Raw genomic sequence first — 59427 nt, forward strand, 5'->3', positions numbered from 1 at the left:
TTGACTGGGCGTCTAGAATGTAGGTTAATGTCTGGGTCTATGTTACTTAACGGTGTTAAGACTGTAGGAATGTCGGTTCATGTAATATATAGGTCAACGACGCACATACGTAATTCCATATTGCACAAGAGAAGTATAGCATGATCCATTTGCAAAGCATCAGTAGCATATGTCATAGGCGTCATTTAGGCTGGGGAAATGATTTTGTCCCTCATCACTTTATAAAATAAAGAAGAATGCTTCAATGCTCGCTATTCAATAAATAAAGAGATAAAAGAAAATCTATTGTATATGTATAATATGTATGTATATATGTATATGTATAAAATCTATACATATATTCTGAAAATATCAGCATTCATCGCAAAAATCTGCGATAATATATATATATATATATATATATATATATATATATATATATATATATATATATGAAGAGTTCAGATGCAAAAGCCTCTAAGTGCCATCTGAAATTTTCTTCTAGAATGATAATTTTTATCAAGCTCGTATATTTAAGTTCAGTAATTTCACTTAAATGACAATTAATAGGTCATTTTCATTGGCTTTTCAGAAAATTTCAGATGGCACTTAGAGGCTTTTGCATCTGAACTCTTCATATATATATATATATATATATATTGCTTTTTAAATTACTTTTAACCACCTGATAACGTTGATTTTATGGATGTAGGCTATATATAAACTCAGTTCTCCGAATGCTATTTTAATCTCTGGGGAAAACTGAGGCGTCACTACAATAAACAAATTGGAATAGAAACAGAACTGAAATTGCAATAAATACAAAAACACACAAAATACTAGGCTATATATACGAGAGAGAGAGGACAGAAATAAATACTGTTGTGCGAATTGAAAAGGTGCATCTGCATACGTAGCTTATACGAATGTGTAGCCTAAATAATGAAGGGTGCATTACTAGACATGAGTGGAAAGATTTGTACATGAGAGAATAATGAGAATTAAGGTTTCCTATCAGAGTAACCAAAGTAGATCATCATCACGTTTTCACAAATCTTTTGTCTTCATTTTTTAACAGTGTATCTATTGTTTTATAATTTAAAATCAAATGTATGTCTTATTTTTAAATGTTGCACTTAAATGTAAGCTTTTTCTATGTGTTTTTATAAAATATATATTTGGTTTGATATTCTGTTATCTAATGTAATGGCATTCATACATTAGTATGCTAAAACTTTTTGGGGTGACTACATAATCTGTAGTGCGGAAATGACGCAATTGCCTCGCGACAAGAGTGCACTTTAGAGGACGCTGAGCAAGGCATGGAACACCTTGGTGCATTACTACTGCTGTTGACTTGTGTGTCACGTTTTCCTTTAACGGAAGGTAAGTGATGGTTTGTAAATATGTGTGGACAGAGGATTATAAATGCATGTGCTAATATGTCTGAATGCATCGCTAGTGTTCACACTTTCCTATTGGACCTCACGTTGCACGCGGCGCTGTCACGCCATCTGATTGGATCGAACGCCTCATGCTCTGTCAAACTGATGTCCCGAGTTTCCTCGCAAAATATAAAGATATACTCACTTACTAAATTACTGTCAAGCACGTGGACTTTTAAATATACCAAAATAAATATACTATAACTGTATTTAATTTTGAATGTTGTATCGTACAGCCTGTCCTTGGTATTGTGTCAAAGTTAATTACATAATATAATATAATGGTTTGACTATGTATTATGTTTATATAGGATAATTACACCCCCTCTGAATATAATGATATTTTTATATTTCTAGATTACAATTCATGGAAAAATGACAAAATTAAAATCGATTAAACATACAGTTAATTAAAACGGAGAAAAATATGTCATCAATATCTGTAAAATAAGTAAATTAGTGAATTTTGCTTTGATGAAGAGTTGCAAAAATAAGTACACAAATGTACACAATTAAATTCAACAAATATGTAATAGTATGTCATTTGTCCTCCATAACTTGAAGTATACTGCTCTGACCAAGTTCAGGACAAATATTTACATCTATTAACTGTTTTTACGGTTTAACTCCTGGATGATGACCGCCTTCAGTGTTTGATGGGGAGTGTTCCTCAAATTGTTTCTTCAAAATCCTCTACAAGTGCCCAATAGAGTTAAGGTCAGGTGAAATAATTGTACACTGAACAATTTTCAGTCACTGTCATGTTGAGGAAGTGACCAACAACGCAGGGAATAAGGAGAAGGTAGCATCTTCTGTTTCAAGATTTTGTATTACATCACATAATGATGTGTGAATTCATGACAGCATTGATTAAGCACAAGTACCCAAACTTGCACCAGAAAATATTTTGTAACTTTCATGAGGAGGGTATACTCATTTTTGCAACACAACATTTATCCACTTTGATAACAAAATATTATCTTCCTGATTAATATTGACATGCTTCTTTGGTTAATGATCAAGCAGACTTAATATGTCTTCTACGTAAAGAGTAGGTGCTGAATTTGTTAACTTTCAGAGGGGATGTACTAATTTATTCTTAGATATATATAGATATATAGTTTACCGAACGTAACCAACATGGATATTGGCTGTTTCAAATTCAAATAAAAAATCTGTTCATTTGTTATGCCACTTCTATGACATTTACAGTTATTCATTACTTATTTTGTTTTACCAGGTGGGAAATTACTGAAAGGTCTGACAAGTGTGCAAAAAGTAATTTATTATTATAAATAGTTCAAACATTCATTCAATCAATAAAAAAATAATGTCAAGATATTCATAAATTAAAAAGCTTTTATGGGAGAAAACAGAACTGAATTTAAATTTCTATTGTGTTTTGTATTATCATAAGGTATAGGAAACTCTCATAAAATAAATAATCCAAGGGTCACAACTGGCTGCAACAAACCTTTTAAGGTTAAAAACCCCTTAGTTTATAACTTTAATAATGGCTTTCATAATAATAATAATACATTTTATTTATGATGCACTTTACATTTCAACGAAATCTCAAAGTGCTACAGTAACGGGGTTAAAATCATGAGAGTTAAAAGGCCTTTTGAAATAAAAATGTCTTTAGGCCCTTCTTGAAAACCTCCACAGTTTGTGGGGCCCTTAGGGTCTCTGGGAGGGCATTCCAGAGCCGTGGGGCGACTGCCTGAAAGGCCCTGTCTCCCATGGAGGAGAGTTTAGTCCTTGGTTGGTACAGGCAGTAGGTAGAGGTAGAGGAGCGGAGGTTTCGTGTGGCGGTGTGTGGGATGAGGAGTTCACTGAGGTAGGCAGGGGCAGTTCCATGTATGCACTGATGGGTGAGGAGACAGATTTTGTACTGAATTCTGTGTTGAATGGGCAGCCAGTGTAGTAATTTCAGGACAGGTGTGATATGATCGTATTTGCGCCTCCTCGTCAGGACCCGGGCAGCGCAGTTCTGAATATGCTGGAGCTTTTGCAGGCTTCTGCCAGGGATCCCAACGAGGAGGGCATTACAGTAGTCCAACCTGGAGGAGACAAAGGCATGGATCAACCTCTCAGCATCCGGTTTGGAGAGGAAAGGGCGGAGTTTGGCAATGTTTTTAAGGTGGAGGAAGGAAACCTTACAGAGGTGGCGGATGTGGGTGTCCAATGTGAGATTTGAGTCAAGTCTGACTTTTACGAGGTTTGTAATAGAGGTAGACAGAGCGATGTGATGGCCAAAAATACTACTGAGGGAGGAGGACTGGGTTTGGTGAGGGGTACCAATCAAGATGGCTTCGGTTTTGCTGCTATTTAATTGAAGAAAGTTGTCAGACATCCATGCCCCTATCTCCTCCAAGCAAACCTGAAGTGCAGACGGCAGCGCTGAGGGGAGTGAGGAGTCCATTTTTCTGTATAATTGTGTATCGTCTGTGATGATTGGGACTGTCCTAAAGCAACATACTCCAGCCTGCCTGCGAGGTATGACTGGAACCAGCTTAGTGTGGTCCCCGAGAGTCCTACCACAGACTGGAGACGATGGAGCAAGATGTTGTGATCCACGGTGTCAAAGGCGGCCGACAGGTCCAGTAGGAGAAGGAGAGATGGTGAGCCCTGGTCTGCAGTCATAAGTAGATCATTCATGACGCGTACCAGAGCTGTCTCCGTGCTGTGTGCTGCTCGAAAACCAGACTGAAATTTTTCGTATATGTTATGGATGTGAAGCTGGGCAGCAACAACTTTTTCCAGAACTTTAGACAAAAACGGCAGGTTTGAAACGGGTCTGTAATGAGCCAGGATTTCCGGGTCAAGTGACGGCTTTTTCAGATGTGGACGGATAACTGCAGTTTTGAGAGCTGGAGGAACCTGACCGGATTTTAGTGACTGGTTGATGATTACTGTGATCAGTGGACTGATGGCTGTAATGTTGGATTTTAATAATGGTGTGGGGAGAGGGTCCAGTGAGCATGTGGAGGTTCTCATGCACTTTATGATCCTCTCCACCTCTGTCTGAGAAATGCATGAGAAGAAAGAAAATGTTTTAAATGGATTTGCGAGACTGATTTTGGAAGAAAGTGAACCTGTAGCAGAGAAATTGGACCGAATTGAAGTTACCTTGTTGGTGAAAACGTCCATAAAGTTATTGCACTGGTCCATACTGGTGTCAGCATGTGCATATGTGGGAGGTTTGAGAAGAGAATTTATTGATGCAAACAACTGTCTTGAATTTCCAGTGCAGTTTGAGATTTTATGTGAAAAATATTGAGACCTGGCTATGGTAAGTGCTTTGGAGTATGATTTTTGGTGTTCCCGGTAGGCCTGTTTGTATACATGTAAGCCACTGGAGGTGAATTTCCGCTCCAGGGCACGGCCAGCCGTTTTCATCCTCCGGAGCTCTGTTGTATACCAAGGGGCTGACCTGGAAAAAGTAACTGTTTTTGTTTTGATTGGTGCATGTAACTCAAGGATACTATAAAGGCTGGAATTATAATGGTCAACAGAGCCATTAACAGATGCGAACTGTGTGACTATTGAAGCTTGCTGTATATCTTGGTTGAAGAGGGTGGAGCGTAAGCACTTTGTTGCAACTGGGCATAAGTTTTGTGTAAGTTTATTGTAACAAGAACATAAATCACAAGTCATAAAGAAAACTTTTAGATTTTTCTCTGAAGATGTTTGCGTTATATACATGCAATAAAATAGGGATTAAAATGTAAAATTACATTTCAGGACGGGATAAGCATAAAATAGCCTGTGCTGTTTTTTTTGTTTTTTTGTTTTTGTTTATATATTATTGCCATGTCAAATGTTGCAGTTTGGTAACTGACAATACAGTAAATTGCCAAAAGTGCAAGAAATGTCCCAGATTACCCTAATTCACCTACTTGTACAATTTTACTAAATGTTGTCTAGTCACATAATAGAGAATTTTTCTGTGATCGTCTTAAGCTATTCAAATTTCAAACTGTCCTCTTTCATCTTTCAGAACTGAAGAACAGTTTTTATTTTCGCAGGTTTTCCAAAGTTTGTGTGTAATAATGGCAGATGTGTGCCTGTGAATCAGCGCTGTGATGGTGTGGACCACTGTGGCGACGGAAGCGATGAGATCTCCTGTTTGAATTGCACTAGTGGCTCCTTCCACTGTGTGGCAGCAGCGCAATGCGTTTCTGCCCGCAGCATTTGTGATGGTAAGCTGGACTGCTCAGATGGAGCAGACGAACAGTTAGACGCATGCGCATCGCTATCTAAACCACAGACATGCGCCAGGTCAGAGTTCAGATGTGCTAATGGCCACTGTGTGCCCAGTTCATGGAGGTGTGACCACTCCCCTGACTGTGAAGATCGCAGCGATGAAGAGAACTGTGGTGAGTTGCATTTTTATTTCTGCCGTATATATACAGCTTTGTTATTTTTATTATATATATTAAATGTGCCTGTGAATCAGCGCTGTGATGGTGTGGACCACTGTGGCGACTGTAGATTAGGGTGACCAACCGTCCTGTTTTCCCAGGACATGTCCTGTTTTCACGTCCTGTCCTGGCCGTCCTGTCTGTTTTTTATAAAGTGATGAAAATGTCCTGGTTTTCATTATTTTTCATTGGGCCATTAAGCGTGTACTTTAAATATACGCTTGCCTTTGCACACAAAACATATGAAACCGGCTTCGGCTTCGCCCCGTCTTGTTATAATCAGCGCGTTCCTCAATCCGATTCCGCTGCGGCAAGCAGAGAGCACGTCAGAAAACAGAGGTGTGTGTGTGTGTTCATCTCAGCCTCATTGGTCTGTCACTGCTTGTCATTTCAAATATTCTGACATTGACCAATCAAATCAAAGTAGGCGGACTTTACGTTCACAGAATTTTAGCAGCGTGACTCGACGCTTCAGTTTGCGGTCAAGTGCGAGGTAAGATGTAAGTAGCTAACAGCGTAAAAAAAAGCCCAAATGTAAATTCACAGATGATTTACAGAGAAAATTCCTGCGTTTTCATTTCGGTCGGGATCCGTGTAAAGCAGAATGCATGAACAACAAAGCTGGCACGCACGTGTCAGTGTCAAATACAGGTGCTAGCGACCTAGAAGCCCACATAAAGAAAGTATAGGCTACAAGAGAACAACAGGAGGATTTAATTATTATTATTATTTTTTTTTTACTTAAATAGTGTAGTAGATTTTTTATTTTAGCAGTAGATTTTTAACCTATGCTTATGGCAATGAAAAGAAATAGTGTCATCATGTAAAAGGTGTTAAAAGCTAAACCTTTTTTTAATAGTATTCTATTTTTGCGGGCCAAACATTGAATGGAAAGGATGTATTCCTTTATGTATTAAAGTACAATAACATAGGTTGTGGCCTATGTCACAACAAGGTTGTGAATGCATTTGTCAAGTATTTTTTGATGCATTCACCCCCAGCCACGCCCCCACCCCCTTAACCACGCCTCCTCAAACCACGCCCTGCCCATCAACCACGCCCCCGTCCTGTTTTCTGAAAACTAAAATATGGTCACCCTACTGTAGATGATAAAAAACTAACACTGCTCTTTGCTGAATAAAAGTCTTAATTTCTTTAAAAATAGACTAGGCCTATGATATGTAATGTAGACCAGTACGAAAAGTGCTTTATGAAAGAAGCTTCTTTTTTTATTATTAATGAATGTTTCATAATTCACTGTTTGTCTTTCTTTTACTCTCTATTTCTGTCTTTGTGTAGATCAAAACGAATGTGAGATCGATAACGGCGGATGTTCTCACATGTGTATTGATCTGCCATTTGGCTTTATGTGTGACTGCCCCAGTGGAATGAGGCTGGTCACGGACACACACTGTGAGGGTGAGAAATGATTCACACAGGTTAACTGGAGAAATGACTTCATGTGATCCAGTGCATGCAATGTTACTCTAGAAATGTCATTGTAGAAATGCTTTATTTACTGTTGGAGCAATAACAGGGTGGTTCCCGAGCTAAAACAAGTAGTATTCAACAGCTTATATGATCTAAACATTTCCTCCCCTGTGAGGTGACCCACTCCTCCATGTCAAATTAAATAATTTTTTTGCAGTTTTAATGCAGGGAAACTTACTAATTACACTTTTAACCAAACCTTTAAAATTAGCTAAGCTAGTAATCCTTCTCTCTTTGGTTATGCCAATAATCATGGTTGACTTTTTTTTAGTATTAATAGGTTTAACTTTTCTCTCAAATACTAACTTTTCACTTTTAGATGTGGACCGCTGTCTTGATTCAGATGTGTGTGATCAAATTTGCGTCAGTTTCACTGGATCTCCTGCGTGTGAATGTCAGGATGGGTATGAACTGACCGCCGGGACTGGACAGTGCAAAGCTACAGGTGAGAGGATTATTTAAATGTAATTGTCCTGTAAAGACAGTCAAAATTGCAGATCTCTAATATTTTACACGTGTATCAGTGATAATTTGATATTATTTATGATAATTTGATATTTTTCCTTTATAGTGTCCTTGTTATAGTGTAATTATACAGTTAAGTACTGAGTAACATTAATTAACAACATGCACTTACTATAGGGTTTGGATTAGGGTCAGATGCTTGTAGTTATGGATCACTTTTTTTTTTTTTTTTACTGTAGCAATTACATTAATGTGTAATGAGGACACTATAAAATACTATTACACTACCATTCAAAAGTAAGATTTCTTTTAAAGAAATGTAATACTTTTATTCAGCAAGGATGCATTAAATTAATCAAAAGTGATTTGTACTAAAAGATTTGTACTTCAAATAAATGTTCAAAAAATGTACCACAGTTTATCATCAGCAGTTCAGCACATGATTTCAATATTGATCATAATCAGATGTTTCTTGAGCAACAAATCAGCATATTAGAATGATTTCTAAATGATCATGTGACACTAAAGACTGGAATAATGATCACAGGATGAATTAAATTTTAAAATATATTGAAATATACAACAGTTATTTTAAAATTGTAATGATATTTCACAATATTTCAGTTTTTACTGTAATTTTAAACAAATAATTGCAGCTTTTGTAACCATAAGAGACTTCTTTCAAAAACATTAAAAAAATCTTACCGACCCCAAACTTTTGAATGGTTGTGTTGTGTATATTATTTCTTAAAATTTTGAATTGGCTTATATGTTTCTGTTTTCTGTTTTCATTTTATTTTTATCTTAAGTTTTAGTAATTTTGAAGGGATATGGTGGTGGCGGAAAAAAATATGAGATGGGAAGAAAAATAATAAGTAAATGCTTTTGCGTTCTCTCGCAAATGTTTTGTGTTCCCCTGAAAAACTTTGTGAGCGAACTCAAAGTTTCTCAGGGGAACACAAAAGCATTGACAAATAACTTTTCCTCCATCTCCATTCCTTCCTTTAAGGGATCTGTAATTTTGGTTTGTGCGTTTGTCATTTTTATCATTTTTATATATCTATTTAACTGTCATTTTTTTCAGTTTTAATCTAGATTTTAAAATCTAGTAATCAAATATTTGTATTTTATTTCAGTAACATTTTTTAAATAGTTTTAATTAACAGTAACAAGATTGATTCGGGTGAGCGATTGGTCTTGTACAGGTGCTGTTGGTCATGTGGTGGTCAGCACTCATGAGGGTGTTATGTGGATGGACCTCAGCGGCTCTGAGCAGAGAAACATCACGTATGAAAGTGTCTCGAAAGGACCTGTTACAGCACTTAATGCAAATAACACGCTATACTGGACCAGTCCAGAGAATGACGTCATCTACAGGTGCAGCACCATATTGATTAAATAGAAAATGAATATGCTATTCATACATTTTATCACAAAACACACAATTTAAGCCAGTTTATGTCTATTTCAGAATGTCTTTAGACGCCAGTGACCATAGACCAGCTGTGTTGTTAAACGCCTCCATAGGTGTTCAGGGATTGGCGGTAGACTGGATCCATGAGCTTCTGTACTGGGTCAGCACCAGTACTCATGCTTTACACGTGGCCTCTCTGAATGACTCCAAACAAAGGCAGCTTGTGTCTGGACTCTCCAGACCTACTGCAGTTGCTGTCCAGCCACTGCTAGGGTAAAATACTGCCGTCTTCTCTATATAAATCACTTATCCCTGGTTTCACAGACAGGGCTTAGATTAAGCCAAGAGCATGTCTTCGTTCAGTTAGGACATTTAAGTAGCTTTTATAAACGTGCCTTAGAAAAAAAATGATTTCTGGTGTGCATCTTGAGACAAAACAATGCCACTGATTTATTTTGTCAGTGCAAGTTGTTTAGGTTAAAATAGCTCAAACATGCATTTTAGTCTGGGACTAGGCTTAAGCCTTGTCTGTGAAACCGGGCAATAGTTGCATAAATGTGAACCAGAAAGAAAAAACAAATCTGCTGGAAAAGAATGTAGGACAGGTCTTTATTCAAATCATATGAATTTGAGTAATATGGTGGATGGATATTATAGGACAATATTATTTTGCTATTCTTCCTTAAATGTCATTTGATATTGATATTAGCAACTCCTCAAAATATTATACTTGCACAATTAATATTATGACATATGATGTAATATATTTTATATTATAAAGACAAGTGCTAATATTTTGATTTATAATAAGAATAAAGAATACTTTTTTTCCTTTAGAATAATGTCATTGTGATGTGCACAATAACATTTATTCATGAAAGATATGGTCAATATTGATCAAAGGTATACTCCACCCAATATTGAAAATAATCTCATCATTTACTCACCCTCATGTCATGGCAGATTTAGTACATCTTGTTCTTCCTGGTTATCTTAGTTCTTACACAAACAACCAGGAAGAAGCAGAGGAGTGTTTATTTAATACAAAATGTAACTAGAGAACACAGGGGAATAAAACACTGGCCAAAACAAAGAACAAAGCAATAGCACTCTGAGAATCTGAGGATCTTTGGCAATAGCAATAGCACTCTGAGGTTAACACTCTGCAGAAGTTGACTGTCACTTAAAAAAACAATTACAAAACTGCCATGAATTTACATATACTGTAAATACAATCTACACAGATAAATAAAAAAGAAATAAAAAATGAATGGCCTTGCTATTTCAAAAATCTTAAATGCATTAAATAATAACAGTTTTAATAGCTTTATTTGTTTGTACTCTCCATAATAGGAACTAATTCTCTAATTCCTTAAGCACTTAAACATTATTAATAATGTATATGCCTCATTCTCCATACTTTTATCATAATGTAAGAAACCAAATATGATATGTTCATACAGTAAAGGAAAACTACACAACATTTTTTTATTTATAAATGTAGAAATCTTGGCTGGTGAGGGTCTATGTTGCCGTGTTGACCTGTTCTGTTGATTGTTCTTCTCTTTAACAGACACCTTGTCTCATTTTGCAGAAATTTTAAGAAAAAAAACTCCCACAATTACCTCTTTTCATCTCGATAGTTCTAGAGGAGGAACAAGGAAATAGCCATACCTAAATAAGTAGGAGCTTCCTTCTCACGAATCTTTAACATGGCAGTTATTCAAAGCAGTTATTTAACTTTTGTAATTGGGAAAGGGAAAGACCTGAGGAACTGGATATCAATTTCAATTAATTGCTGACTGAACTTGACAAGCATGATTTAAAAAAATAATGAAATGTAACATCAGCCAGGTGATTTATCAAAGCTCCTCTCTCTTCAATTTCCTCCTATTTGAATTGCCTGAAGCAACAATAAGAAAAATAGAGATTAACAGAGATTGGGACACCTCATCCACCTTTATCTGACACCTCATCCTATGCAAAATCAGAGAGCTATTTCCTCCTTCATAGAGTTTTCATGACATTACAAAAATAGGCCATCACTTCTAGTGCGAGTTTCACAATGCGCTGACATTTCCATCCATTATGAACTCATGAATCCACATTTGACAGTTGCTTGGAAGTAATGGTTTATAGTTTAAAAAGTTTAAAATATTAGTATTTTTCTCACACACGCCTATCTTTCACTTCAGAAGACATTATAGCCGCGTTTCCATTACCCTTCAAATTTCGTAAATTGAAATTAAGCCCAATAGAAACGCGTTCATTTTGCAAAAAAGTTTTTATGCTCGCATGAGGTGGTTTTTCAACCAATACGAAAAAGGAGTATTTTGCAAAACTGTAATGGAAACAGTTTTTTCGCATTTACAGGGCAGTTGGAGTACGTAAAAGTCAATCATTCTTTAAAGATAATGCAGTATGTTTGGACAGTTTTTTATTAAACTGGGAATACTGGATTCTAAACAACAAAGGAATGCCACAATTTATCAAGACCTTGAAGCAGATAGGAGGGAGAAATGCTCCATTAATGCTTGGATAACACGCCTACGTCTCCTTCGATTAAAAATAATGGCTAGTGCGGTGGCTGCAATATACATAAACCTACCAACATCTGTTGCCATGATTTTTGGAATGACTTCTCACACGGAAAAAAAAAAAGTCGCATTTTAGTCGCATAACATCGGTTAATTGAAACAATAGTTTTTTATCGACATATAGAAAATATTGCAAAAGTTTTGGGCAAATCTGTAATGGAAACGCGGCTACTGATTCCTCAACCAAGGTGTTATGAATTATCGTTGTGTTCAGTTTGCGTGGTTTTTGAAGCGTCAGCTTTGAGCGGCCCATCCACTTCCATTATATGGACTCACAGAAATGTATTAGTTTTCTACACATCTTTGTTTGTGTTCCTTAGTTTGTTTGAATTAGTTTGTGTTCTAAACCTGTTTTTCTTCCACTAGGTATCTGTTCTGGGCAGAGAGTGGGGCGTCTCCCAGAATTGAGCGAGCCAGTTTGGATGGGACAAGCAGAATATCATTGATAAATTCATCCATACGTTCCCCTGTCGCAATCTCTCTAGGTTAGACTTCTCTGTAACACTTTACAATAAGGTCCCATTAATTCATGTTTGTTAATGCATTAACTTAAATTAACCAACAGTGAGAAGTACATTTGTTAGTTATTATTAATCTTTGTTTGTTTCTTAATATAAATACAACTGTTCGTTGTTAGTTCATTTAATCCCATGTAAAATAATGTTAATTGATACAACTATTGATTTTAATAATATATTAGTAAATGTTTAAATGATTCAGAATTATTTTATTTATTATTATTAATTATATATTAATTTAAAGTGTTCTCATGAGCAATTTAGTTGTGAGATCCAGCCTGCTCATTTTACTTAATCACTTTTTGTATGTAATAAACCAAACTCATCCTTAAAGAGGTCATGAGGTCATATTTTTTTTATAATGTTCTCTGAGGTCCACTTATAATGTTATCAAGATTACATAAAAAAACATTGTAATTTAGAAGTAATAAGATATTTTCTATTCTGTTTTTGACCCTCTCTTTCAAACACTCTGTTTTGATGTGTGCGTCGTATTCAAGACTTGGAAGTAAACACCCACTGCTATGATTGGATAGCAGTTTTGCATATTAAAATAATTTTCAACATTCCCGCCATTACACGTGTTGAATTGTTTTGAAAACTTCAAATATTGAAAAATATCTTGCATAGTTGAACATTTGCCAACAATTTGAAACAACGTATTACATATGCTCATAGCCAATGTCTTGGTTGTGGCAATTAAAGTTTGTTAGCCACTTGAAGTTACCACAGGTAATTGACAAATGATGACTTGCGGTGTTTCATGAAAACTAAATTATGAATGAATGTACCATTGTTTGTCGTTCTAATAGGTTATTCATAGTTCATCATTCTCGATAAAGTAAAAAAATTGTCATTTGCAGTGTCGTGTTTCAATAAAGTGAAACTCATTGTAATGTCTTACTGATGACTAAACAGAAGATGTCGCTCACTGGTGCTTTTATTCAGTATTACAGCGAATGGTTTGGATACGTGTTTTCGTTCTAATGGGCTAATCCAATACCCTGGTAATCCAGAGTTCTCGCGAGAGCACAAGTTGAATTTGCTCAGCAAGTTACTCTGGTGTCGAGTAATGATGCTCATTAAATATGCCCCTCGATCTGAGCTGCACCAATCACATCGGGTTATCTGATATAGGCGGGCCAGAGGTGAGCTAAACAGATGACGACAGCGCTGTGACGTCGAAGTCATTAGTAAACATTGCAAGATGCCTATGGATGAATACCAGTTGTTTGAAACGGCTTTGGCCGCTACAATGAATGAGTTAGACTTGGCTTTTTCTCTAAAACAGGAACAGAAGACGGCGCTCGAATCGTTCCTTTGCAAGAAGGACGTTTTTGCTGTTTTGCCGACCGGACACGGCAAGAGTCTAATCTACCAGTTAGCTCCGCTGGTAGCGTATGGGGTTTATTGTTGTGATTGGTCGTAGTGTTATCCAACTGCGTGCAGTGAGATTTTCAGATGCATGCTTGGTGCCGCCCCTCAAGATGGGCGATTTTCATTAGTCGACGCCAGACCATTAATCTTTTAGATTTAGGTCTGGATTTCCAGGCTACTAATCCAATGCATTAACCCCATAAATGCCGAAGCAAAGGAAAGAACAGCAAATCGCAACTGTCAGTTTGACAGTTCAGTTTGACTGTGACGCTAGTATAAATACTCAGTACCTATCAAACGATCAATAGTGACACGGTAAAAACACAACAAGGACAAGGCAATGATGTAGAAGTAGGCATTGATCTTCTTCTGCAGAGGCAGTCTTTCATCACACAATGACGTAATAATGTGACAAAATCCGAAACGAGTTGTTTTCAGAGCTTGTAGTCCGAACGAGTAGTTTTCAGATCTTTATAGTAGAATGACCTCTTATATGTCAAAAGATCAAGGAAAATCTGTGTTAGAAGTTTTCCTCTTATCTCAGCTTTGTCCAGAGAGCAGTCCTGCCTGCAGGTTTCTTTTTTCATTAATGAGGACCACAATTTACAGAGGGGGAGAAAGTCTTCTATTCTATTCTATGCATTGTGTGGAAGCCTTCGGACCGCAAGGCTCAGAAGGATATTTTACCGGATAGTTACCATTTATAGAGATGTTATACAACGATATATGATACAATATGATGTAATTTATGCTTTTATTGGTTGAAGAACGAGATACTCCCTTTATATTCTTACTACCGTATTTTCCGGACTATAAGTCGCTCCGGAGTATAAGTCGCATCAGTCAAAAAATGCGTCATGAAGAGGAAAAAAACATATATAAGTCGCACTGGAGTATAAGTCGCATTTATTTAGAAATTTATTTCACAAAATCCAAGACCAAGAACAGACATTTAATCTGGAAAGGCAAGTTATTTAACTAAGTTACACAGTAGCACACAGAACAACAGGCTGAGTAGGTGTCCGGTATGTTAACGCAACACATTAACAGTTATTCAGCTACACAATAGCATAAAGAACATATACCTGGGAGGCTGAATAGGCTAAATTAACATAAGCCAGCGAGTCCAACAAGCAAGTTACCAGTAAACAAGTTCACCAAGCTCCCGCGATCTCATTCCACATCACTGAATCCATTGAATTTTCTTCATATGGTGTCGCTTCTGAATAACTCCGCCAACTAGAGCGCCCTCTCGCGGCTGTAGACGGTAATGTTTTCTCTTGGTTCATCTCAGTCTGAATTAATTTTGATATATAAGTCGTACCTGAATATAAGTCGCAGGACCAGCCAAACTATGAAAAAAAGTGCGACTTATAGTCCGGAAAATACGGTATATATTCCATACCCAGAGTTTTGGGAGCTAAGCTATTCTTTTAGCTTCCCAGCAGCTGGTTTTCATTATTCATTCATTACGCCTAATAAAGACGGAGACAAACAGGCACTTATCGTGTTGGAATTCTTCATTTCTAACAATCTGTCTAGTTGTTCTTGTCTGATTAATGGATTAGAGTTAGAAAACAAGATAAGACAAGATAGGAGTTTGATAAAAGATTAATTGTTATCTATTTTGTTCAAGTTAAAGTTAATAAGCTGATAGATATAATTTTTCTTTCCTCATTAAGATATCCCTCGTGGTCTGCTGTACTGGGCGGACTCAGGTCTGCGCACAATATCAAGGGTTGCATTTGATGGACAACATAGAAAGATGGTTGTGGAGTCTAATGGTTATCTGGATCAACCATTTGGACTGGCCGTATTTGAGGCACGTAACACATTGCATGCAATTCATTTCACTACAAATGACCACAGTTGATTTTATAACGGCAACAAAACGAAAACACACCTGTGACACTCTATAATGTTTTATATTATCCATATTCACATATGTGTTTTGATTTTTATTGAAATATTAATATTATAAAATAAATAATGGCATTGATAATGGAGTAGTACTGAATTTCTGATGTATATGTCCTGCAGAGTCGAGTGTACTGGAGTGACCAATTTACCAAATCCATCTGCAGTGCAGACAAGCACAACGGCAATATGCTCCAGGTGTCTCAGAGACTCGGATCCGTTACACCCGCTGGGCTGGTCATCCTTCAGCCACTGTTACAGCCTGCAGGTAGACAAAAATCTTTACACTGTTAGTGGCCAAAAGTGATGTCCGGCCTAGAAAAATTTATATCTTCAGATTGTTCACCCTTTGTAGTATATTGCATAGTTGTGCTTGGGGTCACTTGTTTTATATGTGATAATGCAATGAAACATGCCAACTTATATAGTTATAGTATATAGTTATAATATATAGTTTTATATATATAGTTTTTGGCCAGGCTGTCAAATAAAGAAATTATGAATGCATGCGAAGATTAGAGAACCAACGAAATATTAACTCTTAAATATTAAAAAGTTGCCAGTCACCGCCAGCGTTTTTGATAATTTTCACAAAAATGTAATGCCCCCCAGAATACTTTGTTGTGTGTATAAACATGCAATATATCAAAAGAAAGAAGAGACCCTTTGCTTTTAAACAGCTTTTGCTTTTTTATTCTATCTTCATGTATTCTTTTTTTATCAACACTTAAGAAAATCACGTTTTGTCAGACTACATCCAGATCGGATTCAGAATGATGGAAGAGTTAATAACTGATTATACTGTAGTGGTAAATGTATGCTTTTTGTAGCTGTAGTTTGCCTTTTTTGACAAAAAATATTTTTAGATAAATAAAATACATTAATCTAGTGTTACACGTGGTAACAGTTTCCAATAAGATTTCATGTTAACATGAAATAACAATGAACAATACTTGTACAGCATAATGTAAATTTAAACTTTTACTAATACATTTTTAAGATCAAAAGTTCTATCTGTTACCATCAGTTAAAGGTTCATGATCATGTTAGTTCACAGTGCATCAAAGGGTTAGTTCACCCAAAAATAAAAATTCTGTCATCAATTACGCACCCTTATGTTGTTCCACCTGTTTGAGTTTCTTTCTTCTGTTGTACACAAAAGAAGATATGTTGATATGAAAAGAAGATATGAATGTTGATAACAGTTGACATAAATGTAGGGTTGCCAACTTTCTGAAATGGAATTTTTCAAAAAAAAATTTTTTTAAATAACTCCTGAAATGATGACTTCTGGTGAATATTGTGGAAACTAATTGATATATTTAGATAAATATATTTAATACATTGTAGCATATTATAATACAACTTATTAGGCCTATATTTATAGAATAGCAAAGTAGGCCTAATCAATATACAAGACTGAACCACATAAGTTAGATGTGAAATATAAAGCCTATCATGATCATTTTGCCAACAATGAACCATGGATTTGTTTAGTTTATAATACGTTTTATTTTTAACTTAAACAAATACAACATATAACATTCAAAACTTATCGGCTTAGACTCTTCAATAGAATTAGACTTCTAGAATGTTCTTTCCAGTGCAAAAAAATATATTTTTAATTTAATTAGACAACATTTTAAGGAGGTGCAAATATATTTATATAATTATACTTCCATTATAGTTAACTTTCTTTCCAGTGCAAAACAATAATATAAAAAACATAAATAAAAAAACAGCTAATAAAGAAAATCTAAAATATTGCACTCAAATACTGCATTCAAGCAATACAACACCTGTATGTATGCACATGGAAAATCTCACAGAAATAAATAAACCTCCAGACTAAGCACATTGTGCAGCTATTTTTTCCATGTGTACTTTTTTGATTTCTTTACAATGTTAGGCTAAACCTGTAGCCTACTATCTCTTTTAATATAATCACTTTCTTATGAACTATATTTGAGTTTTAAAAATCCACATGATTACATAGCCTACCATATCAGCCTCTGGAGACGTCTGACGGACAAGGAACCTTGACATCGCTCGGCCGTGTATTCATTGTCCCTCACGCATTCCAACCACGGGTTGGTAGTCATTTTCCCATTCAATTCTATATTTTTATGCTCTTTTCTTTTTCGCCGGCTGCTCGGAGGTAGTCATTTTTACATTTCCCGCTGTTGTTACTTGTCGTCATCGTTGCTACGATACGTGACTCACAATGACTGAAACGACCAATTAAAAGGGCATTCTCTGATGATGTTCCAATATGTTAAAAACGCTACGCTGATCATAGACAAACAGGGGGAGAAATTAGTATCTACCGCACCGTCTGGTTTTTTTTTTTCTTATCATAGCCTAGAAATGTCTTCGTTCATAGTCTGACATATATCAGAAGCTATGTGTCTGTCATGGATTTGCACTGAATTGATTCTCAAAAATACGGAACAAAGTGCGTTCCGTATCAGTTCAATACGGAACAAGACTTTTATGTGTCAAATACGGAACGATTCCGTATTATACGGAACGGTTGGCAACCCTACATAAATGAGGATGTAGTTAACAAATGCTGTAAAAATATATTGCTCATTTTTAGTTCATGTTAACAAATGAGTCCTTTATTATGAAGTGTTACTCTGCTGGTTATAACTAGTGTGACATTTTTTTAAATAAATGTCTGAATTTATGTTTTCCATTATCTTAAAAATGCCAACCTCAAATGACACATGAACTTAAGTAGTGTTTTAAAAAAAAAAGCATCCCAGGATGCATTTCACAACTTTAGTTTCATAGAGAATGTATAGAGTGTGCAGATTTGTGTACGATTTTTTTTGGTCACTAAAGAATTGTTACTTCCATTTAGTTTTGATGACTTTCATTCTGAAATGTGACAAATAGTAATAAAACAAAATGAGTTTACAACAAATTCAAAAGAATTTGTGGTTAATCGCATTATAGCTACAAAACCAAAACATGGTTTGAATTTACTGACATCTCTAATACATAGAAATTCAATATTTTTCAATGCGTTGATGTGTTTGTACCTATGTGTTTGCACGTGCAACTTCAGGTCATGCTGTATGCGGTATCTCTGGAGAGGTTTGTTTGTCAGTCTGCGTCACAGATCTCTTCTCTGAAAAACCTCAGTTCATTTGCTCTGACCCACAACAGACTAACTTTGGTACGTGAGTATTTGTGTCTGTGTACATTAGTGGTAAACTTCATAATCCCAGGTTCTTAGTTACTGACTGAGGTACAATTTACTGTTTAGTAGACCATATCTTGCTTATTTTGCTCTTTTGTTAGGTAAGCACCTGCTATGTCAAACACAATGTTCTGGTAACATTTAATGCTGTAGTTTTTACAAGTTGCTTAACCCACAAGCTAGGCTTGTCATCACACCTTTGCTGTGAAAACCACTTCTGCTTTTTTTTTTTTTGCAACTGTCTTGTGTGCATTTAATTTTGTACAAACCTTGTTTATTTGTTATGTTTTAAACTACTGGTTCTAACCTGTGGTTTTAAAAACTGACTTTAAATGTTTTAAAATTATGACAAAATGCATGGATCTGATAAAATACTGAATGATTAACATGGCATAGGCTGAAAAGGAAAATACCGCTATATAATCTGGTTTCTAATTGTTAATTTGTTAGATATTTTTTTTATTCAATTATCTACAGTCTTCTGCAATGCCCTCCAGATCTCGTGAAGCACTACAGTGCACTGGGAGAACCAAATAAGAGGGACAGAGACCAGATGACTAGATGCTCAGTTGGAAAATAGAGGATATTCTTATCAATACATAAACAGGATATCATCCTTTGACTTCTTTTGACTCACCTAACCAATTACTGGAAAAGGGTCTCATACAAAAGCAAAACTTGAGATCAGAAGCAGGATGACTGAGACTAATTGTTTATTTTTTCTAAATGGTTTTATGTAGCAGCATTGTGAAGGGTATAGCAGCATTTGTTCAAGCTTTTCTTTTTCTTTTATACTATGCCTTTTTTTTCTCAAGTCAGTTTTATTTATATAGCGCTATTCACAACACGCATTGTTTTAAATGAGCTTAACAGGCATCCATGGTGTTAATGTTTATAATGTCTGAATGCGTTAGTGTCCACATTTAGCAGTTCAGATTTTGCAAATACATTGTGACAGTAGAATTTGATTGAATGCACAGCCTTCAGTGTCAAGAACAAAAATAGAAAGTGTTTCTTCCTTTCTCTTAGTTTTCTTCCCCTTGCTTTTAGTTTTCTTCTTTCTTTTTTTACTTTTCATTTTCAGACAAGGATCTATTGCGGTCAGGAACAGGAACCCCACTTCCTGATTCAGCATTTTCATGGATTCTGTCTTTGACTGGTTGGTTCAACTTCTCTGTTGCAACCTTAAAGGGGCCCTATCATGCTTTTTTATGAAGTCTTGATTTTGTTTTTGGGGTGTACTAGAATATGCTTTCACACATTTTTTTTTTTTTTTTAACATATTTTACATTATTACATCGCCTGTAATACATGAAGCGTTCAGATGCAAAAGCCTCTAAGTGCCATCTGAAATTTTCTTCTAAAATGATCATTTTGATCAAGTTTGTATGTTTATGTTCAGTTATTTCACTTTAATGGCAATGAAAAATACCTATTAATTGTCATTAAAGTGAAATTACTGAACTTAAATATATGAGCTTGATAAAAATGATCATTCTAGAAGAAAATTTCAGATGGCACTTAGAGGCTTTTGCATCTGAACTCTTCACATGTAGTGCTTGTTTCGATGAAACTGAAATATGAAATGTGCTGTGATTGGTTAGCTGGCTCAGTGTGTTGTGTTTGGCACTGCTCAGGTGCAAATATTAAAGGAATAGTTCATATGAATCAATAATTCATATTCAAATCATATATCAATATGAAATCATTTACTGAGGGTGTCAAGTTGTTTCAAACCTGTATGAATTTCTTCTGCTAAACACAAAGGAAGATATTTTGAAGAATGTCGGTAACCAAACAGTTGATGGACCGCATTGACTTGCATAGTATTTCTTTTCTAAGGAAGTTAATGGGGCACATCAGTGTCTGGTTACCGATATTCTTCAAAATATCTTCTTTTGTTTTCAGCAGAAGAAATTCATACAGGTTTGAAACAGGTTTGAGGGTGAGTAAATGATAACGAAATTTTCATTTTAAAGTGAACTGTTTCTTTAAGGATGGTTTCAAACCAGTTCAAACTTGATTCAGACATAAGAATGTTAACAAACAAGAGGATCATGCAGAACGGATTTCATGCACAGACTTTGCAAGCATGGATTTCACAGGACGTTTCAGAGTGGTGTGTTTTTTTTTGTTTTTTTTTGTTTTTATTGTCTTATACATTTTAGATGCGTTATACACCATTTAATCATGATATTTGTTGGAAAATTATGGTAATACAAACAATAATCGATCACAAAACCATGGTTCATTTTTCTAAGGGGTGGTGAACAGCCTTATAAAAGTGAAAGCTTACAAAAGCTACGGTTAACACTATATCAGGACTAATGTTGGCTAGCAGGCGAGCAGAGCCAAACAGCTTTGCCCTTTGTTTACATCGTAGAAACAACATAAAACTTATAATTGTAATTGTTAATAGAAAATGCAACTAATAAGATATACTTACAAGTGATCCAGACAGATTGTCCTGATAAAATGAAAACTGCTCCATTTCAGGAGAAGCTTTTATGCGTAGCCTGCATTGTAGGCTACTCTCTTGGGTTCTGGAAGCTGTTCTCCGTAAAATGTGATAAACGTTGGGATTATAATGTTCAGGAACAGTGTTTAAAATAAATTAACCACAACCAGTTCGTCAGCTTTAGAAAAGGACAAACAAATGGGTTTTGGAAAAGGGGTGGAAAAAAAGCATCTCTTTGACATAGCAGCAGCTCAACCAGGCCTCGTCCCCTTTTTTTTGCTTATTCCATGGGCGGGGATTATTTAAATGAGTAACATTGTGACTTCATAAAGCCCGGAAAAAACGCATTGGAAAGTGGATTCTGTTAAATAAAATGTCTTCCTTCTGAAGTGGACTTTAAGCCTTGTAACCTTACAGATCATTTTTATGCTCAAACAGCAACATTACACACTAACTAAAAAAGTGAAAAAGCATAATAGGACCCCTTTAATGCATTCATGATTTTTTTTGAGAAATGTCTGGACTGATGTTCCCTTGATAACCTTTATTTGTTCTTTGTTTGTTAGTCGTCATCAGTTTGCTGTTGGTGGGGGTGGTGCTATGGTGGCAGCGGTCTGAATTCTGTGCCTCTCGTTCTCTTTCTCTTCTTGGAGATGTGACTCTTAAAGAATCCCAGGATCCTCTTCTGTTATCCAAGCTACCTGTGGTACAGGAGCATAAAGTAAGAGCCACAATTAGAAACAAAAAAATTATTCATTCAAAATGGAATGACCATGAATTGAAATGAATGTATTGCAATTAAAGGGCCGGGCGATAAACAATATCATATTGACATCGCAATAAAATTTACGTCGATAACGATGATAAGCTCTAGACATTTTTTCTCAATATAGATTAATAATCTGACAGCCTATCACACAGCAGAAATAAACACGACAACAGCTAGTCAGTGCATGTTGCTAATAAGTGATTTCTCTGTGTCTATCCGTGAATGTACGGCACATGGTTTCTTTCGTCTGATACACAAACTCACAAGTGGTGCTCACTGCAGAGTCAAATGACGTCCAGCTCCACCTCTCTGTGGAGGGATAGAGTTGTGTAGGGTTAGGGTGCAGTTGGATATTGCAGTTCCAACCATAAAGCCCGAATTACATTCGCTCCTCCTCACTGGATGTCTAGCTAGACTTAAGCTCCACCCATTTGCTCTGCAGTGAGCTGCCTCTCCAAGCTCACACACGTGACACTCACTCAATATATGAGGATATTAACAGATGAACTTCTTTTCCTGAGGTGCTTTGCGAGTCACTTCGCAAGCTTTTCGCCCTTTCATTTGAGAAATACTACTGTCAAATACACTAAAAACTGAAACTAAAACGGAAAGATCTTCACAACCACCATCAAATTAAAGGTTGGTTTAACTTTAAGAAATTATGACGGAAATGTATCACTACTGTATACTAAAATGTACTTTTCAAAGTAATAATAGTTATATAAGGAATATCATATTTTTCATACAATTCTGTTGTGACAAAAAATAAAAATGCAATGTTTTGTAAATTGTTATATTTTCATTTGATAACATTTTAAAAGCTTGATTAAATTGTATATAAATTTGTATTAAATCATAAAACACAATTAATGGTAAATGAATATCATGATAAATATTGATATAGTATGATATGGAAAAAAATTATTGTGATATTTTTGGCCATATCGCCCAACCCTAATTATAATACTTCATCAGTGAATGCATTAAGGAAACAAGTTACTTAATTTTTATGTCTATTGTCTCCCAATGATTCAGTTATTTTGTTTCTGTTGTGTTCTTTATAACATGATTATTTCAAATAGCAGCTGCTAAATTATGTATGCACTGTCTTGCATATTTCCTGTTCAAATTTTGCTTATCTGCATTGATAATATGTTGCTTGTGTGTTCAGGATGGCACACAGAATGGTTCAACATGATGACGGTATTTTCCTGTAATGGAAAACGCACACTTCCTGTGGTAGATACCACAGCGCCCAGGCAGGAAGATGGATTTCATGAGAACATTCTGCTTGGTGACCCCAAAAATGCTCTTACATTTTTTCCAAATGTCTATTTGTGATTGATAATCATAACACCAGTCAAACTGAATTTGAACTCAGTGTAGCATGTATAAAAATACACTATCATCACTGTATCAGACTTTTTAGTCCTTTAACTTAATTATGTGGCAAAATATGACGGTGAGAGTTATTGGAGCTCCATGTCAGTAATTAACTGATCATGTAGTGACACAACAGATCTGTGAGTTATTACATGACGTTTATTAGTTTTGAACTTGTTTTAAGATGTTCTGTTTAGTGTATACTGCTGTAATTTGTGAAGGGAATAATCTCCATTCACCATTTAAGTTGACAATCTCTGTCTTGCCTTTGTCATGTGTGCATAGAGACAAAATCAGTTAGGAAAAGATTTTATTTTAAAATTCACTGATGCTGGAAATGCCTTAGATTATAGTTGTGTTATATTTATTATGTGAGGAGAAAAAAATAAATGCTATTTATTTTTTGGTTTGGATCACTTCCTGCTTACTTTAAGTTAGTGTTAAAAAGAAGTTTAGTTCTTCTGATTATATATATGTAAAGTCTTGAGTTTGAAAAAAAGTGGTTTGAATGCCTTTAATGACTTGTTGGGCTTGGTGAAATAAATTATATTGGTTGGAAATTGTACTTTTGCAATTGTGTTTTCTTTTGTGTGTGTGTGCATTCAGCGATTCTTTTTTAAATGAGATGGCGGTAATCTCAGCTGTGTATTGGAGAAAACGGTCAACCTGGATCTTCGTAAATCATTCAAATAGATTTGCCATCATTGAGGGCAAATTTCAAATGGCAATTCTTGCAGAAATACAGGGTGACTGTGAAAGATTGTTGAATCCCTTCACACGCCTGGTTCTATTTTCTATTTCCACTAAAATATAACCAGTTTATTTGTAGTGCACTGACAATGGTTTTATATAATTAGTTTATTAATTAAATTAATAAAAAGACAAAAAGACCTTGAGATATGTTTGGTAATTGTACCTGAATGAATTGAAAATTAATTTGCTACATTTCAGATTAATATATTTGTTTTCCTTAATTTTAATTAACAGTAACTTAAACACTTTGCAGTTTGAATGATGTCCTGCATATACAAAATGACGGAGTATGTTTTTATGTTTACACTGTTCGATCGCGCCTCACACACACACACACACACACACACATACAAACATAAGTAAGCACTTTGCGACTTTTCGATTGCGACCGCGCCTCTCTCTCTCGCTATCTCTCTCTCTCTATCTCTCTCACACACACACACACACACATACAAACATAAGTAAGCACTTTGCGACTTTTCGATTGCGACCAAGCCTCTCTCGATATCTATCTATCTCTTTCTCACACACACATTTCTTTCGTTCTAACATCCATTAGCAGCACAACAGTCTGGCATATTTAGTGCTGAGTGATGATCCTGCGACACTGAACAAGTTTAGCAATTCAAATTCAAATATAAATGATTCAAATTCAGTTTCTGGTGGCACATACTTCAGGCCATAGGGGACATCATTCCACCAGCATGGAACCGTGAATGAGAATGTTCTGGAGAGTGATTTTTTGACTCTCTGTCATGGTACCACGAGACATCGTCATTGAATGATCGTAGGCTTCTGGTAGGGATGTAGACTTGTAGGAGCGAGTGAAAGTAGCAGGGATCTGAGCCTGTGGTAGATCTGTAAGCAATGAGAATGAGATGAGAACTGAAGATTTGGAAGCAGCTTTTGCGGTCCGTAGGGCTTCTGTGACCGACAGTAATGCAGTCTCGGTTGAAGTACCTTTCTTGAAGCCAGATTGGCTGACATCCAGCTGTGTTCAGAGACAGGAAGGGTTGTTCTGAGACAGGAAGGGTGTTACTTGGTTGAAAGCAACTTGTGTGATAAGTGATTAATGTTGTTATTTTTTAATATATATATATATATATATATGCTATTGTAGTCTGGCTCGACCCAGATTCCACTCCTAAATATATTTTAGAATGAGCTCATCCCCAAAATGGCTTAATTATCATAGAAATTAAGGCAGTCAAGTTATATTGTTTCTTGACCATTTGGGTTGATCACATCCTGAGCAAATGGTAGTCAATTGTAGAATGGGACTGGGTGTGGGACACAGAGAACCTTCTCAGACAATGGGGTGTAACAGCTTCATTAACATACAGACCACAGCTGTTACAACAAGGGCAACTTAATTTACATTAAGAGTTGTAAACTGTAACAGGATAAAAGGTTTAAGATTCGGATGTTCTGGGTTCATTCTGACGCCGGTGAACCCAAGGTGCTTTGTGTACCTTGCCACTGCTAAGCTGTAATAAACTTCATTTTTGAGATCTTCAACGTCCACGTCATTTTTTCTTACACTATTTAAATTTTGTTGCAGTCTGAACATTGTGGAATGTGCTCTGAATCATTGTAAAGTCATGATGAAATCAAAGTAGAGAGAGAGATCTTTTCTTCCGTATTGTGACATGAATATGAGTTTAGGGCAATTCCACGCAAAACTGTCACATCCATAACGCCAGCCCAATGCCATTGTATTTAGTTGGCGTTATGGATGTGACAGTTTTGCGTGGAATTGCCCTTTAACAGATTATCAAAAAATCACCATATGAAGTGTTAGTTTTAGTTTTCTGTGTTATTTGTCTGTATGTGTTTGTATTATTTTTTATATGCTGCTGCCTGTCTTGGCCAGGTCACCCTTGCAAAAGAGGTTCTTAATCTCAATGGGATTCTCCTGGTTAAATAAAGGTTTAAATACTTTAAAAAAAATTACTTCTTAAAAAAAAAAGTCAATTTACTGTCTCAATTTTGGGGCCCTTTAAGGGAGGGGTCTATTGCTCATGTCTTAATGCACATCCTGTTACACATCCTCTTTGTGTAACTTATAACTTGCATTCAGTTTAATATAAACAGATTTTCCCAAGTTCCACATGTTCCTGAATCAACAGGATTGTTGTTCCAGGACCAATATTACATGCTGAATTTACTGAAATCACTTTATTGGAGTTTGTTTTACTGTCCTTGAGCTAATACATGTATATTTTATTATACGTTTTCAAAGTATTTTATTACACAGTACATGATGCACAGAATTTAAAAAAGTGTGCGTGTGTGTGTCTGTGTTTCTTGGAATAACAACATAGAGTTGTTTATATTATATCGGCCTATAATAATAATATAAATAATATATATATTTGCAATTAAATTTAAATATATTTATACATATACATAAATATACACATATATATATATATATATATATATATATATATATATATATATATTATAATTGTTTTTTTATCATTTATTTTTTTACAAATGATTAACCATGCAGTGAGCTGGCTGGCAGCACACCAGGTTTTGAGACACTTTCCTCTAGAGACAGCAGTACCACAGAGGCTCCTGTTTATTTCCTCGTTAGGAAGAGAGAGTTTGAGCAGTAAATACAGGGTGGGGATGTTTTTTGACATGAACAAATAGGCTTACTTGTTTAGACGGTTTCCGAAGAAGTTAACGATCAGGTAAGATAAATATGGTTTCTATCTGCTTCGTTTAGGTGACTAAACTATTTACTCCCCCTTTGTTTGGATCGTTGCCGTTAGAAAATGTATGTAGGCTATTCTTAATTTTATGGTATGATTCTCTTATGTAGGCTATTGTGTGTCTAATTGAACGAAACAGTTTTGTAAATGAGAGGAAAAAACTACGGTTGCCTCTATATTGACATTAATAGACCAAATCTGGACACTGAAGTGCAACAACTTTGTTTTTTTACGCTCCTTTACGATTTTACCTCTGCAATCCATTGCTTCTCAAACTACTCTACATTAATGCTGTTTTAATGTGTTGTAGCCTATACAGTTAAATACTTTGTCTACCCTAAAATGAAAATTCTAGAGTAAATCTTTCTTTAATCATTATTTACAGTTAGCTGAAAGATGGGAGCTTCCTTTAAAAATGCATTTCCTTCCGTGTTTGTCTGTTGTCAGTATGGGGGGAGTATTTGTATACTATATTTTTATTGTATAAAAAATAATAATAATTTAATAGTTATTGTTTGTATACTAGGGTAGGCATGAACAATACCAGCCTGGTCTCATTGTTAATACGTAGGTATTACGTAATTTTCAAAGATAGAAAACGTACTTTTTTGTACGTTTGGATAGATGCTGAAACGTATAATATGGACGTATCTGCAACGTTTAAACGTAACATTATTACGTTTTTACAGCTAAAACTATTTACTATTTACGAATATTTCATATCATAAAGATAACTGTATATTTTCCCTTTTACCATTTTATAGAATATGTAAGATCCCTTAAACCTACTCCCACACCTAGACATACCCATTTTATAGACAATATTAAAAGGATAAAACGTAATGGACATATATATGTGTAGGGAAATGGCAGTTTTATTAACAATATAGCATTAAAAGATAGTTTGAGCCACTAATCCTACCCCTACACCTAAACATTTCTTAAACTACGTAACGTTAGGCAACAATTATAAAGAAAAACAACAGACATACACGTTTAATCACAATAATTTATTTAGTGAGAAAATGTCAAAACCGGTACCAAAAGTCGTTCACATGACGATGTGTCGCAGTCCTCTCTGGCAGTATATAATAGTTTTGTATGAGGTAACTTAACGTTACAGAGCAGAATTTAAGTTATTAATCCATGAAAATGTTAATCCGGTTTCGGTTCGTTGTTCGCTCTGTGAAGGCGCGCGCGCTTCTCCATTTCAAAATGTAGTACACCAATTTAAACACGACATGTCGCAATCTGTGACGAAGCATGCGAGAGCCAATGAGCGTTTGATATCACTGCCGTAAAACATGTCGTAACGCTTCGGGCGCAATTTTTGAATTTGAATTCACAACGAGCGCGGGATGCCGGGATTTGACGTTTACGGTCTCTGCTGCTGAGAAATTATGAAGATCACTGGATAAAGGGCTGAGTTTGGATCTGTTTCTTGGATTTGGATTGGACTACACCAAGCTAATAAAATTGATGTCTTTTGTGAATTTGTGTTGTGTTTGAGTGTATGGGTCTAGGAGAAAACGCCTTTTGTGTCTCACGGTAAATAAACCAAATATTACAAAATGGTTAAACGATTAAAGAAGGTATTTTTAAGTTTTTAAAGTGTATTCTTGTTTAACACCATGTAAATTAGGCTAATCCTCCGAAACGAGTTTGCAGCAGAAGGCACGAACAGAGCGAAATGTTATTATTTATGAGTAACGTTAAACTGTATTAATAAATGCAACTGAAAATTTAATTGATAAGACAATTGAATGCAATAGAGTCAAAACATTAATGCCACGATTTTAATATGCATAAGTTAAATAGGAATACGTACAAATTTGTACGTCGGTAAAGTTGTTTATACGTAAATAAATTACGTTTTTTTGCTGTCAATACGTAAATATTATACGTTTTAGTGCTGTAAATACGTCAGTATTATACGTTTCTGTGCGTATAAAACGTAAATAAATGTACGTATGGTAGAACTACACTTTACGTAAAAATACACACGTATTCTCATGAGATCACGTTGCAAATACAGTAGGTTCTAAACTAAGTACACATCAAGTCAATCCCTGAATATTTAATTAATTTCTAATCATTTTAAATAACTAGCTAATATTCATTAAGAATTTCCAAACTTTATATTATTGTAATTGTCTAGATTGGTAATATGTGGGTGAAATATATTTTTTATATTTATATTACATATTTTTTAACTACATTTCTGCACTAAAATCAACTTTAAAGAAGATCTACATTTATTATTTTCATTCATTAAGACAACATGGAAAATCTGCCATGCTTTAGTGGAGGATTTCTGTAGAAAATAAACACTTTTAACATGAACATGACGTGAAATTACCACTATAACCAGTAGATGACTGCAAAGGACCACTCATTAGCTCATTTGCCATTTCCACTCCCTTTTATAGTTCTTTTCGCGTGTTTTGCTTTTGGATTTATTATAAAATTACTATTATAACATATTTTTGCAAATTTATTGCACTAAAGTCACAAAGTCTCAGGCCATTTACAGTCATGCTCAGAATTAATCATACCCCTGGTAAATATGATCAAAAATGGCTGTAAAAAATAAATCTGCATCGTTTATCCTTTTGATCTTTCATTCAAAAAATTCACATTATGAAATCACATTATGAAATAAATGTTTTTCTCCAAAACACTTTGGCCACAATTATTGATACCCTTTTATTAAATACCTTTTTGCAATCTCCTTTTGCCAAGATAACAGCTCTGAGTCTTCTCCTACAATGCCTGATGAGTTTGGAGAGTAACTGACAAGAGATCAGAGACCGTTCCTCCATACAGAATCTCCAGATCCTCAGATTCCCAGATCCATGTTGGTGCTTCTTCTCTTCAGTTCACTCCACTCATCAGGTCAGGGAACTGGGACGGTCATGGCAGAAGCTTCAATTTGTGCTCCCTAACACATTTTTGTGTTGATTTTGATGTTTGTTTTGGACCGTTGTCCTGATGGATGATCCAACCACGGCCCATTATAAGATTTCTAGCAGAAGGCGTCAGGTTTAGATTTTTTATCTGTTGATATTTGATAGAATCCACGATGCCATGTATCTGAATAAGAAGTCCAGGACCTCCAGCGGAAAAATAGGCCCACAACATTAAAGATCCAATGGTATATTAAATTGTACACATGGGGTACTTTTTATCCTTGTGTGCACCAAACCCATCTAGCGTGTTTGCTGCAAAAAAAGCTCTTTTTTAGTTTGATCTGACCACAGAACCCTGTGCCGTTTGAAGTTCCAGTCATGTCTGACCACTGAATATGCTGGAGTTTGTTCTTGGATGAGCGAGGAGCATTTTTCTTGAAAACCTCCCAAACAACATGTGGGGATGTAGGGGTTGTTTGATTTTTTTTTTAATAGGCTTTCTGACCCCAAGACTCAACTAATCTCTGCAATTCTTCATCTGTGATTATTGAAGAGTCTTTGGCCACTCAAACTTTCATCCTCACCGTCCATTAAGACAATATAGACACACGTCCTCTTCCTGGCAGATTCGTAACATCTGTAGTTGATTGAAACTTCTTAATTATTGCCCTGATGGTCAAAATGGGGATTTTCAATTCTTTAGCTATTTTCTTACAGCCACTTTATATCTTGTGATGCTCAACAATCTTTTGCTGCACATCAGAACTATATTCTTTGGTTTTACTCATTGTGATGGATGATTTAGGGAATTTGGCCTTTCTGTTTCCTCATATATAAACTCCTGTGAAACAAGAAGTCATAGCTGGACAATTTCATGTTCCTAGTCACCCTGGTGTGCTAAAAAAAGGTAAATATTAATGGGAATATACTTCAGAGATATTTTATTCATAAAAAATGCTAGGGGTATCAATAATTGTGGCCAACTGGTTTGGAGAAAAACATTTATTTCATAATGTGATTTCCCCCCACTTTCAATTCTTTTACTTCAGTGAAAGGTTCGATTTTTGCCCATTTTTTGAATGAAAGATCAAAAGGATAAACGATGCAGATTTATTTTTTACAGCCATTTTTGATCATATTTACCAGGGGTATGATTAATTCTGAGCACAACTGTAGATAAAAGTTTCATAAAAACAAACAAATAAATAAATAAATAAGCCCAGATTTTACAGTGGATAGGAAACCATCTTGAATTGCTCCCGCATGATATTATGTAAACTGCATTTATAACAAAGAACTACACAGATGTAGATGTCGACAATCTATCAATAAATGCACACCACACACACATTGTCCTTTGCTTTTGATGCTGCTGCATGTGGATCGAAGAACACGCTGAATAACACAGACTAAAATACGTGGATGAGCCGAAGTCTGCCACCGGTTTCCTACGAGTTTTATGAAGTTATCAAACAAAGCCAAACTGCTTGAGAGTAGCACAAAGTCACCCAGCTGCAATGTGAAAGAGTAGAGAGCATGCCAATACGAATGAAAGCTGATTGGAAGTCAGGGTTATTGATTTCTGAACACTTTCAAACTTAAAATATTAGTAGGCTATCACGTTATTTAAAAATTAATATAAACTTGTTTCCTTTGTATTATTCAAGGTCTGAAAACATGGCTTTTTTTGACCAATTGTCATTTTCTGCAAATAAATGCTCTAGATGACAATGTTTTCAATTTGGAAGAAATGTTGTCAGTAGTTTATATAAAACAAAAATGTATAGTATAGTAGATCCAGAGAAATTGCTAATTTTGTAGTGGTCTCTTAATTTCTTTAAAAAAAATTTTTAGAGCTGAATATGTATATAAATATACACACACCTCATGGAAAAATATAACCTATCTATCTAGAGACTGGAAATTTGAAAATGAAAATTATACTGCACACATGCTTTCTCATCAGGGGAGAAATAATTTAAGGTGTAAATCATTTAAGAGTGTCATCTATAGTGAATCCAAAACCAAGCATGAAGAGCAAATTAGTTATTGGCTGTTAGCTTCCATATATAATTTATAACACTGTTATGTTTTCCCAAAACAAATTTAGGATTATTGTTGATAAGCAATACTGAATGTTTGGCCTTTAATGTTCCTAAAACGTGCCCTGTAAACTTTTAATGTTGTAAACAGGAAATGCTGAGGTTCTCCTGTGTGCTGTTTCCTTGTGTAGTGCAGTGCATTTTTATTGTTGAGTTTCAACATTCCTCAAACCAAAGGTCTGCATGCAATTTTGTTGCCAAGAATTTAAGGATATTGATGTGTGTTCTGAAATTCTGAAAACCCTCATGTTGTTTCAAACCTGACTTGAACTCGAATCAAAGAGTCAAAGTTGAAGTTCAGACAGTTGACCAAGAGTTTACTGAAAACAAAGTTCTCAACACTTCCATATAGGCCTAGAAAAATTAGAGGATCCAGCCTCGAACTATAGCTTAGGATAGAGAAACATAGTATTTAAAGTCATATGGATAATCAGTTGATGCCTTTCCCACAAGTTCTGAATAGGTTAACAGTACAGAAAATTGCATCCGCCCATGGTATTCTGTTCTTTCTGCAAATTAGTTCAGTTAAAGTCATTATCTTTGACACACTGAGGCACATTTTTTGTCAGGACTTCACTGGAACAGAACATGAAAACTACATCCACACAGGGCACAGAGCACTGATACAACTTCTACACTGTGACAAATTGTGCTACAAATACCAAAAACAACAACAACAAAAACACACATTAAGTATGCATATGCGTTGTTGTCATTAGACACAGTTGTCTTTTACATGTCTCATACAGCTGTCATGAGAAGAGCAGAATAAAATGAATAAGAATAAAGTTCAAAATGAAAAATCTCTTTCTACAAAATATAACTTGTAACTGTAATGATTTTCAATTCATGATATAATAAAAGTGGGACTGTTAATCCAACCCCCTTCAGTAGAACACAAAAGTAGATATTTTATATACACAATATATTATTCCAAACAACCAAAAAAAAAAAGAAATCTACACATTATATAATCATAGTAATAATGATTATATATATATATATAGGCTATATATACACACACACACACATATGTATACTATATATATCCAACCCCCCAATAAAATATCTTCTGAGGAAATTACAGAATTTAAATTTTTAGCTGAACTATCCCTTTCATTAATTCAGTTTCATGGACAGCCTCGAATTAATATTTTGTAATTAGGTCTGAAAAATCCTTTTGTGTTCATACTGTGAATTGTGTCTTTTTTCCTAAACAGGTGTGAAGATGAGAAAGAAAAAAGCAGAAAAAATAGCATTTATTCTCACAGGTGTTGTGTGTCTCTTCATTATTATGAACAAAAATGACACTGAAGACAAAGTGACATCAAATAGCAAAGACACATATGAGATGCTCCGTCATCAAATCCATTTGCCCAGATCCAAAACTCCCCAGCCTTTGTCTTCACGTTGTCAGCAGAATATGTCGGCTTATACTGTGACTGGATTTTCTACTCTGCCAGGTCATATCAAAGATTTCCTGCTTTACCGACACTGTAGGAATTTTCCCATGCTGCTCGACCTGCCTAATAAGTGTGGCGGACCCCTGAACTCTGCAGATGTCTTCCTTCTGCTGGTCATCAAGAGTTCTCCCGAAAACTACGAGCGGAGAGAAGTCCTGCGGAAAACATGGGCTAAGGAACGACTGCACAAAGGTGTGTGGATCCGTAGAGTCTTCATAATCGGAACAACTAAAACTGGCTTCGAGAAGCGCAGGTTGAATAAGTTATTGAAGCTGGAGAACAATGAGAACAAGGACATTTTACAGTGGGACTTCAATGATTCATTCTTTAACCTCACACTGAAGCAGATCCTTTTCTTAGAGTGGATGGAAAGATGGTGCCCACAGGCTAGATTTCTCTTAAACGGGGACGATGACATCTTTGCCAATACGTTTAACATGGTTGAGTATCTTCAAGGTCAAGAGGACAATGATGGAAGTAAACATCTCTTTACCGGGCACCTCATCCAGAACGTAGGGCCTATTAGACACTCTTCAAGTAAATACTTTGTCCCGGTGCAGGTTCAGGAGTCTGAGAGCTATCCTCCTTACTGTGGTGGAGGAGGCTTTCTTCTCTCAGGCTTCACGGCCAGAACAATCTATAACATGTCTCACTCTATAATTCTACTGCCCATTGATGATGTTTACATGGGAATGTGTTTGGAAAAGGCTGGCCTCAAACCTACATCCCACTTTGGTGTAAGAACCGCTGGTCTGCATGTCCCAGCTGAGAACGTTGACAAATTTCACCCTTGCTATTACAGAGAAATCATTTTAGTCCACAGATTTCTGCCGCACATGATTTTTGTGATGTGGGATGAAATACAAAACCCACATTTGCAATGTGGAAAGACAAATTCCTCTCTTCAGGGAAGCCCGTAAACAAAAGAAAGGGAAGCATAATTGCTAGAATTGATGTAATCAATTTAGTTTTTAATCAATGAATTAACTTTTTTTCTACACCATGTTTTACCATGTCACTTCTCAAGAAAATGATTTGGTGTATTGTATTGCACTTTAACGGAAATGAAAAGGGTGGTTGATTCCTTTCTCAGCAAAAGAAGTTGTAGTCTTTATGGTTTTTATTCTCTTTTAAATAATTAGAGAGTGCTTATGGAGATCTATAATCTATATCTTTCCCTTTTTAAATAAAATTTTATCAGGATAGTTACTTAAGTGTAATATGAAGTGGAATTCACTTGCACACAGTCTATGCATTAAATGATTGCTGCAAAAGCAAATTAAGGTTTTTACACCTCTGAATGTTTTAATACAGTGCTGTACTGTAACAAAGTAGAGCAGGATAGAATCTTTCCATCTTTTCAGTTCTTTGAATCAAAGCGGTTCGCAAATTCAGATGGTTCATCTGAATTATTCATTTCGTGAATCACGAATCTGAATCGCAAAATTCACTGGACCACGCGCAAGTCTTTTTAAAGAGAAGTGTCTGTTCAAGTAAGCTTTAATGTGTGTTTTCAAATTATAAATAGGACATAAATTATTTTGATAGGCTACGTTTTGACTTGTGATAAAGTTTGTTAATGTGACAACTCTCCTGTTCTCTAGAAATATTTGCATTAATAAAAGGCAAATACCAACTTCAAAGGTCAAATAGTTATAAAATGCTGTATCATTTGCAATTTTTCATGGTGTTGTGTACACAGTAAAAAACGTTGGGTTATTTGTTTAACCCAACATTTTTAAGTAGATGTATCTTTATTCTCTTAGTTTGCTTTGTTGTTTTATGCACCAGAGATCCACTGAAGTAGGACTCACTCACTCACTGAATCATTCAGAGCAGTTCCCTTGAGTTTACTCTTACATAGACTTTAGCAGGCATATCACCCTGTAGCCCAAGACTGGTTACTCACTGAAGCTAAGCAGGGTTGAGCCTGGTTAGTACCTGGATGGGAGACCTCCTGAGAAAACCAGGTTGCTGCTGGAAGAGGTGTTAGTGAGGCCAGTAGGGGGTGCTCACCCTGTGGTCTGTGTGGGTCTTAACGCCCCAGTGACGGGGACACTATACTGTCAAAGAGCACCGTCTTTCGGATGAGAAGTTAAACCGAGGTCCTGACTCTCTGTGGTCATTAAAAATCCCATGGCACTTCTCGTAAAGAGTAGGGGTGTAACCCCGGTGTCCTGGCCACATTCCACCCATTGGCCCTTACCAATCATGGCCTCCTAATAATCCCCATCCACTGAATTGGCTCCATCACTCTCTCTCCTCTCCACCTGTAGCTGGTGTGTGGTGAGCGCACTGGCGCCATTGTAATGTGGCTGCCGTCACATCATCCAAGTGGATGCTGCACACTGGTGGTGGTTGAGGAGAGATCCCCTGATATGATTGTAAAGCGCTTTGGGTGTACAGTAGTACATATGACAAATTAAATGACAGAACAATGGTTCATCCGATCCTGGCAAAATTGATTGATCAAAGTTCTGCCAAGATCGGATGAACCATTCATCTTTCATTCGTCATTTAATTTAATCTGAGAACCATTGGACTGTCATTTAATTTGTAATAAATTGCAATATCTTTTAAACGATTTGACATATCGGCACAAAATTAGACAGGGATCATTCTCAACATGTCCTGAAGGTACCTGAGAAGTTTGAACTTAGCGCCACTTAGTGTTCCCTAAGTTCACGACATTTTAACATTAGAAAAAATATGAATTCAAAATTTCTGTAAAGTCAGCTCGGTCCAAAGATCATCTGAGCCAATTTTTGTTAGGATTAGACAAAATTTGAAGGATTAAAATTGAATACTGTATTTTTCAAACTGGTAACTACTATAATGGGTGGAGTCTTATGTAAGATGTTGAATGTGATCAGCATGATGAGAGGAATCAGGTGTATAAGTTTCATTTTTTTAGAACAAAGAGTTCAAAAGTTATAACTTTTCCAATTATGCATTTTGAACTGGTGGTGGCACTATAGAGTTGGTCCTAGAGACCCCAGATTTGGTCAGATTACTATTCATTACCATCACTACATTTTATTTAGGGTTCATAGGGATGCCATAGACTCCCATTCGAGAGAAATAATAATAAAGAAAACCAACAACAATTCCAATAGGGGCTACAGCCTATTCAGAGCTTGGCCCCTAAATACTCTGGGTGTTTCATTTTGGCAAAGGTGTACAGCCTGCAAAACCTTAGGGTTAAAAAGGTTAGAACTAGTTTAGACTAGGCTATAGACTTTTAATTAAAATAATGTCAGAACTTTTTGCTGGCTTTTTGTTAACACTTGACCATGAATAGGCTTTTAGAAAATCAAGTCAAGCATTTAACTACTTCACATCATGAATTCCTCCCCCAAGTTTAAGTTACAGGAAAAAAGAGAAAATCTTTGTTCTCAGTGAACAATTTAGCTCATAAAAGACATCAGGTTTATTGTTTTATTACAATAATAGTTCTGATGATAAATTAAAAGCACAAATCTTCATCTCACTCCATCCTATCGAAATCAGTTCTATAAAGCTCTTATGTAAAGCTGGTATTGTATAAGAGTAGGCTGTAAAATGTGTACTTTTGACAGATTAGGGAAGTTGTGATCTTGGGATTTGCAAATGGATTGTTCTTTTGAGGCAGATCTTTTCAAATAATAGCTTGATCCAGTTCACAAGCTAGTGATTTGTTCACATATGAAGAGCCAAACAAGTCAAAATTCATTCTATACTCTCACACACATACATTCTCCTTTGAAATAGATACATTTCTACTCTCACACTTATACATTCACCTTTCACATACATACATTTCTACTCTTACACACACATATATACATTTTACTCTTATGCAAATGTATTCAAAGTATGCATTTAATATTATAAATAATAAATGTATGTAAGAAGAAAATGTATGTATGTCTGAAAAAAATATGTGTATGTAAGAGAATAATGTATGACTGAGAGAGAGAGAGAGAGAGAGAGTATAGTGGAAACGGAAGGCAGGTCTGGCGCGATCGGGGTCACCGGACTGCGGTCAAGCCTATGAAGGACTAAAAAATGACAGAACGAAAAATAAATAAATAAATAAATAAAAGTAGAAATAAATAAATAAAATAAATGCAGAAATAATAGTGAAAATAAACACATTTTGGTAATATAAATGGCTATTTCTGTATTTTTACATGTATTTATTTATGCATTTCTATATGTATTTATTTATGTATTTATACATTTATTTATATATTTATGTATTTATATATTTATTTATTTATATATTTATATATGTATTTATTTCTACATTTATTTATTCCTACATTTATTTATTTCTGTATTTCCACATTTCTACATTTATTTATTTCTGTATTTCCACATTTCTTTTTCCCTGCGCATGTATGCTAATTAACCAATGGCTAAGCCACGCCCCCAAACGCGATGAGCCAATCACAGTACGCATAGCTAACCCAATACACTCGAACATTCTCTGCTTCCTCGTCCATTGCAATGCATTGCGGTTATCAGTTTTCATTCGTTTTTATGTTTTTTCTTGTCATTTTGGCTTTTAAACAGCGTGTGTGTGTGATTTTGGTTGGGTGACAGTTGTAGGTTACAGTTTGCCAAGAGTTTACAGTTTGACAAAAGCACAATGTTGCGTTTTACACAAATATAAGTAGGCTAAACACTTTGCAGTTTTAATTATGTCCTGTATGAACAAAATGGAGTATGTTTTTATGTTTCCACTGTTCGATCGCGCCCGCTCTCTGACACACACACACACACACACACACACACACACACACAGAGAGAGAGACACACAAACACACACACACACACACACACACACACATTCCAGCAATGCAATCTTGACATTGCAGCCTGTTCATTATTCTGCGCTCACTCACACCAAACGCGAATAGAGCGTCAAATTCGCGCGTATCCGCGTCTAGTTCGACGCTTGAACATTTTGAATCCAAAGCGAATAGAACGCGCGTATAAAGCGAGCGTTTGAAGCAAAATAGCACCAAACTATAACGTTTACACTGTGAACTGTAAATCTTTGTTCTGGAGCTGAAGCTTATCGACCTTCTCAACAATAAAATTATTAATATAACCCTCCAATGCATATTTAAGGCCCTTTTGGTGACATCGAGATGATATATAATCTTTCTGTCTCCAAAAAATCATCAATTGCCTCCTGTGAAATGTCTCCTACTGTGACAGCTGCCAAAGCGCCTGTTACCGAATGTTACCGGGCGTGGCTTAGATATTGGTCAATTAGCATACATGCACAGGAAAAAATAAATGTAGAAATGTGGAAATACAGAAAAAAATAAATGTAGAAATGTGGAAATACAGAAATAAATAAATGTAGAAATGTGGAAATACAGAAATAAATAAATGTAGGAATAAATAAATGTATAAATAAATAAATACATATATAAATATATAAATAAATAAATATATAAATACATAAACATATACATAAATGTATAAATACATAAATAAATACATATAGAAATGCATAAATAAATAAATAAATAAATACATGTAAAAATACAGAAATAGCCATTTATATTACCAAAATGTATTTATTTTCACTATTATTTCTGCATTTATTTATTTATTTCTACTTTTATTTATTTATTTATTTATTTTTCGTTCTGTCATTTTTAGTCCTTCGTACAAGCCAGCCGCGGTTTGAAAATACACGGGCAAGCCAGCCGCCAGAAAAATTGATGTGCGCCTATTACTATGATTACGGTAAATTCAGGAACAGCAGCGAGATAACCTTTTTCATCTGCGGCCGCGCTGTCGACTGTCGTGCGGGAGATCGCGACTTGACAATGTTTAAAAGAGATTAATTTTCAGTGCACTCAATGTTTTTGTAAAGAGAGTTTACAGTTATAAATTTAAATAGCTACGTTAAGTTCTTGTATAGAGTTGGTGTATGCTAATTGAGCTTTATCTGATTACTGAAATGTTAATGTCAGTATTGTTTTATTTGGTGGAATACACTGTTTCATTTTCTGTGACCATACAGTAGCCTATCAGATAAATGTGTAATGTGAGTTTATTGAAAGAGCGTTTCACTTTTTGACATGAAGAAGTCACACTGCCAGCTATTTCAACACTGTGAAACAAAAACAAATTTATTGCTGTCTTTGTTGAATTTGCAGATTGTACAGTGACAGAAATAAAAATTATATGTGCCACCAGAAAAACAGCCTCTTCTGTGTCTGCAACAGGACATAACTGTTCTCAGACCTGATTCTTTGTCTGGATTCATAAGCAGTCCACACTACATTTAGACATCCATATAAGGACTCCACTGTATTTACTGCTGCTCTATTTCTTGACTTGAATCCTCAACAAATCTTGAGACTGACATAAAAAACACATAGGGGTTGAATGTGATCACAGAGATCTCAATGCAGCCTATCATGCACAAAATAATATGTTTCTCTTTGCATTTGGTCAATACATTTTAGCACATTATTTAAAAAAAATGCCTGATTTCATGTTCATTGCCACTTACTCCAAAAAATAAAAACTGTAATTGAAAAGAAAACAGGATTACTTTACTTTATAGGATTAATTGTAAAGTTGTGATGAAGAGCTGAGCAATTCTTGCATGTGTATTTCTGGGTCTGAGTGTGACTTCCTGCTTAAAGAAGTAATGGATACCAAAAAAAATTTATATATATATATATACATATGAAAGGAGAATGTATGTGTGTGTGAGAGCAGAAATGTATGTGAAAGGAGAATGTATACGTGTGAGAGTAGAAATGTATGTGAAAGGAGAATGTATGTGTGTGTGCATATATGAAATGTATGTATGTGTGTGACAGTAGAAATGTATGTGTGAATGTATGTAAAGGAGAATGTATGTGTATGTGTATGTGAGAGTAGAAATGTATGTATGTGAAAGAAGAATATATGTGTGTGAGAGTAGAAATGTATGTATGTGAAAGGAGAATGTATGAGTGTGACAGTAGAAATGTATGTATGTGAAAGGAGAATGCATGTGTGTGACAGGAGAAGAATGGATTTTGGCTTGTACGGCCCCTCATATTCACAAATAGGCCTTATTCGGTTCTCTGTTTCATCTTACTGATTCATAAAATAACAAACATTTTAGTCTATTTCAGAAGAAATAAAACACAAGTCAAAAGGACTTTTATGAATATTTTATAATGCTTGTGCATTTTTTGCTGAAGCGTGAAAGCCTCATTCATTGTAATTGCTGGAAAAGAGTAACCTGAACAAATCTTTAATACTGTAATAGTCTCTTGAGCAAGTTTGTAACATATTAACTCTGTTACACAAGACAGAACCAGTCCTGTGCCGAGTAAAGACCATATGTCTCTCTGAGTGTGTATACACATGTGTGTATATATATATATATATATATATATATATATACCCCTGTGAAAAAGAAGTGTACTTAATTGTATTGAAAGCGTACTTTTTGTGTGCTTAAAATAATAAAAGTATACTTTTTAAAAAGTGCACTTGCAGATAATATAATTCAAATTAAAGACCACTTAAGTGTACTTAAATGGAATACACTTTAATGACAATATTTCTTGTATATTTCACTTAAGTGCACTTTTTACAAATGCACTTTGTAATAATATCTAATTAAGCTTAACTTAAAGTAAGTACACTTTCATGACAATATTTATAAACACACTTAAGTGTACTTTTTAAAAATCCACGTTGTAATAATGTCTAATTAAGTTTTACTTGAAGAAAGTACACTTTCCTCACAATATTTCTAAACACACTTAAGTGTACTTTTTAAAAATGCACTTTGTAATAATATCTAATTAAGTTTTACTTAAGGAAAGTAAACTTTCATCACAATATTTCTAAACACACTTAAGTGTACTTTTTAAAAATGCACATTATAATAATGTCTAATTAATTTTATTTAAAGAAAGTACACTTTCATGATAATATTTCTAAACACACTTAAGTGCATGTTTTAAAAAATGCACTTTTTAATAATGTCTACTTAAGTTTTACTTAAACAAACATTTTAAATAATTATGATTTTATAGTGTTTTAAAGTTATTAAAGTTAAATTTATAAGTTACTAAAGGAAATTTATTTTTATGTATTGACTAATATACTAAATAAAATAAGAACTTTAATGGAAAACATGGAAAATAATTGATTTTAATTACAACTCAGGTGTGTTGTCCAAAAAAAATTTGTTAATGTATTTTAAATATGTTTAGTCTATAATATATACTTGTGCATTAATGCACTTGAAATGTATTTTTCCAATACATTTGCTTGTACATTATAATCAAGTACAACATATTGTTGACAGTTTTGTCTGTTTTATATAGGGCTGCACGATAATGGTTAAAATGATTATTTTGCTCAAAATTATAATCGCGATAATTAATCACGATTATTCTCATTTGAGAAACTACCAGGAAACTACAGAGAAAGAGAACGGTTTTGCACGAGTATTTGCGCAAAATCCGCGCAGATTGGGTTTAGCCTACACGAATTTCCCCAGCAAAGTCAGTAAACATAATAACATGCCAAATTGGCCAGTGATTTGACAGCGATACCCGCCAAGTTCATTTTTAGCCGCATTTGGCGGGTGTTAATTTCAAACCATCATGATCAGACTTCATTTAACCTACAACTTACTCAGACAGCAAGTCAATACAAAATTACAAATGGCATGATTTAACGTTAGATGAGCGCTTATTAGATCTTCTAAGCGACACATTTCGGTTGAAAATGAGACAAAGTAGGCTACAGATCCAGATCGCTCAGCAAATTCGTACTGTAAAGAAAAATAGTCTACTTGTTGATACACTGAAAACGGTAAGTGGCTGTCGTTTTCAACTGATTCACTTCATGAAAACTGGTAAAAACTTAAACTTCAAAAACAGCGAAACTCATTTAGAAACATATTTAGTCACACAAATGGCACAAGTGGCTTGTGAAGAAACAGACTGGCTGTGTAACAATTTCATACTGAATATCGCTGTGGAGATCAGTGCTTTTTCCGCAGTGTAGAGCGCGCGCGCAGGGTTGCCAGATTGCACCGGTTAAGTAAAACATGGGACATAAAATGTAAGAGAAAAGCTCTGTTTGGGTAATTTTGGGAGATTTAAGATATTCAGATCTGGCAACCACAAACATCAGTGCTAGTGGGGACTTGTTTACAATGCAAGATAATGCAAATGTCTAATAAAAAAGTGTTTTCAGGATAAAAAAACGAGCGGGCAAATATCGCGACGATTTTTTTAAATTAATCGAGAGAGGCAGATATCGTTATCGCGATTAAAATACGATTAATCGTGCAGCCCTAGTTTTATACATAATATTTGACAATAAAATGTAATTTATGAGAGGAGTCTTAGCATAATAGTAATGTGTTGTACTTTACAACTGTGAACAGAATACTTTCAATATCATTATGTTGTTCTTAGTCAATTAAACACATTTAATTGTAATCAGACTACACTGAACAAAAATATAGATTTTTAGTTAGGTGAAAGAGTCAAGTTTTGTGAATTTAGGCAGAGTCTAACAACACAATGAGTTAGAACAACTTCAACTTAAACAGAAAAGCTGAAATAAATAACCCTTTTATATACTGTCTATGGAAATAACATTTAACCATGCATGAAATATACGAACATGTTGTTTAATGCGCATGCGCCGGAAATTCTGCGTCATGATGACGCACTACTTCACTAGAGTTTGAAAAATGCGCTGTTAGGAGCTGTGTGCGCCTGCGCCCTCACATCTGCTCTCTGCTGAGGATTTGGTGCGACGTGATACAGTGGCTCCTGTCTCATCAATTTTTCCTGTTATTTTGCAGGTATTATTGTTACAACAACTTAATAATATGCACACGAGATCTGTAATGCAAACGTATATGCCGCAGATATTTCGAGTAATGACGTTTGGGGTTGTGAGTATGTTGATAGTTGATATGCAGACTGTCCGCCATTTTGTGAACGCTGTAACACGAGGTGATTGTGAAATGCGTTTAATTCGGTTCAAATTGACTCCATTTAAAAGGTTATAGTGTTCATTATGAATTTATTGAAAAATTGTGTTTGGTTCTCTTACGAGAGTCCTCTCGTACTGCGTTTTTATTAAAAACGCTACGGGAAAAGTCTCTTTTCACGAAATACTGAAGCAAAAAATTATCCTTAATTTTCATACATGTAAAGCGCGTTGCAGCAGTAGTCAGCTATGGCGAGACGGCTTGCTCGCTCATTGGCTGCTCTGCGGCAACTGCATAAGCCTATCGAGCGAGGCCTGAGGCCTCCTTGCCATTTCCCGCCGAGACGGGTGTGGCTAACCTCTATAAAAGGAGCTCGAAAAGGCTGATTCACTTGATTTTTCATCTCTTCAGCGAAGCGCACGCATCGCTGGATCACGAGGAAGCAAGCGTCGTCTGAGGCAAGCACTTCAGCGGGACGAGCCACTCGAAGCCGCTGGCCTACGCCGCCTTCTACAGCCGTACCTGCTGCGCTTTCCGACGCCATATCCTTTCATTATCCTATAACTGTTCTTGTGTGTGTGTGTGTGTGTGTGTTCGCCTTGCGACACTCACCCCCTAAAAGAGCTGCGTCTTTTTAAAGATGCCTTCATGCGGCTCGTGCCAAGCCCCACTCACCGAGGGAGACCGCCATGTCATCTGCGTCTCCTGTCTGGGTGAGGACCATGCAGCGCTCGCGCTCGCTGACGGCGGCTGCCCTCACTGCGAGCTTTTGCCGATGGTGACTCTGCGGACTCGCCTGGCATTCTTCTCAGAGCCTGCATTCCCCGCCGCGCTGCCGCGCCGTAAGAAGCGCCGCTCGCAGCGGGTCCCGGAACCCGCTCCAGCCCGACTAAGCTCGCCAGTTCACCCGTCTGCTTCACCGGCTTCTCCCGAATCACTTCCTGATGCTCAGCGCCCGCAGTCTGCCGCCGCTTCATCAGAGGAAGTCGGTTCCGAGGCCGCGTCGGGGGAAAAGGATTCCTGCTCTCTGCTAGCTTCGGGCAGCGAGGACTGGGCGAGCTCCGAGGATCTCGCGCCTGCTACCCGCAAGCCCACTACGAGAGCCAACATCGAGAGAGAGCTCATGCGAGTACTCGCGCTGGCCGCGGCGAGCCTCGGCCTCGAGTGGTCTGCACCGGAGCTCCCCTCTCGCACCCGGCTGGATGGTAGCTTCCTCCCTGGTGAGCGCACTTCTCCGGATTCAAAGCCCGCTCCTTTTCTTTTCCTGAGCTTCATGAAGAAGTTGCGAAGGCCTGGAATGCGCCCTTCTCTGCGCGAACGCGCTCATCTGTATCACCTGCATTTTCCTCCCTGGATAATGCGAAAGACCGAGGCTACCTTTCACTTCCGCCGGTGGAACAGGCGATAGCGACCCACCTTTGCCCGCCCTCTGCTGGACGGCGGACTAAACCGGTGTTGCCTTCAAAAGCCTGCCGCATGACGTCGACGCTGCTCGCGCGAATTTTCTCCGCCGCTGGCCAGGCCGCGTCAGCACTACACACCATGGCTACGCTGCAGATATTCCAGGGTGATCTCCTCCGTAAGTTGGGCGAGATGGGACCTGACGCTATCTGCATCGCGGATTTGAGGAGTGTTCTTGTGACTGTTCCAGCGTTTTCTGCAAGACGCAAGCCCGCACAGCTGCCCGCTTGCCTGCACACAAAAGCCGTTTTTACGGCTACCCAGATATATCCCGAAAAGAGTGTATTTTCTGGTGTCCCGGCCACGGCCGATGGTGCTATAAATGTAGTGTCGATGCCCACTCCTCAGTGCCCATCTCTACACACAAGCACAGCCCTACACTTAGGGCTCGCGCACATAAAATCGACTCAGGTCGATTGCGCTCCCAACATAGTGAAAGTACCCACACAAACACTATGTCTCTCAGACCACAGGCTCTCTGTAAAAACGAGACCTGTGCGCGCTCGCTCTGCTCAGTTAGACAGCGCGCCCAAAGCAGTGAATGTGCCCGCTTCCCGCCCACATTTACTCGCAGACATGAGTCCCGCGGGACCCCCTCAGCCCTCCCTCACTCAGTCAAGCGCTGTAGTAAGGTCGAGGACGAGCGCTCTGCCCGCTGTAATAAGCGCGCCCCCCGCCTCGAATGCCACAGGCATAACGCCTACGTTATTGCGCCCCGAAGCGCCTCTGTCGCACGGCGAACAGAGCGCGCTTCGCATCCAGCCCTTAGCCAGCCATGCAGAAGCATGGGCAGCGCTTCCAGGGGTTTCAGACTGGGTGCTAGGCATTATAAAGAGAGGCTTCTCGCTACAGTTTTGTCGACGCCCTCCCCGCTTCACAGCGCGCGTCCAAACTACGGTGGTTTCAGAAGTAGCACACCTACTTCGCGCCGAAATATCAAAACTGATAAGCAAAGGGGCGATAGAGCGTGTACCCCAAGCTCAAAGCGAAGGGGGGCTATACAGCAGATACTTTCTAGTCCCCAAAAAGGACGGTGGTATCAGACCCATACTGGATCTAAGACGGTTGAACAAAGCATTAGTGAAACGCAGTTTCAAAATGCTCACGACCAGGAAAATCCTCGCGCATGTTCGCCGAGGAGACTGGTTTATGTCAATAGATCTGAAGGACGCGTATTTTCAAATACAGATAGCGTCACATCACAGGCGATACTTGAGATTCGCCTTCGAGGGTCAGACATACCAGTATACAGTCCTGCCGTTCGGTTTGTCCCTGGCACCTCGTACATTTACGAAATGCATGGACGCAGCGCTCGCCCCTCTCAGACTCAGAGGCATGCGAGTGCTGAATTATTTGGACGACTGGCTGATCCTAGCTCAATCACGATCACAGCTCGTGGAGCACAGAACCATGTTACTCGATCACCTCGAGAATCTTGGTATCACGGTCAGTTGGACGAAGAGTTCACTGAACCCCAGTCAAACGATTTCGTTTCTGGGTACCATTCTGGACTCTCAGTCTATGACAGCGCGGCTGTCGCCACAGCGCGTGCTGCACATTCAGCGCGCGGCGAGATCCTTCCGCCGCGGCGCGACTACCCCGCTCAGGATGTTTCAAAGGATGCTAGGTCTCATGGCCTCAGCATCACCAGTTCTTCAGTTGGGCTTGCTCCGCATGCGCCCTCTGCAGTTCTGGTTGAAAGCGCGAGTACCGCACGGAGCGTGGGTGTCCGGCCGGTTACGCCTCAAGGTCAATCAAAGCTGTGTGACAGCCCTGATACCTTGGTTGGCGGACGGCTGGTACCAATCAGGTGTAAGCCTGGGGACTTCCTCGAGAGTGAGGATGGTGTCGACAGATGCATCCACCTCGGGATGGGGAGCGCTGCTCGAGGGCAGACCGTTCTTCGGCCTGTGGTCGGAACGAGAAAAGCTCCAACACATCAACTGCCTGGAAATGCTGGCAGTGCACAACGCGCTGACGCGTTTTTGTCCCCACATCAAGGATAAACACGTCGTAGTCCGTTCGGACAACACGGCCGTGGTGTCCTATATAAATCGCCAGGGCGGTCTGAGATCCACATCCCTGTACAGGCTGGCGAAACGCCTCCTAATATGGGCTCAGCACAATTTGCGCTCGCTGAGGGCAGTGCATGTGCCTGGGCTCCAGAATGTGGGCCCAGACAGACTGTCCAGGAACAACATTCCCCTGGGCGAATGGTCTCTACACCCACAAACAGTCCGGCTGTTGTGGGAGAGATTCGGCAGAGCGGAGGTGGACCTATTCGCGTCCCGCGAAAACGCTCATTGCCCCGTGTTCTTTTCCAAGAACGACAGCGCGCTGTCCCAGATGTGGCCGCGCTGCCCGCTATATGCTTTTCCCCCCGTCTCCCTCCTGCCACAGGTGTTAGAGCGGGTCAGGGAAACAGTATGCCCAGTGCTGCTTGTAGCACCGTTCTGGAAGAACCAAGCATGGTTTCCAGTCCTGATGCAGCTAGCAGACTTCGCTCCATGGCCAGTGCCATTGAGGAGAGATCTCCTCTCGCAGGCCGGGGGCTCGATTTGGCACCCACACCCGGAGCTGTGGTCCCTTCATGTGTGGGCGCTCAACGGATATCCGTTGACCTCACAGAGGGAGTGATAAATACCATCACTCAGGCCAGAGCGCCGTCGACTCGGCGGCTTTATGCCTCAAAGTGGTCGGTTTTCTCCGGCTGGTGTACAGCTCGGAGCCTATCACCTCTCGATTGTGAGGTGACGGAGGTTCTCTCCTTCCTGCAGGAGCTGTTGGATAAGGGCAGATCTCCTTCCACGCTCAAAGTTTACGTGGCGGCTATTACAGCGTTCTCTGGAACAACGCTGGGTCAGTCACTAGGAAGGAACGATTTAGTCATCCGCTTCCTCAGGGGAGCTAGGAGGCTGAATCCACCCAGACCTCCTTCAGTCCCTATGTGGGACCTTTCTACAGTTTTGGCGGCCATGAAGGGTGCCCCTTTCAAGCCTATCCAATCTATTAGCCTCAAACATTTGTCTTTCAAAACAGTGTTTTTGATGGCTCTCGCTTCGGTGAAGCGCATAGGCGACCTGCACGCGCTCTCCGTGAGCCCAGCGTGCTTAGAGTTTGGACCTAATGACTCTAAAGTCATACTCAAACCTAAGCATGGCTATGTGCCAAAGTCCCTCAACACGCCGTTTCTGGCTCAGGTTATCTCCCTGTCTGCCCTGCCGGGATCAAGTGAGGAAGGGGACTCGAGTTTTCTTTGGGGACCGGCTGTTGTGGGAGAGATTCGGCAGAGCGGAGGTGGACCTATTCGCGTCCCGCGAAAACGCTCATTGCCCCGTGTTCTTTTCCAAGAACGACAGCGCGCTGTCCCAGATGTGGCCGCGCTGCCCGCTATATGCTTTTCCCCCCGTCTCCCTCCTGCCACAGGTGTTAGAGCGGGTCAGGGAAACAGTATGCCCAGTGCTGCTTGTAGCACCGTTCTGGAAGAACCTTAAGAGCTTACGTGTCCCGCTTGTTAGGGCTTTAAGAGCTTACGTGTCCCGCTCTGCTGTCTTCAGACAGACTGAGCAGCTCTTTGTCTCGTTCAGTGGACGTTCCAAGGGAATGGCTGTTTCGAAACAGAGCCTATCCAGATGGATAGTTGACGCCATAGCGCTGGCTTATACTGTCAAGGGCATTCAGTGCCCGTTGGGAGTCAGAGCGCACTCCACGAGGGGCGTTGCCTCCTCGTGGGCTTGGTCCAGCGGGATTTCCTTACAGGATATATGTACGGCGGCAGGCTGGGCCTCGCCGTCTACATTTATTAGGTTTTACAACCTAGAAGTTCCCGCCTTGCAGGCTAAGCTACTATCGGTGTAGTCGATTCAGCTGTCTAACTAGAACACTGAAATCGCATGCGCAACGCGCTACCGACTGTCTTATGGGCAGAATTGTGTAAGACCCACATTTCCCACATTCAGTTCAGGTTCCCCACCCTGTCTATGTGATGTCATATTCGCGTCTGCTGGCGTGACCATATAAGGACGGAGGGAATCCCCTCTTGTCTCTAGACTCTCTCTGTGAGGTCATGTTTACGTCTGCGGACGTTACAGTGTAGGGAATTAAGGTCCCCCTCCCTTATTCCCGGATTCTTTGTGAGTCTATCTGGTGGTTATGCACTGTACATCTGGCTTAGCTTCCAGTGATCAGTGTTTTTATCCCAGCACGCACGGCGTTTTACAAGGGGTTCCCGTAGCGTTTTTAATAAAAACGCAGTACGAGAGGACTCTCGTAAGAGAACGTACGAGGTTACTAACGTAACCTCGGTTCTCTCTAGAAGAGGGAACGAGTACTGCGTTCTCTGCCGTGCGTACGGTTCACTCTGGTTCGCTTCGGCGATGAAAATCAAGTGAATCAGCCTTTTCGAGCTCCTTTTATAGAGGTTAGCCACACCCGTCTCGGCGGGAAATGGCAAGGAGGGCGCAAAGCGCCCTCATTGGGCTGACGTCACCTCAGGCCTCGCTCGATAGGCTTATGCAGTTGCCGCAGAGCAGCCAATGAGCGAGCAAGCCGTCTCGCCATAGCTGACAAATATAATAATGGACTGGATCTGTTTTATAAACAAATGTTTTCCTTCTGTTTTTTTTTTTTCTGTTTTTTTTTCTGTTTTTTTCTCAAGGTATTTTTTCTGACTTTTCTGCCTCTTTGGAACATTTCCATTCACATTTACTCTGGAGAGCTTCTGGGACATTGACATAAACAGCACTTTCCAACAACTTCAAAAAAATTGGTGACATGATTTTGGTTTTCTTGTTTTTGTGCCTTTGGATTTCTTCAGTTTTTGTTTTGTTTTTAGACAAACTTATATTCACTGTAATGCTGGAGTAAGCATGTAAAGTGTGCTATGTTAATATTAGTTTATGTATTAGCCAACATGATCTAACAATGAGCTTTTTTTTTTTTTACAGTATTTATTAACACACTACATTGTTAAAAGCGCTAACGTAGCCTATATAAATGAAGATGACTTGACTTGACTATTTTTTGTTCTTAAACTTGAATGTTATTTAAAGGTATCACGTAATGTTCACTATGGTTTCACAAGGACAGAGACTTGCAGGTAACAGGTGATTGTCTTAAATCCATTGCAAACAAGTAAAATGTAGAATTTATTCAATTAAATTTCATTAATCTTAATGTTTACAATGCGTATGCACCCCATGCACTTATTTCTGTATAAATTAATACATAATATATTAATGTATAATATTACATTTTCAAACAAAACATGATTATACACACACACACACACACATTATTTCATTAGTGTCCATGTGCATTATTTACTTTTAACATAATTTGATAAATTCATGATCTACATTTCTTTAATCTATAAAATATAATTTATTTGGTTATTTTATTATAGTAATTACATTATACATGATAAATAATGCATCGTCCAGAGGAGCCTTAATGATGAGTGAAAAGGGTTGTAGATCTCTCTCAAATACTGGTAAAAACTGCTTTCGAGTATGGGTAAGTTGGTACACTTTCCATGTCAGGTGAATTTAAACACTAGAAATGTTTAATATACATTACATCAGTTTTAATATATATATATATATATATATATATATACTTTTGCATTGATTTAGCACAATAGGATTTATAAATGTCTAATAAACTGCACGTCAAGCATGTTGTCTGTCATTTCCTCAGTGTTGTTCTTGTGGTGTCTGACACAGAGAGGAGAAAATATGCTGAAACTGAAGGTGAGGGTACAGCGTCAGTGCAGGGAGTCTTCATGATCCACTGAATCCCTTTGAGCTTCTTGTGTTGAAAGAGATAAAGGAGACAAAAACGGGACAAATTATATACAGTAGTATATATTACATGTTGTGGTATTTAGTATTATTCCCCATTTTATCTAGTGTGATTTGTTTTTTTAAAATGGCTTGCTGCTTTTAAGCATTGTTTTTAATCTCACAAATAAACTTCCATTTCCCTTTCAATCCAAAAATCAGCTGAGCTGAAACATAATATAGACAGCCTAATAGTCAACAGAAACTATTACCCCAAAAGTATAGTAATACCAGTAAATTACATGCAAACAATCTTATAAATCCATACAGAATGATGTTTTCTGAAAATGTAAAAATGCTAAATGTTTTCTGTGATGGATAGGTTTAGGTACCTCTGTATGAGGGAGAAAATAAGCATCATTGTCTTCCAGACTCTTTATAAATGAGTTAAAGGGATAGTTCACTTTAAAATGAAAATTCTGTCATCATACTCGCCCTCAAAAGTTGTTTCAAACCTGTATGAATTTATTTCTTCTGCTGAACACAAAGGAAGATATTTTAAAAAAAATGTCTGTAACCAAACAGTTATCTGGTCCCATTGACTTCCATAGTATTTTTTTTTTCCTACTATGGAAGTTAATGGGACCAGTTAACTGGTTGGTTACTGACATTCTTCGAAATATCATCTTTTGTGTTCAGCAGAAGGAAGAAATTCATACAGGTTTGAATCAACTTGAGGGCGAGTATGATGACAGAATTTTCATTTTAAAGTGAACTATCCCTTTAAGGTGTTGTAACTGTTTATGTATAGTGTTTCTTTGGGGGGGGTTGTACATCAACAGAAAGGTTTTTATGTATTTATTTTAGAGATTTTGTCAGTAAATGTACGTAGAGGGTTTTAAATTTAATTTGTGTTGATTGTAACTAGGTTAAGAATTTTTTTTTATTCAAATTTGAAATAAATTGCAACTTTATTAATTTTTTTTAATTACAAATGTATTTAATTATATAATAGTGTACATGTATATTACATTAAAATATATTTTAGTCCACATTAATTGCTTGTCAGTATATTTGGAAGTACACTTTTATCATATTTCAAAGTTCAAATAAAAATGTATTAAAGTCCCACTTAAGTTGTTCCAAAAAAGCACTCTTAATTTCAACTACTTTCATTTAATTTGAGCTTAATCTGTGATACATTTGAAATCAATTACATGCAATACGTTTGTCAAACATTACACTTAATTCACATTTAAGTGTATTGTTAACTGACATTAAAGTATATTTTAGTTCACATGAATTGCTTGTCAGTTCATTAAACTACACTTTAACTATTAAATATGTATTAAAGTCCCATTTATGTTTAAAAAAAGCATTCAAAAGTTCAACTAATTGCATTTAATATGAACTTAATTTGTGATGCATTTGAAATTAAATACAAAATATAGCTGCGAGCAGCGATTGCGGGCCCAAGCCGGTGGCACCGCAACCCCGGTGCCGGCTTTGGCCCTTCATCGCTGCTCGCAGCTATATATATATATATATATATATATATATATATATATATATTAGGGGTGTGCAAAGCAGCTGGTATTTGTATTTGTTGAGGGGGGAAAAGTATTTGTATTTGTATTCGAGTAAAATTCAAAATAGGTGTAAAAATCCAGTTTTTTTGCGTTACACTTCTAATTTACGTTATAGTGCAAGTATTCTTTAATTATATCCATTATAATAATTATGGATATGCAATATTGGTTGATGTTTTTCCATAAATCCAGCAATGAACATGTAACAAGGAATGTCATTGAAAAGAAAATAGCATAACAACCATTACCTATGTTAACGTTACTCTGTCAACAGCCTATTGTCTAAATTACCGAGCTAACAGAGCTAGTGTTGTCACGGTACCAAAATTTCAGTATTCGGTACCAATACCAGTGAAAATCCACGGTTCTCGGTACCAATTTCGGTATCAAAGCTTAATTTAGATTAAATTTAGATATATTAAAGTTTATATCACGGTTACAAAGATAGAAACTGTAGTATTATTTTATTATCTACATTAGATAAAATGACCTAACAATAAATAAGTTATATACTGTCGCAATTATTCTCCTTGGGGTTAATTTTTAAAATACATTTTTAAAATCGAAAGTTAACATTATTTATGTTAACATTATTTAATGCACAATGAATGAAGTGAACAAACATGACCAGTGTGTTTGTATTAAATAACATTCACAAACATTAATTGATGTTGTAAAAATATATTGTTCACTCAATGTGTTGTTGTAGATAACGCATTAAGTAATGTTAATGAATGGTATCTTATTGTAGTGTTACCAAACTATACAGGAGATAAAACGTGTTTTATTTGACTTGACTGTACTTTTATTTAATCCAAAACTGCATTCATTTCATATTTAATTTTAAAAGGGCTTTTTAAACCTGCTAAGAGTTATCCAGCCAAGAATAAGCCTAGAACTGCTTTTCTGACGGACTGATATTAATGACGGCTTTTTATTTCATTTCTCATCTCCATAAATATATCTAAAGCTAATGCAAGGGCTAGAAATGAATTAATTCTTTGCTGATACTTCCTCGTCATCATGGAGAGCGCAGTTCGCACCGCTTTCTCCTTTCCACAAGCTCTCTCGTGGCGTCTGTCGTTGCTATGCAACCGTCGACATAGACGCGCCTGGAAAAACGCGCCTACATTCCACTTGTCCGTGCGACACTTCTGTCGCGCTGCGCTCCACTATATCAGAGAATGTCTAATATGGCGAGAAGTTTCACTCTCACTTCACTTCCGGCTTCTGAACTGGTTGCAGTTCCACTCTGATTCCATATGAGGGCGCTCACAGGACGAGTGCAGAATGAATGGAGGTCAATGGCGGTATACCCCTCAAAATCCACTTTTCTCAGGATATAATTTTTTGTCTAGTAATTTGAATGTTGTATTCGAAAGGAGATGCAAATAAATTACACATTGCTGGGTGTTAGATTTTTTAGAGTCACTTATTTGCTTTAAAAAGTCTTTCAAAACGTCAATGACGTCAGAATGCTGACGTCATTAGCAGAATGCTAGCGTGTTATGGGCAACAACAACTCAACCTGTAAGAAATCAAAACAACATAAGTACTCGTTCATTCAACTTTCGACCTAAAATCCATGTTGAACTTGCAAAATCTACAATCAAACCTGAGATTTCTCAACGGCAATCGGGTGAAAGAGACAAATTTAGCCGTCTAGCCCCATTGACTCCCATTCATTCTGCACTCATGGCGATCGCCCCCAGTGGAACTCTGGTGGTACTACAACCAAAATTCGGTACAATAGGACTTAATAGGGAGTGGGCAGGCTCTCCGTAGACGGGCTCTGACTATATTCCTATGGGTGACGTCAAGCGACTTTGTCGCACCCGCAAAGCATTCCGGGAAGGCGGCGCTTCATTTGAAAAAATGCTGCGCGTCAAAAAGCTGGCCGATGCCCATCTTTATGCAAATGAAGTCCGTTAAACGCGACGCGTCTATCCAATAGAAGTAGAGCATATGGAGACGGAGGGAAGTCTCTCGCAGGTCCTCTGTTCTAATACGCTACATTTCCCGCTCGGTCAAAACCACGCCCATAGCGGTTAACGCCCATCAACGTACCAATGTGGGGAGGCGTCGCGACACCACGCGACAGTCGTGTCGGACAAGTGGATCAGAAATCTGCACGCGCAGAAAACGCGCTATGTGAACGGCCCCTTATGACAACGTGACATTAGCCTAATCCAAAATATTTATTTTCTTAACAAGTGGATTTACAGCCACCACATCAGCAGCACCGCCGGTCGCCATGTCTCATGAGGAAACGCAGCTTTTTGATATAAAGTTTTTCTTGTTCCCGAATACAAATATTTTTAAAGTATTTGTTCGAAATAAGTATTCGGAAAAAACACATTATTTGTGCCTTTCCGAATACCGTATTCGGGTTCGGCTCCACCCCTAAAAAAAAATATATATATATATATATATATATATATATATATATATATATATATATATATATATATATCAGGGTTCGTACGGGTGCTTGAAATCCTTGAAAGTGCTTGAATTTTGATGTTGTGTTTTCAAGGTTTGAAAAGTGCTTGAATTTTGGATAAAATGCTTGAAAATGCTTGAATTTGTAACTGTATTTCTTTCACAAGAAATATCTTTCTGACGAAATAGTTCTTTATTAAATGGAGAAAAAAAATGTAGCCCTTCAGAATCAGATACAGATTGATTTGCGTAACGCTGGCCAGAGCAAAAGTAGGCGGAGTTTTCATTTTGATTTCCGTGGTTGTTTGGATGCACCGTTTTTATTGGCCACGCAGCGGCAACAGTTGAACTATTTTAAACTAAATAATATAAATATAAAGTTGTATTAAAGTCCCACTTAAGTGGTACCAAAAAATCACTCTTAATGACAACTTATTGCATTTAATTTCAACTTAATATGTGATAAATTTCAAATCAATTATACTTAATGTGCATTCAGACCGGTGAAAACATTGCATTTGAGTTACACTTAAGTGTATACATTTAAAGTATATTATTTGTATAATAAGTACACTTTATAAAAGTACACTAAAGTGCATTTTTTTTTCACAAGGGTATATATGTATATTGTTTAAATATAAAAAAAAATATATATATATAGGCTATTTATATACGTATATATCATATATATATGTAATTCTTATCAAGGGTGCATTTATTTGAAAAGATCTGTTGTATAGGACTAGATGTTGATATCCCTCAATAAATACTTGGGGCACCGATGGAACTCCGTGGGATGGTCAAATGAGTGAGGGCACCCTTTGGGTTATCAAGTGGGCGCCCTCCTTCTTCGGTGTTTCGCTGATAGACCCACGACACCTCCAGAGGGTTCAGCAGTGAATCCCAGCGTCCCAGGTTCACTCCGTAGGTGCCATCTACTCACTTGAAGGCCTAGGCGGAGTCCTTTCTCTTCAACCACAGCCACTGGCTCCCCTTTTCAGCATCCCTGGAGAGGTCTTTGACTGCCTGCCGATGGGCCTTCCCTCGCACTCCCATCTCCCTGAGTAGCCTGGATGTTGAGGTGGCTACGAACCCTCTGCAACCTACTTCCACTAGGCGTATGTTCACTTTCCAGCCTTGTTGTTGGGCATCGGCTGCAAGTTCAGCGTACCTCAGCTTTTTCCGTTCGTAAGCCTCCTCCACTGCACCTTCCCAGGGCACGGTGAGCTCGATGATGTAAACAAGCTTGAGTGAGGCTGACCACAGAACAAGGTCTGGACACTGGTTTTTAGCTGTGATCTCAGCTGGGAAGACGAGTTTCTTGTCCAAGTCTGCCAGCAGCTTCCAGTCCTGTGCTCTGCCCAGCTGGCCAGTGTCTGGTCTTGTGGTGGTGAGGCTGGCTTGACCCTCGCCTTCCCGAACAAATGGTGTCGGCTGCCACCGGGATGACGGGAGAGGAAGGGCATTCACACTTGTTCGTCGACTTTCTAGCACTGCTGCAAGACTCTTTAACACCTGGTTGTGCCGCCAGGTATAACGGCCTTGGGTGAGGCTGGTCTTGCATCCCACTAAGATGTGCTTCAGTGTTGCTGGACTTGGGCATAGAGGGCACGTGGGGTCTTCGGCATACCACTGGCTAAGGTTTGCGGGGGAAGGCAGGACATCGTAGGTAGCCCTGATGGTAAAACTTGCCCTGAATGCCTCCATCTCCCACAACTCATTCCAGGAGATCTTCCTCTTCTCCACTCCTTTCCATGCCATCCACTGTCCTTGCTTTGCCTGTACCACAGCTTGGGCTCACCTTCCTGCTTCCTCCTCCCGACGTCCCTACTGGACCACCAGCTTGCGTCTCTGAGATGTAGAGGCCTTGCTCCACGCTGGTGTACTGGCCCCAAGGCCAAGACCACTCCTCCCCTCCTGCACTCGGCCCACGATGTCCTTGTGTCTTGAGTGCTGCCTTTGCCTGCTCAGTAGCAGCCAATGGGGTCCACTTCCTCCCGGTGGCCAGGATGGGGGCAGCTTGGGGTACAAATGGATCACACGAATCCAGCAGCATCATCTCCAGTCTGACTTTGGCGCACTTGTACTCCTCTGTCAGACTGGAAATGGGCAGGTGTAACATCCCTTTGCCATAGAGCCCAATTCTGCTGAGGCAGCTGGGAAGGCCAAGCCACTTCCTTATATATGAGCTGACCAGTCTCTCCAGCTTCTCCACCTTTGAAAGCGGGACTTCATAGAGGGTTAGCGGCCACAGGAGACGTGGAAGTAGTCCATACTGCATGCACCAGAGCTTCAGCTTGCCAGGAAGCATAGTTTTGTCAATGTTCTCCAGGCCGCTGGCTACCTCCCTCCTGAGTTGCTCTTTGTCTTTGAGGGAGGCATCATACCAACGACCTAGGCTCTTCACTGGCTTCTCGGAAACTGTTGGAATGGGTTCCTCGCCAATGTGAAATCGGTGGTCTGACAGCTTCCCCTTGATAATGGAGATGCTTCTAGACTTGCTTGGCTTGATCTTCATGCGAGCCTGCTCAATGTTTTCCTGGAGCTTTCTTAGTAGCCGCATGGTGCAAACCTTAGTCATGGTGAGAGTTGTGAGATCATCCATGTAGGCTCTGAGCAGTGGCAGCCTCAGCCCTGGTCTTATACGCTGTCTGCCAACTGTCCATCGAGAGGCCCGGATGATGACCTCCATGGCCAGGGTGAAGGCCAGCGGGGAGATGGTGCAGCCGGCCATGATTCCCATTTCCAGGTGTTGCCATGCTGTTGTGTACTCTGCTGTTGTCAAGCAGAGTTGGACGTCCTCGAAGTAGGCCTTGACAAGGGTTGTGAGAGCTGCTGGGACCCTGAAGTAGTCAAAGGCTGTCCACAAGAGGTTGTGAGGGACTGAGCCAAAGGCGTTCGCGGGATCCAGGAACACCACATTTTGTTGGATCTGATGCCAGGTCAAAATACAGTAAAAACAGTAATATTGTGAAATATTACAATTTAAAAGAACAGTTTTCTATTTGAATATATGTTAAGATGTAATTTATTTCTGTGATGGCAAAGCTGGATTTTAAGCATCATTACTCCAGTCTTCAGTGTCACATGATCCTTCAGAAATCATTCTCATATTGTCACAGTTTCACTCAGTTTGGACTTTGTTTTCCTGTTTGCACTATTTCCCGCCACTAGTTTGTTGTCATGGCTACAGATTTGATTTCATCTCGGACACTGCCAGCCCCACTCCCAACCCAGTACCACCCCGCTGCGAGGAACAACAGTATGTGCCCACCGCAGACGGAGAGATCACCTTGGCTGTGATTGTCGGAATGAGCGATCGAGCCTGACATCACACCCGAGCATGAGGGGACCCCGTCTGACCAGGTGTGTGAGCCGGCTGACTCTTCCATCGCTGTGGGAGTCCTCGTGGAGTACGAGGGAATGAAAGCGAGCCCAGCCCACCCTCCCGCCACTGAGAGTGAGTACTGCCTGGATTTAATGGACAGTTTGCATGTGTGTGGAGAGTCAAATTCCCTGTGCCCCTTGATCTCATCAGAACCTGATTCTTCTTCACTCTTGTCAACCCCACCCAGCCTTCACCGCCCACCACCTCTCCAAACTGCCCTCATGGATCTTATTTTTTTCATCAGTCTCTGTGTCGTTCGTCAGTATCCTCTTCAGCCCTCAGCCACTCCTACTACCCAGTCATCGCTACCTCCCATCAGTCCCTCAGCTTCACCTCAGACTCCTCTCAGTGGCACTGCTAACCCTCGGTCCCGCTGGGAGCCATCGATGCCTGGATGTCAGAAGCCTGTGGCTCCACCTCTAGCCTCTTAGGGCTCCACTCCACCTTGACCCGTCGCCCTGGCTCCTGCGCCTTGTGGTAGATTTTTCTCCTTACGCACCTGACTCCTAATTACCTGGGGCGTCTCCAATCGACACCTAAGCGTCTACAGTCGACACTTAATATCTATATCTGGGGCGTCTCCAATCGACACCCAAGCGTCTACAGTCGACACTTAATAATATCTTTACACTCTAGCTCTGCGTCTTCAGTCGACAACAGGCTTCGAGTTCGCAATCCCTAACTTGTTCCCCTAACTAACTTGCTACGCAGCAATAATAACTGACAGACTTCAGACAATGCCTTCGAATATGCTTTAATCACGGCCAGAGGATCTCAGAGAAAAAAAACAAAAGGAATACAACAGTTTTTATAGAATAGGAGCATGGCGAAAATGACATGATACATTACATAATTTACCTACAATTTGAATGGTTCTTCATAGGCAAACCCTTCTGTTACTAGGGAGAAGCAAACTCTTGATTACTCTTGATTTTCTTGATTACTTCATTGTTAATCACAAGTTTTCCACTTGTATTGCAACTGTCTGTCACAGGAATCATGCAAAAAGGAATGATAAAATAAAAGAATACTTAAAAGAATACTAATTATCAATATTAGTGGCCCGAGTTAATGACCTGGGCTACACTATGTATCTTACAACACTGAATCAAAAAAAGTAATATTCCATCTGTCACCACAATAAGGTTTTATAAGTCTCAAGTCCAATTCACACTGCACTGACAGACGCAGACCAATGACGGCTTGTTTGTTAGAATTTTTGGATTCAAATGAGATCAATCAACAAGTTATGGCAGTCTTATGACTAACTTGTAAGACTAGTCTAAGGCCACATTTACACATAGCTGGGTATTTAGATAAACAAATATTTCCCCCCCCTCCGTTTTCAATAATAACATTGTGCACACAACATCGTTTTCAAAAAAGTTGT

The 59427-nt window shown here is 38.0% G+C and overlaps 2 protein-coding genes across 3 annotated transcripts; both read left to right on the top strand.

The window, feature by feature from the left end:
* Window positions 1–1249: 1249 nt before the first annotated feature.
* LOC311098354 (low-density lipoprotein receptor-related protein 8-like) lies at window positions 1250–24013 on the top strand. Of its 2 annotated transcripts, none has more exons than XR_014609461.1 (13): window positions 1250–1365; window positions 5456–5806; window positions 7151–7270; window positions 7662–7787; window positions 9013–9184; window positions 9279–9494; window positions 12185–12303; window positions 15396–15535; window positions 15754–15898; window positions 18704–18814; window positions 19923–19997; window positions 21863–22704; window positions 23237–23854. XR_014609461.1 is itself a non-coding variant. In XM_084138510.1 (13 exons), exons 1-13 carry the CDS (start codon window positions 1302–1304, stop codon window positions 23261–23263), a joined length of 1821 nt encoding a protein of 606 aa, XP_083994636.1. In that variant the 5' UTR covers window positions 1250–1301; the 3' UTR covers window positions 23264–24013. The 2 variants fall into 2 exon arrangements, 1 of the variants encoding a protein (XP_083994636.1); XM_084138510.1 differs by having other exon boundaries at window positions 21863–22017; window positions 23237–24013.
* Window positions 24014–26734: 2721 nt separating this feature from the next.
* LOC311098355 (N-acetyllactosaminide beta-1,3-N-acetylglucosaminyltransferase 3-like) lies at window positions 26735–35048 on the top strand. Its single transcript, XM_084138511.1, has 2 exons — window positions 26735–26903; window positions 33156–35048. The coding sequence occupies exon 2, from the start codon at window positions 33164–33166 to the stop codon at window positions 34316–34318; it is 1155 nt and encodes a 384-aa protein (XP_083994637.1). The 5' UTR covers window positions 26735–26903; window positions 33156–33163; the 3' UTR covers window positions 34319–35048.
* Window positions 35049–59427: the final 24379 nt, after the last annotated feature.

The sequence above is a fragment of the Abramis brama genome (assembly GCF_963993115.1).
Source record: "Abramis brama genome assembly, chromosome: 16".
Lineage (NCBI taxonomy): Eukaryota > Metazoa > Chordata > Actinopteri > Cypriniformes > Leuciscidae > Abramis > Abramis brama.

Bases quoted from the DNA above. Each gene is read 5' to 3' on its own strand.
- LOC311098354 (XM_084138510.1), top strand. From the start codon at position 1,302: ATGGAACACCTTGGTGCATTACTACTGCTGTTGACTTGTGTGTCACGT. The intron at 7,271-7,661 runs GTGAGAAATGAT...TTTCACTTTTAG, and splicing joins CACGGACACACACTGTGAGG to ATGTGGACCGCTGTCTTGAT. The intron at 7,788-9,012 runs GTGAGAGGATTA...GGTCTTGTACAG, and splicing joins TGGACAGTGCAAAGCTACAG to GTGCTGTTGGTCATGTGGTG.
- LOC311098355 (XM_084138511.1), top strand. From the start codon at position 33,164: ATGAGAAAGAAAAAAGCAGAAAAAATAGCATTTATTCTCACAGGTGTT.